Source organism: Pristiophorus japonicus, chromosome 6 (genome assembly GCF_044704955.1).
Source record: "Pristiophorus japonicus isolate sPriJap1 chromosome 6, sPriJap1.hap1, whole genome shotgun sequence".
Classification (NCBI taxonomy): Eukaryota; Metazoa; Chordata; class Chondrichthyes; family Pristiophoridae; genus Pristiophorus; species Pristiophorus japonicus.
This window is the reverse complement of record NC_091982.1, coordinates 58,913,874-58,985,962: the sequence shown is the minus strand read 5'-3', so window position 1 is coordinate 58,985,962 and position 72,089 is coordinate 58,913,874.

Genomic DNA, 72,089 nt, shown 5'->3' with positions numbered 1-72,089 from the left:
ATAAAAACACAAAATTTCCTTGGCCGGTTTTTGAGCGGTCCTGTTAAGAACTGCTGATCAGGCCACTCAATGCACACGGCACGTATTCTGCCGTGTAAGTTGTCATGTAAGTTTGCCTTAAGTTCCATTTACAATTAAAATCCTGTTGCAGCATTCACTCTGTACACTCAGTTTCTGGAGGTCTCTCTTACAGCGTTGCATTGAGTGACAAATGGGTTTGCTATGAATATGCACATTCCAGAAAGTGGAACTGTATGTACTTCATCATTTGGGACCCATGATATATAATCAGTGAGAGACAATTTGTCACTCTGTGTGTTGTTGTTGATACTGTATTAAATGGAGATGATCTGAAATTACCTTTCTTTCCCTTTCAGTAAGAAATTCTAATCAAAACTATCATTAACTTGAGCAGATTCTTACAGCGATTGGCACCATAGAAACATAGAAACATAGAAAATAGGTGCAGGAGTAGGCCATTCGGCCCTTCTAGCCTGCACCGCCATTCAATGAGTTCATGGCTGAACATTCAACTTCAGTACCCCATTCCTGCTTTCTCGCCATACCCCTTGATCCCCCTAGTAGTAAGGACCTCATCTAACTCCTTTTTGAATATATTTAGTGAATTGGCCTCAACAACTTTCTGTGGCAGAGAATTCCACAGGTTCACCACTCTCTGGGTGAAGAAGTTCCTCCGCATCTCGGTCCTAAATGGCTTACCCCTTATCCTTAGACTGTGACCTCTGGTTCTGGACTTCCCCAACATTGGGAACATTCTTCCTGCATCTAACCTGTCTAACCCCGTCAGAATTTTAAATGTTTCTATGAGGTCCCCTCTCATTCTTCTGAACTCCAGTGAATATAAGCCCAGTTGATCCAGTCTTTCTTGATAGGTCAGTCCCGCCATCCCGGGAATCAGTCTGGTGAACCTTCGCTGCACTCTCTCAATAGCAAGAATGTCCTTCCTCAGGTTAGGAGACCAAAACTGTACACAATACTCCAGGTGTGGCCTCACCAATGCCCTGTACAACTGTAGCAACACCTCCCTGCCCCTGTACTCAAATCCCCTTGCTATGAAGGCCAACATGCCATTTGCTTTCTTAACCGCCTGCTGCACCTGCATGCCAACCTTCAATGACTGATGTACCATGACACCCAGGTCTCTTTGCACCTCCCCTTTTCATAATCTGTCACCATTCAGATAATAGTCTGTCTCTCTGTTTTTACCACCAAAGTGGATAACCTCACATTTATCCACATTATACTTCATCTGCCATGCATTTGCCCACTCACCTAACCTATCCAAGTCGCTCTGCAGCCTCACAGCATCCTCCTCGCAGCTCACACTGCCACCCAACTTAGTGTCATCTGCAAATTTGGAGATACTACATTTAATCCCCTCATCTAAATCATTAATGTACAGTGTAAACAGCTGGGGCCCCAGCACAGAACCTTGCGGTACCCCACTAGTCACTGCCTGCCATTCTGAAAAGTACCCATTTACTCCTACTCTTTGCTTCCTGTCTGACAACCAGTTCTCAATCCATGTCAGTACACTACCCCCAATCCCATGTGCTCTAACTTTGCACATCAATCTCTTGTGTGGGACCTTGTCGAACGCCTTCTGAAAGTCCAAATATACCACATCAACTGGTTCTCCCTTGTCCACTTTACTGGAAACATCCTCAAAAAATTCCAGAAGATTTGTCAAGCATGATTTCCCTTTCACAAATCCATGCTGACTTGGACCTATCATGTCACCTCTTTCCAAATGCACTGCTGTGACATCCTTAATAATTGATTCCATCATTTTACCCACTACCGATGTCAGGCTGACCGGTCTATAATTCCCTGTTTTCTCTCTCCCTCCTTTTTTAAAAAGTGGGGTTACATTGGCTACCCTCCACTCTATAGGAACTGATCCAGAGTCAATGGAATGTTGGAAAATGACTGTCAATGCATCCGCTATTTCCAAGGCCGCCTCCTTAAGTACTCTGGGATGCAGTCCATCAGGCCCTGGAGATTTATCGGCCTTCAATCCCATCAATTTCCCCAACACAATTTCCCGGCTAATAAGGATTTCCCTCAGTTCTTCCTCCTTGCTAGACCCCCCGACCCCTTTTATAACCGGAAGGTTGTTTGTGTCCTCCTTCGTGAATACCGAACCAAAGAAAATTAAGATAAGAAATGTTTTCCATTTAAGTTTGCATGTATGCAATAGTATTTAAGGAGGAGACCAAGGCACATTAATTCGTGTGGTTTGTTTTATCTTGCTTCCAAAATGCCAATATTCAATACTTTACAGATGTGCTAGGTTTGAATGGTTGGGTTATTAATAATGCACCAGCTTCTGGAGAACATTGCTGGTATTCCAAATACTTTGAGTAAACCAACACAGTGGTAACTTGTACGTCAATACTGTCCGACCTTATGCAAGTCCAATAATGAATCTATCTCTATGTAGTCTCCACTAGCAGGAGGTTCAGTAACCAGAGGACATAGATTTAAGATTATTGGTAAAAGAATGAGAGGAGAAATGAGAAGAATCTGATTTTGCGCAGCGAGATGTTATGATCTGGAATGCACTGCCTGCAGGGGCAGTGGAAGCAGATACAATAGTAACTTTCAAAAGGAAATTGGATAAATACTTGAAGAGGAAAAATTTGCTGGGCTGTGGGGAAAGAGCAGAGGGGAGTGGGACTAATTGGACAGCTCTTTCATAGAACCAGCTATGGGCACGATGGGCCGAATGGCTTCCTTCTGTGCTGTATGAATCTAGAGGATAAGAATGTATAAAACTGGCAAATGGAATTTGTTTGAATGATCGCTAGTCTGTAAGGATTGCTCAGTCATGCAAACTTAATAGGCATTTGGATAACTTTCCCTGAATGAAACCCTTTTGTTTTAAATCCTTAAAATGTAATCTCGTAATAGATTAATTGCAGAGTTTCCGAAACTGTCCTCCGTGTACATCCATATTGGGCTGAAAATTCCGGTCTCGCTAGGTTTTGGTCTCCTAATCTGAGGAAGGACATTCTTGCTATTGAGGGAGTGCAGTGAAGGTTCACCAGACTGATTCCCGGGATGGCAGGACTGACATATGAAGAAAGACTGGGTCTACTAGGCTTACATTCACTGGAATTTAGAAGAATGAGAGGGGATCTCATAGAAGCATATAAAATTCTGATGGGACTGGATAGGTTATATGCAGGAAAATTTTTCCCGATGTTGGGGAAGTCCAGAACCAGGGGTCACAGTCTAAAGATAAGGGGTAAGCGATTTAGGACCGAGATGAGGAGAAACTTTTTCACTCAGTGAATTGTGAACCATGGAATTCTCTACCACAGAAAGTTGTAGAGTCCAGTTCATTGGATATATTCAAAAGGGAGTTAGATGTGGCCCTTACGGCTAAAGGGATCAAGGGGCATGGAGAGAAGGCAGGAATGGGGTACTGAAGTTCCATGATCAGCCATGATCATATTGAATGGTGGTGCAGGCTTGAAGGGCTGAATGGCCTGCTCCTGCACCTATTTTCTATGTTTCTATGTTCCTATATGTGTACGAAGTGCGCACGGACCCGGCGAGGCCTCGCAAAAGCTGGTTCTCGGGGTGCGATGCGCATGCGCAGAAAACCTGCTTTTCCGATCTGTCAAGATTTTTCCGTACAGATCCTCCGCATCCCTGGGAGAAGGAGATCCGCGCGGGAGAGATTGGGCTATTCGTCCAACTCATGCCCAACGAATGTCCTTCAAACTTTTACGCCTGGTAAAAGCAGGCGCATAGCTTACTTTTACCAGTGTAACACTTTTAAAACATAGAAAAATTTAATTTAATCATTAATTTTTACGTTAAAATCTCTGTCCATTAAGGTAAGTTTATTTTTAACCCTATTAAAACACATTAAAAACATTCCCAGAATGTTTTTTTTCTAAAACATTTAATTACATTTAATTTTCATTAATTTTAAATATATGAGGTGTTTTTTTTGTAATTTATTGTGCTGTTTTTCGGTGTTTTAGGGGGTTATTCTCATTGATAGTAATGGGAGCCCGTACAAGCGGAACGCACCATTATTATCAATGACAATACTAGATAGTGATTGATGGTCCAGGCCCACGTGACTTCAGAACATGGAAGACAGATCCCCGTACGAATGAAGGTCTCAGACTGGAATCCCAAGTTCCTCCGCGACCAGGTAGTTTTGCAGATTTTTTATGGGTCGGATGTGTTTGTATGAATGTAGCCTCCGACCGCAATTTTCCCCCCAATATCTCTGAGCTCATTCACAGTGAAAGCGATATTAAATGTAATTCGCCTGTTTTTTAGGGGTGATTTAGTTCATGAAAAAGTCCAATACACTGTTCCCAAAATTGAGATCAATATAGGCTTTGTAAACATTGTGAAGAAAAAAAAAATAATATGACAGGAACCATCAAAATTACATAGGAGGAGGCCATTCAGTCCATAAACTTCTCTGCCCCCTTCATCTGGATCTTTCTACTCTCGTCTCATTTCTCTCTCATTTCCCAATACCCTATAGAATAAACCACTACCTTTGCCTTGTCAAAGAGGTTCTTGTTTGGTCCCAACACACCTTATTGCATAAGGAACTGAACGACTTATTAAAATTAAGACTTGCTCGAATTGAGTCTGTATCGGTAAATTATACCCAATTAGCATTACCTGTCACACATTATCCGCAATTTTCATAAATATAGGACCTTCATGACTACAGGCATGTCTAATTAACTTTATTTATTAATATATTCTTGGATTTTTAATTATATTGGACTCCACATTAATATTACTTCGCAATGAGGTTTTGTGTTATAAGGAAAACATTGTTTAATTATTCCAAGTCTATTGCCTAATTAGATTAAGTTTTGAGTATTTTATTAGAACAATGGATCAATAGAAGTTTACAGGACAGAAGGAGACCATTTTGCCCGTCATATCTGTGATAGCTCTTTGCTCGACCAATCCAGAACTAATTCTACTGCCTTACACTCCTCCCCACAACTTTATATCTTCCTCTGCTTGAAATGTTTATCTACACTTCCCTTCAAAGGTGCCGTGGTCCTTGCCCCATTGGAATTCAGAAGAATGAGAGGTGATCTTATAGAAAGGTATAAGATTATGAGGGGGCTTGACAAGGTGGATGCAGAGAGGATGTTTCCACTGATGGGGGAGACTTAACTAGAGGACATGATCTTAGAATAAGGGGCTGCTCATTTAAAACTGAGATGAGGAGAAATTTCTTCTCTCAGAGGGTTATGGATCTGTGGAAATCGCTGTCTCAGAGAGCTGTGGAAGCTGGGACATTGACTAAATTTAAGACAAAAATGGACAGTTTCTTAAATAATAAGGCGATAAGGGGTTATGGGGAGTGGGCGGGGAAGTGGAGCTGAGTCCATGATCAGATCAGCCATGATCTTATTGAATGGCGGAGCAGACTCGAGGGGCCGAATGGCCTGCTCCTGTTCCTACTTCTTATGTTCTTGTGTTCTTATTCCCACTGGCAAAACATTCCATACTCCAACAACTTTCTGCGTAAGGACATTTCTGAGAACTTGCCTCCTCACTCTTTTAGTTAACAGTTTTAAATTGAAACTCCTTCAACACTGACTACCCAGGTATGAGTAAGCAGTCGTTTTCTTATTCAGCAGGCTGGACTTTTGGCTTTGTCATTTTCAGAGCGAAAATGAAGGCGGGGCGGGAAATTTAACGCCCAATTAACGTTGCGATGAATTGCTTAACTTTCGTCATTTGGGGTCTGCGCCAGGGCGCAGCGCAAAGGGAGGCGTTGAACTATTTTCGCGGCGCAAAGATGGGAACCTCGCCAACGTTAGTGAGGGGCCGGGAGCGCTCTGAAAGAGGCCTTGGGAGGGGGAGAAAAAACATTCAAAAACCATTCAAAAAACATTGCCTACACCCTTACCTCAAATCGCTGCAAAAATATTTAAAAATAAAAACTGGAACTTACCCTTCTTGCCGTTTTTCCACCTCACTGCCGTTGGCAGGGCAGGGTCGCTGTGTTTTTCCTGGCAATCATCGTGGGGTGCATTTCGGGGCGTATGGGTCAGACGTTTATCAAAACTCACAGCGGTGTCGCAATGCGAGCCGTTACACACCCCCAGCGCAGCTCTCCCCCGCGGTGCTTTTAAGCACCCCACAAAAACCGAGCCGAGGATCACGACCGGCTGAAAAACAGCTGAGCGCCCCATTCTTTGCTGCCGAGGGTCAAACCTGGCGAAAATTGGGTTGCAAACGACCCGAAAATCCAGCCCATACTATCAAAACCATTTATAATTTCAAAAATCACTATAACATTTTTAAATAGAGGCATAGACTACAAAAGCAAGGAAATTATGATGAACCTGTAGAAAACACTAGTTCGGCCTCAACTGGAGTATTGTGTCCAATTCTGGTCATCGCATTTTAGGAAGGATATGAAGGCCTTAGAGAGGGTGCAGAAAAGATTTACGAGAATGATTCCAGGGATGAGGGACTCAGGTACGTGGATAGACTAGAGAAACTGGGGTTGTTCTCCTTGGAGCAGAGAAGGTTGAGAGGAGATTTGATGGAGCTGTTCAAAATCATGAGGGGCCTGAACAGAGTAGATGGAGAGAAACTGTTCCCATTGGCGGAAGGGTCAAGAACCAGAGGACACAGATTTAAGGTGATTGATCGAAGTACCAAAGGCAATGTGAGAAAAAATCTTTTTACGCAGCGAGTGGTTAGGAACTGGAATGCACTGCCTGAAAGAGTGGTGGAGGCAGACTCAATTGTGGCTTTTGAAAGGGAGTTGGATAAGTACCTGAAGGAAAAATGATTGTCAAGTAATCCCTCTTGCCTGGAAAGTGAACCATTATAAACGTGGACTCTCATTCCTTCAGGTTGTGAATTATTGTTGGAGATTTCAAAAATATCAATTTTTTTCTTACTTTCCATTTCTGTCCTTTTTTCTCTCTCTCTCTTAACACAGTCTGTCTTTCCTTTTCTTTATTTCTCTTTCTGTACCTGATTTGACTCTAATTCTCTCCTTCCCAGTCATTTCTCCGTTTCATTCTCAATCCGTTAATCGGATTTGTTAGTGAGATAAGCTGTCGGTCCCGTGGTTCACTGAGGTCCCAGATGCCCTGATATCATCTCCACGTCCAGCAATTTTTTGTGGGCAAAACATTTTAAAAACTAAACGAGCACCAACAAAAGTCTAAGTAACAGGGATATACCTCACTGCAGCAAAATCTGGGCCAATATAGATTCTATCGTGAAGGAGGTTGTTTCGATAAGGCTATTTTTGCTCTCCATTTTCATGTAAGCTGCATATTGGAATACTTTACACTGATTAAATGAGAACATTACAGCCTTCTCGATATGCATATGCAGTAGTTATGCCGGCTATGACAGAATGGGAGCAGTTTGATTAAGATGAGGAAGAGGCAATGATTGTAGTGTGGGCATCTTTAGAGTACATCAGGGGCTCTTAAGCCAAAAGCCTTGATTTTGAAAGCACTTACACTGTATATATGAAATATCTGCGGCCTGCCCACCGACAGGAAACACAAAATACTGAGGTAGGAAAAATACAATTGCAGAAATATTTCTGAACAAGGGAATTTTAACAAACTGGTTGAAAAGTTTGGCAAGGATCTAGGCTCTCCGTGTTTTGTTGAAACCAGACAGATGATAATTGATTCTTTGAACAGAGGTTTTGCTGCAGATACAGTGATGAGGCACCTACAATCATCGAATGATACAGCACAGAAAGAGACCATTCGGCCCACCGTGTCAGTGCCAGCTCTCGGAAAGAGCCATCCAATGTCCCATTCCCCCTGCCCTTATGTACCGATACAAAAAACATACATCGAGGATGACTTGTTTCCACGCCAAAAAGGGATGAGTTCACAGGTGTTTCAATGCGGGACCTAATATTTCAGATCCCGAACTACATGTTGAAGGGTGAAAGATGCCTGTGCGTGGATTTTTTTAATGTGGGGTGGCCGTTGCACACCAGCCACCACTCAGGCTTGACAGAGCCAGGTCTTGAACCAGTAACAAGGATTAACCAAGACGACTGGAACGTAGTGTATTCCTTCGAAGTCAACTATTGTCCCATGAGCACAAACATGAGGTGCAATGGTCCCATCATGGGACTCAAGCTGAAACATAATTTTGCCAATATTCTGCTAAAATGCAATACATTAAATATTGGCCCATCATTTTCTATCGGAGTGAATCTAATGGCATCCGTCATTGACTGGCACAGTTCAGCCTTTTTACTTTTCTTGCGTGGCAGGTTGCTGAACATTCGAGCTGATAACGTCGCAGTGAAGGAAAACCAGGCAACTGGGACGTGAGTGAACAAGGCAAGCAACAGTGTATCTCCTTAACCAATCAGATTGAAGGATTGAGAAATAAACAGCACAGGGACCGAGAAGGAAGTGTAAATTAGAGTGGGTGAATTCAATAGCCCTGAAATTCTGGTCGGAGGCTTCCCACAGGCAGCTGCCTCTGACCGGAGAATTTTTACGAATTTACCTGGTGGTCCCGGAGGCGTCCCGGATTCCGGTGGGGAGACCTTCTCTTCCCATCCTCGAGGTTCCCATGCAGAAGGTGCAGTCACGTGTGACTGCTCAACCAATCAGGTACAGCTTTCTCAATTAATAGCAATGGCAATTCCGTATCTACCAGTTCTCATTGCTATTAATTGAGAAAAAAAAACACACAATAACACCAAATAAAAAATAAAAAACACACCTCACTTAATTAAAATTAATTGAAATTAAAGTTAATAAATAGCTCAGAGAATTTTATTTTCTGAGTTTTTAAGAAGTTTTTTTAATTATGGTTTAAAATAAATTTAACATAGTGGGCAGGGTTTTTAAAAATAAAATGTGATTTTTAATTTTATTTTTTATGTTTTAAGTGTGATTTAAGACTCTTATGCCGATAAAAGTTGGCTGTACGCCTGCTTTTATCAGGCACAAGAATTTTGAGGACATTTGCTGGGCAAGATATGGGTAAATACCTCAATCTTGCCCAAGCAAATGTCCTCGCTCCCAAGATGTAGAGGATCTGTCAAGCTGGAGCTTGACGGATCGGAAAAGTCGGTTTTCAGCGCATGCGCATTGTGCGCTGAAAACCGGCTTTTGCGTTGTCTTTCCGGATCCGTACACACTCCGTACCAACCCGAGGAGGCTGGGATTTCTGGGCCATTGTCAAATCAGGGAAAGAAAGTGAGGAAATGAAAGATTGGATTAAGAGATATAAAAAAAGAGAAAGGAAAATTTAAAAAAAAAATTATTTTTAAAATCTCCAAAAACAATTGAAACCTGAAGGAATGAGATTGCACACTTGTAATCATTAATTTTCAGTGCCAGAGAGGTTGATTGACAATCATTAACACTTATCGCATCGTTAAAAGGGTACTTAGTCTGAAATGATAAGACTTAACTTTCTGTGGTGAGTTTAGTCGTATCCACCGTGCAATGCATCTCTATAGTGAGGCCGACAGTGAGATGTCGTCGTCGCAAAGCTAACGGTAGAGCAACTCGGACAGCAACTTTTTGATTTCCATGTTTAACCACAAATCTGCCAGTGACTGAATTTGCTGTTGTATCGATTCATAAATAATGGCGAGCCCTAATAGCTTTGCCTTATTTTCATAGAATCATAGAACCATAGATAATTACAGCACGGAAGGAGGACATTTGGCACATCGTGTCCACGCTATCCAGCCGAATCCCACTTTCCAGCTCTTGGTCCGTAGCCCTATAGGTTAGGGCACTTCAAGTGCACATCCAAGTATCTTCTAAATGTGATGATGTTCCTGCCTCTACCACCTTTTCAGGCATTGAGTTCCAGACCCCCACCACTGGGTGAAGAAATTTCCCCTCAAATCCCCTCTAAACCTCCCCCCAATTACTTTAAATCTATGCCCCCTGGTTGTTGACCCATCTGCAAAGAGAAACAGGTCCTTCCTATCCACTCTATCTAGCCCTCTCATCATTTTATCCACTTCAATCAGGTCTCCCCTCAGCCTCCTCTGTTCCAAAGAAAACAGACCCAGCATCTCCAATATTTCCTTATAGCCAAAATTCTCCAGTCCTGGTAACATTCTTGTAAATCTGTTCTGCACCCTTTCTAGTGCAATCACATCTTTCCTGTAATGTGGTGACCAGAACTGCACGCAGTACTCCAGCTGCGGCCTAACCAGTGATTTATACAGTTCAAGCATAACATCCTTGCTCTTGTATTCCATGCCTCAACTAATAAAGGTGCCAGCAAATAATGGGACGTTATTTTCCTTCCTGGCAACACAATGGGAGGGAAGTGGGATTTGGAATTCTCAGTGAGCTGAGTGATCAATGGCGATCCAGCATGAACGAGCGACCTGTGTGCTATTAGTGCAAAGCCGCATGAGACAGATAGCCTTGGAAGATCAGGATATAGGCCACTGCTGGAGAAGGTTCAAAGCTGTGGCTGTGCATGGGAAAGATTGAAGGAGGTGGGACAGTGGGAGACAGGAGTTGGGAAAAACATAGAAGGAGGAGGAGGCCATTCCTTGAGAATGTTCTGCCATTCAACTAGATCGTGGCTAATCTTTATCAAACAGCTCTCGATCTGTATTGGTTCCCTTAATAGCCTCGCCTAATAAAAATGTATTAATATGAGGTTTGAAATTTTCAATCGACTCCCAGCCTTAACAGCATTTTGGAGGAGGGTGTTCCAGATTTTCACTTCTCTTTGTGCACAGAAGTGTTTTCTGATATCAGCCCTGAACAGCCTGGCTCTAATCTTAAGGTTAGGCCCTCTTGTTCCAGACTCCATCCCCCACCACCACTCCCGTGTCCCAAGGAAATAGTATCTCTCGACCTACCCTGCAAAGTCCTTTAATAATGTTAATGATTTTGTGATGAGAGACCAATGAAATGTTCTGACTGGGAAGAGATTTGAAATGTCCCAGGATCTGAAGAGACACCAGTGGGAGAGAGCAGGAGAGATTCCGTTCACCTGCTCTGTGTGTGGGAAGGGATTCACTCAGTCATCCCACCTGCAAAGACACCAGCGAGTTCACACTGATGAGAGACCATTTAAATGTTCTGACTGTGGGAAGAGCTTCAAAAGCTTCGGGAATCTGATGCCACACCTGTGTTTTTTAAAAAGGAGGGAGTGAGAAAGCGGGTAATTATAGACTGCTTAGCCTGATATCAGTAGTGGGGAAAATGTTGGAATCAATTATTAAAGGTGAAAAAGCAGCACATTTGGAAAGCAGTGACAGGATCGGTCCAAGTCAGCATAGATTTATGAAAGGGAAATCATGCTTGACAAATCTTCTAGAATTTTTTGAGGATGTAACTAGTAGAGTGGACAAGGGAGAACCAGTGGATGTGATGTTTTTGGAATTTCAAAAGGCTTTTGACAAAGTCCCACACAAGAGATTGGTGTGCAAAATTAAAGCACATGGTATGGGGGTAATGTACTGGCGTGGATAGAGAACTGGTTGGCCGACAGGAAGCAGAGAGTCAGGATAAATGGGTCCTTTTCAGAATGGCAGACAGTGACTAGTGGGGTGTCGCAGGGCTCAGTGTTGGGACCCCAGCTATTTACAATATACATTAATGATTTGGGTGAAGGAACTGAGTGTAATATTTCCAAGTTTGCAGATGACACTAAACTGAGTGGCAGTGTGAGCTGTGAGGAGGACGCTAAGAGACTGCAGGGTGATTGGACAGATTAGGTGAGTGGACAAATGCATGGCAGATGCAGTATAATGTGGATAAATTTGAGGTTATCCACTTTGGGGGCAGAAACACGAAGGCAGAATATTATCTGAATGGTGGCAGATTAGGAAAAGGGGAGTTGCAACGAGACCTGGGTGTCATGGTACATCAGTCATTGAAAGTTGTCATGCAGGTACAGCAGGCGGTGAAGAAGGCAAATGGTATGTTGGCCTTCATAGCTAGGGGATTTGAGTATAGGAGCAGGGAGGTCTTACTGCAGTTGTACAGGGCCTTCGTGAGGCCTCACCTGGAATATTGTGTCAGTTTTGGTCACCTAATCTGAGGAAGGACATTGTTGCTATTGAGGGAGTGCAGCGAAGGTTCACCAGACTGATTCCCGGGATGGCAGGACTGACATATGAGTAGAAACTGGATCGACTGGGCCTTTATTCACTGGAGTTTAGAAGGATGAGAGGGGATCTCATAGAAACATAAAATTCTGATGGGACTGGACAGGTTAGATGCAGGAAGAATGTTCCCGATGTTGGGGAAGTCCAGAACCAGGTGACACAGTCTAAGGATAAGGGGTAAGTCATTTAGGACTGAGATGAAGAGAAACTTCTTCACTCAGAGAGTTGTTAACCTGTGGAATTCCCTACTGCAGAGAGTTGTTGGATATATTCAAAAGGGAGTTAGACATGACCAGTTCATTGGATATATTCAAAAGGGAGTTAGACATGACCTTTACGGCTAAAGGGATCAAGCGGTATGGAGAGAAAGCAGGAAAGGGGTACTGAGGTGAATGATCCTGTCTGTACAGGGGCAGGGAGGTGTTGCTACACTTGTACAGGGCCTTGGTGAGGCCACACCTGGAGTATTGTGTACAGTTTTGGTCTCCTAACCTGAGGAAGGACATTCTGAGGGAGTGCAGCGAACGTTCACCAGGCTGATTCCCGGGATGGCGGGACTGACCTATCAAGAAAGACTGGATCAACTGGGCTTGTATTCACTGGAGTTCAGAAGAATGAGAGGGGACCTCATAGAAACGTTTAAAATTCTGATGGGTTTAGACAGGTTAGATGCAGGAAGAATGTTCCCAATGTTGGGGAAGTCCAGAACCAGGGGTCACAGTCTAAGGATAAGGGGTAAGCCATTTAGGACCGAGATGAGGAGAAACTTTTTCACCCAGAGAGTGGTGAACCTGTGGAATTCTCTACCACAGAAAGTTGTTGAGGCCAATTCACTAAATATATTCAAAAAGGAGTTAGATGTAGTCCTTACTACTAGGGGGATCAAGGGGCATGGCGAGAAAGCAGGAATGGGGTACTGAAGTTGCATGTTCAGCCATGAACTCATTGAATGGCAGTGCAGGCTAGAAGGGCCGAATGGCCTACTCCTGCACCTATTTTCTATGTTTCTATGTTTCTATGATCAGCCATGATCTTATTGAATGGTGATGCAGGCTTGAAGGACCGAATGGTCTACTCCTGCACCTATCTTCTATGTTTCTATGTTTCTAACCACCGCACGGCAGAGGGGAGAATTGTCATGGGGTAACATGCTTGGGGTAACTAGCCACCAGGTGACGCCACTGTCGGAGGTCATTGGGCTGTGTGCACGCGTGTGCGGCCCAGGTATAAAAGCCTAGCCATCGTGTAATGTAATCACTTTGGGCCCTAATAATGCAGAGCCAGGTTTGTACCTATGTTAGTTTACTGTATTCAGTCTATTGAGTTATTACATATATAAAAAGAACCATGATGACAAGGTCTTGCGGAGGCCGTAGCCAGCCTAATTCTGACAACTGACTGGCTGAACACGTCTGGCTAATGCTTTGTCTTCAGAGGCGGGATACTTGAACCTGCAGTGATACCCGCCCTCCTGTATGGCTCAGAGACATGGACCATGTACAGTAGATACCTCAAGTTACTGGAGAAATACCACCAACGATGTCTCCACAAGATTCTACAAATCCCCTGGAAACATCGACGCACCAACATTAGCGTCCTCGACCAGGCCAACATCCCCAGCATTGAAGCACTGACCACACTCGAACAGCTCCGTTGGGCAGGCCACATTGTTCACATGCCAGACACGAGACTCCCAAAGCAAGTGCTCTACTCAGAACTCTTACACAGAAAGCTAGCCAAAGGTGGGCAGAGGAAATGTTACAAGGACATCCTCAAAGCCTCCCTGATAAAGTGCAACATGTCCACCGACACCTGCGAGTGCCTGGCCAAAGACTACCCTAAGTGGAGAAAGTGCATCCGGGAGGGCGCTGAGCACCTTGAGTCTCATCGCCAAGAGCATGCAGAAAACAAGCACAGGCAGCGGAAAGAGCGTGCGGCAAATCTGTCCCACCCACCCTTTCCCTCAATAACTATCTGTCCTATCTGTGACAGGGACTGCAGTTCTCATAATGGACTGTACAGCCACCTAAGGACTTATTTTTAGAGCGGAAGCAAATCTTCCCCCATTCCAAAGGACTGCCTATGATGAAGATGACTTGAACCAATAGGACGAAGCTTCAATGTGACTGGGCTTATATATTAGTAAGGCCCGTTGCTTGGCATCAGAGCAAAATTAAAACAATTATATAATTCTTATCTAACATGCTGTTGACAGTCATCGGCATCGCCGAGCAGTCTGGATGATCAATGGCCCAACAAAACCTTTTTTTATACAGATCTGGCTTTTTTTTGTTGTAAGAGTACAACCCATAGGCATAATGTAGTTATGTTACATGTAATGATGGTGCTATCCATTCATTTAGTTTAATTTAATAAAGAGTGACGTACTGCACAATGTCTATGATAGGCTGACTGTTCCGTCCAATTATAGTTATCTGTATGAGCAGAATTGTGTTTGGGAAGGTAGGCATAACCTTGAGGGATATTGAAAACAGAATCTCTTTGAAGTGTATGTTCTCGGTGAGAAGCGCACACTGCCACGTTGCTGCGAAATTATTTTGTCTCACCAGAATTCAATTTGACCATTTTTCAATCAGCATTTCCCTTTGGGACACGATATTTCTTCCCGCCGTGGCGAATGGAGCCTATGGAACTCGAGAGAGACTGATTCGACGGGACAGAAGTGCTCTTTTATATTTTTCGCAATTCTAGAAAGGAATTGACATTTGCCGACACAAGAATGAAAGTAAACTTGCGCTGCGGGCTATTCTACATCTAACAATTGCTCTGATTAAAACTGAGAAAGATCAAAATAGAGGGGAGGAGAAATTCATTGTAACCCAGGAATGGGCGGAGTAATGTATTTGCTTCATGGGTTCTTTACGTTCAAATTCATAGTAACTAGTTGGTTTCTTAACAAAGGTTTAACAATCACACTACACATTACCAGTTCATCCACTAGGTTCGCAACTGCATACCTCATCGTGGACAACCCAGGCTCAATTGACTGGGGTTTTGTTGAGTCATGTGAACATCACGTGACTGGCTAAGCCACTCACAATGCAACAGCTCTACAGCTTTTTCTTTACCCCTCTCTCCAACTCTGTGGTAGCAGTATTGAAGCTTTTGCTCTCCTCCTCTCCCTCAAGGTGTTGAAACAGTAGGCCCCTTCCTTGGCTCCTGGAACCTCAGTTTGAAGGCTTGCAGGAGCAATTGCAGGAGCTCCTTCCTCCACAGAGTCTCAGCTCCAAGTGACTAAGCCATGCCCACAACAGCTCTACAACTATTTTGTTGCAAACAATAATAAAATGCCCCCTAGTTAAAGGTAGGGGGGGGGGGGGGTCACACTCCAAAAACTTTCAAACAAGTACCCCCTTTTTTTTAAGGTCACCAAAAACACAAATTATACAAGTGCCCTCTGGCTAAGGGGGGGGGGCCGGTGCACTAAAACCGACAAACTTAGACAAATAAAACCACGGCATAGCGCCCACCAGCTGGTTTATGACCAGCGCTCGACCCCTGTAGGACAGCACTTGGAGCAGTCCTGTCCAGAGTCCGAGGCAAGTGGCGACCTTGGCCTCCAGCTCCTGCCAGTTCGCCGGCCAGGCTTCCTCATCAAGGCTAAGGTAGACTCCTAGATAGAGGGCAACAGCTCTACAACTATTTTGAGTTGTAACTTAAATCAAGTGCCCCCTGATTAAGGGGGGGGGGGCACACTCCATAAACTTTTCAAGTGTCCCCTTGTTTTTTTTTGAGGGCACTAAAACACAAATTATACAAGTGCCCCCTGGCTAAAAGGGGGGGAGGTACACTAAAACCGACAAACTTAAACAAATTAAACTTTGGACATTACGACAAAATTAAAATTTGGTTGCCGGGGGTGATGATGCACCCCAGTATCTCCGGCGCCCACACCTCATGGAAGGCCGTGAGCGTACCGGTGGACACCGCATGCTCTATCTCCCGGGACACCCTGGCTCAAATGTTACCATGGAAGAGAGGCAGGCAGTCGGGCTGAGTGACCCCCTCGACCGCCCGCTGCCTGGACTGGCTGATGGCCCCCTTGGCCAGACCCAGGAGCAGGCCTACGAGGTGGCCTTCCGACCTGCCCGCTCCCCTCCGCACAGGGTGCCCAACGATCAGGAGTGTGGGACTGAAGTGCAACCAGAATTTGAGGAGCAGCCCCTCCAAATATGGAAGAGAGGCTGCAACCTCGCACATTCCATAAAAACATGGAACATGGATCCTCCAGACCTTAGAAATTGCAGGCGGCCTGGGAGCGCATGAACCAACTTAAAAACTTATTGCACGGGACCACTCCATGAAACACCTTCCAGACCAAGTCCCCAATAAATAGAGGGAGGACTCCCACACTGAGATCACTCCATTGGGGATCCCCGCCTCCGCCTGACGTGTCCATGGCGCAGAACTGAAAGGCATGGAGAGGATTTCCCGGACGAGGCTCAAGTTGTGAGGCGCCAGCTCCCAAGGGAGGTTTCGGGGCTTGGCGCCGATGAGGAATTCCGTCCGGGCGGGGGTCAGTTTGGACGGGATCTCCCCACATGCTTGAGCCTCCTCGACACACCTAACAGTGTCAGGTCCCAGCGTTGTTTTTAGCAACTCGATGGCATTGGCTGCGTGCCGTGCCAGCTTGTCTGCCACCATCCAGCCCGCTCCTCCATCATCGAGCAGATCCCCGACCCTGGTCACCTCACCAGCCACAGCCCTCTCGTCCACCTGCCACCTAAAACCGCGATCGTGGAGATTCAGATTCCTGAGCAACGGCTCCCAAAGGACAGCCGCCACTCCAGACGGGGGAGAACTGCGCTTGGTGGCAACTCTGTTCCAGACCTAGATGTATTCCTGGTAAAAGACAGGCAGCCCCCGCATGGCGGTCCTGACACCCCCCAGGCTCACAAACAGGAGCTGTGTGTCATAATTGAGGCAGTACTACTGGCGGAAGAAATACATCGCCAGCGCACACCATCTCGCAGGGGGCTCAACGTAGAGCTAGCTCTGTAGGGTCTGAAGACAGAAAGTTGCATACAGGGTACTGACGCACACCAACGCCTGACCACCCTCCCTAAGCGGGAGACTCAGAACCGCAGCAGAGACCCAGTGCATCCTGTTGTTCCAGAAGAAGTTGACCAGCTTCTTCTGTACCTTGGCGACAAACGCAGGGGGAGGGGTAAAAGTGACCAGCCGGTACCACAGCATAGCGGCCGCCAGCTGGTTTATGATGAGCACTTGACCCCTGTAGGACAGCACTCGGAGCAGTCCTGTCCAGCGCGCAAGGCGAGCGGCGAATTTGGCCTCCAGCTCGTGCCAGTTCGCCGGCCAGGCTTTCTCGTCAGGGCTAAGGTAGACTCCTAGATAGAGGGCAACAGCTCTACAAACCTGTGAGCATTCTCACAGGTACATAAAATATAGGTGGTAACTATAGAAAATTTGAGATTCAGCATCAGGTACTAATGAATCAGGCTGCTCACAAAGTTAAGTCTCATTGCTCAAGGAAAGGATTGGGGTGCTAACTCAAATGCTACTGGCTTAGCTCAGTGGTGTTACATTCAAACTGCTAACCAATATTGGACGGAGTCTAACTGCAAGTCATCATTGCCACAGGCTCTTTCCAGTTCTTAAAGGGGAGGTTTATTGTTGCTGCAGAAACTCATTCTAGTGTAGCACTTTGATAGGTTGAGGAATAAAAATGTCACTCATTTTTAGTAGCCACAGCACTGCGGAGACTAAACAACCTTTAAATGACTGAATTCAACTGTTGCACCATGTCAAACTGACAAGGAAGCAGTGAAACAGCAGTGACATGACAGCAGCAACTCGTTACCCATGATCCCTTTATGTAGCGTCCCTGGAGCCGGCATCAACTTCCTTGCCCCATCACTGTCGGGGCGAGGCGCGAAGGCAGGGGGCAACAATGAATTTTGAAGATCAGGCACCCAGTGAGCATTGCAGGGGGAGGGGTCAAAGTGACCAGCCAGTACCACAGCATAGCGGCCACCAGCTGGTTTATGACTAGCGGTCGACCACTGTAGGACAGCACTCGGAGCAGTCCTGCCCAGCACCCTAGTCCACAGCGATTAGCCATTGCGGAGGTGCGTTGGAGGGGTGGATTTAACGTGCATCGCTGGATTCACCTCGCTGCAGTGCTAAATCCTCAATGCCCCATTAGTGCTCCTGCCAAAGGCTAACTGGAGGCGCTAAGGTAACAATTTTTTCCGCCAGAGTATTAATTCCAGATTTTCAGAAAATTTTAGACAATTGTCTGGTGCTGGTGAAGCTCTGTGGTGCAGTTTATTTTATAATATACAAGGTGGCCAAAAAAAGTTGGCAGAAAGACTTCGGAAAATCTTTTCTATGGTGCCCCTTGTGCCCAGTTTGTAAAACTACATCATGATTGTTGACATACCAAAATTGGAAGGGAAATATTGACACAACAAGTTACAAATAGTAAATATTGATGTAAAAGAACGTGACCAGCAATCACAACAACAGGAAGTGAGGTCATATATAGAAAGTGAACCGCGGTTAATCTAGTCTGTGGCACATAGAAAAGCTAATGATTTATTTTAGCAACTACATAGGATATACAGCGCAGAAACAGGCCATTCGGTGTTTATGCTCCACGCGAGCTTCCTCCCGTCTTTCCTCATCTAAATCTATCAGCGTAACCCTCTAGTTCCTTCTCCCTCATATGCTTGTCTAGCCTCCCCTTAAATGTATCTATACTATTCGCTTCAACCACTCCCTGTGGTAGCAAGTTCCATATTCTCACCACTCTCTGGGTAAAGAAGTGTCTTCTGAATTTCCTGTTGGATTTCTTGGTGACTATCTTATATTGATGCCCTCTAGTTTTGCTCTTCCTCACAAGTGGAAACATTCACTCTGTATCCACTCTATCAAAACTTTTCATACTTTTAAAGACCTCTATTAGGTCAACCCTCAACCTTCTGTTTTCAAGAGAAAAGAGACCCAGCCTGTTCATCCTTTCCAGATATGTATACCCTCACATTTCTGGGATCATCCTTGTAAATCTTCTCTGCACCCTCTCCAGTGCCTCTATATCCTTTTTATAATAACATAAGAAATAGGAGCAGAAGCAGGCCATTTGGCCCTCGAGCCTGCTCCACCATTTAATAAGATCATGGCTGATCTGATCATGGACTCGGATCCACTTCACTGCCTGCTCCACATAATCCTTTACTCCCTTATTGCTCAGAAACTGTCTATCTCCACCTTAAATATATTCAATGCCTTCCTCCACTACTCTCTGGGGAAGAGAATGGCACAGATTTACAACCCTCTGAGAGAAGAAGTTTCTCCTCATCTCAGTTTTAAATGGGCGGCCCCTTAATTCTAAGACTATGCCCTCTAGTTTTAGTTTCCCATATGAGTGGAAATATCCTCTCTGCATCCAACTTGTCAAGTCACCTCATTATCTTATATGTTTCGATAAGATCACCTCTCATTCTTCTGAACTCCAATGAATATAGGTCCAACCTACTCAACCTTTCTTCATAAGTCAACCCCCTCATCTCCAGAATCAACCTAGTGAATCTTCACTGAACAGCCTCCAATGCAAGTATATCCTTCTTTAAATATGGAGACCAAAACTGTATGCAGTACTCCAGGTGTGGCCTCACCAATACCCTGTACAGTTGTAGCAGGACTTCCCTGCTTTTATACTCTATCCCCCTTGCAATAAAGGCCAACATTCCATGTGCCTTCCTGATTACTTGCTGTACCTGCATACTAACCTTTTGTGTTTCGTGCATAAGAACCCCCAGGTCCCTCTGTACTGCGGCACTTTGAAAGTTTTCTCTATTTAAATTATAATTTGCTTTTCTATTATTTCTGCCAAAGTGGATAACCTTATACTTTCCCATATTATACTCCATCTGCTAAATTTTTGCCCATTCTCTTAGCCTGTCTATATCACTTTGCAGATTTCTTGTGTTCTCCTGACAATTTGCTCTTCCACCCATCTTTCTATTATCAACACACTTGGCTAAATTATACTCAGTCCCTTTATCCACGTCATTAATATAGATTAGAAATAGTTGAGGCCCCAGCACCGATCCCTGCCAACCAGAAAATGACCCATTTATCCTGACTCTCTGTTTTCTGTTAGTTAGCCAATCCTCTTTCCATGCTAATATATAACTCCCAGCCCCGTGAACTTTTATATGGCACCTTATTGAATGCATTCTGGAAATCCAAATACACCACATCCACTGAATCCCCCTTATCCACCCTGTTCATTACCTCCTCAAAGAACTCCAGCAAATTTGTCAAATCAGAATATCATGACCAGAACTGTATGCAATACTGTAAGTGTAGTTTAGGATACCTTCTGTAATTTTCAATTCTATCCCTCTAGAAATCAACCCTAATGCTTAGTTTGCTTTTTTATGGCCTTGCTAACCTGTGTTGCAACCATTAGTAATTTGTTTATTGGTACTCCAAGATCCCTTTGTTCCTCTACCGCACCAAGACCAAGTAATAAGTGACCTCCCTATTCTTCCTTCCAAAATCTAGTACCTCATAGTTATCTGTGTTGAACTTTATTTACCAATTATATGCACATTCTGCAAGTTTATTAAGGTCCTTAACATTCTTACAGGCTTGACAGGTAGATGCAGGGAGGATGTTTCCCCTGGCTAGGGAATCTAAAACCAGGGGTCACAGTCTCAGAATAAGGGTTCGGCCTTAAGGACTGAGATGAGGAGAAATTTCTTCACTCAGAGGATGGTGACTCTTTGGAATTCTCTACCCCAGAAGGCTGTAGATGCCCAGTCACTGAGTATATTCAAGACAGAGATCGATAGATTTTTAAATATTAAGGAAATCAAGGGATATGGGGGTAGTGTGGGAAGGTGGAGTTGAGGTGGAAGATCAGCCATGATCTCATTGAATGGCGGAGCAGGTTTGAGGGGTCGAATGGCCTACTCCTGCTCCTATTTCTTCTGTTCATATATCCTCCTGTAATTTGTTGCAGTCCTCCTCAGTACTTACTGTCCTGCCCAATTTAGTGTCATTAGCAAATTTAGAAATTGTGTTTTTGATTCCAAAGTCTAAATCATTAATATAAATTGTGAACAACAGTGGTCTCAGCACTGATCCTTGTGGAATGTCACTACCCACCTTCTGCCACTGTGAATAGCTAGCTACCTTTCACCTCTACTCTTTGCTTTCTATCCTGAAGCCAGCTAGCTATCCATTCTGCTGCTTGTCCCCTCACTCCGCAATCTCTGTCCTTGTTCATTAGACTATTACAGGGTACCTTGTTGAAGGCCTTTTGAAAATCTAAATACATTACATCTACTGCATTAACATTGTCTACTCTCTCTGCTGCCTCTTAAAAAAAACAAAGAGTTTGGTCAAGCAAGGCTTTCTCTTTTGAAATCCATTCTGACTATACATTATTATCCAATTTAAATCCTTACTCCCTGTTTAGCATCTAGGCTCAGCGATTTTCCAACCCCCGCCCCCAACTCCCACACAGTCCTGATGACTAAATGGCAAATAAACCACCCATTGCCTTTGTAATGCATTATGCAGTGAATTAGTCATTAGTACATGTCAATAAATGAACTGCCAGCATCTTAATTACCACAGGTTTTCAAGGTATCAGCCCAATGTTTCATTGCGACACAATATACTGAACAGTCACAGGATAGTGAAACGACAGCTATATTCCTAACGGGACATCCCCAACACACAGCAGCACATGACTTCGGACTGGTCACCGAGTAGCATTGACGAGTGAACTGCTGATCTTCACTGTTTAATTATAAATATTGATCTTTAGCCCTTCCACACAGAATCACGGCTCCCAGAGGGAACAGTAGCATAATGATAATATTACTGAACTATTAATCCAGAGGTCTGGAGTAATGATCCGGAGACAAGAGTTCATAACCCACCTCGGCAGTTGCAGGAATTTAAATTGAGTTTGTTAAATAAATCTAGAATAAAATGCTAGTACCAGTAATGGTGACCATGGGCTCAAAATTGGTCCATGCCGATTTTTGGCGCAGTCATCCGAGTTGTGCCGCTTTTCTACGTTTCCAAGCGCACCGAAAAAAGACATCCAAACTTTGGCCGCTGTCCGGCCTCTCCTGGGTCTTCACGCAGCATGGCCAGTCGAGTCAAGGGCGGAGCCAGCGTCCCATGCTGAAAACAGTGCTGGGACATCTGCACATGCGCAGCTGAGTATGCGCGCATGCGCAGTAGCTCCTTGACCCCAGCCTCTCCATGTACATGCTGCAGCGTGGGACCCAATATCAGGAAATGTTGCTGTAAGTAGGGGTATTTGATTTGCAGCTTTAATCATCTAGAAATCGCATCGATCGGCCACTCGGCCAGGGCTAGGGGTGGGCGGGCAGGGCTATTGTGAAAGAAGAACATAAGTGATGGAGGAACACTGAGAGCATATCTTATTTATTTGGCCCAGTATAATCATTGCAAACAAATAGTTGTTTAAATTAGTTGTGAGATTAGGGCAATTTAATTCAACTATCTTTTACTTCTTTTATTTTTGTAGCTTAAGCTTCCATGAATTCTTCTGTTGTATAGTAAATTAACTTTGGGAAGTTTGTCATATGATGTCCTGTATAGCTGTTTGATCCTATTCACATTCTTTAGTAAAGTCATTAAGTTCTGCTGGCCTCTGACGTACCTACCTATGCTGATTTCTTAACTCTCCACTTAACTCTGAAGTGGCCACATATGCTGGCCGAAGTAGATTTGGAATAACTATTAGCTGGCCAAAGTGGCCTAAATGGCCAAAACTGGCGTGGTGGCTGGTAGCGCCCCCTTTTGAGAAAAACTAAATAAAACTAAAAAAATCGTAACTAACTACTTACACTGGCGCAAATTGAATGTGCAAAATGGGGAAATTTAAGATACTCCAGAAAAATCAAGTTGCTCCAAAAAAAACAGAGCAACTCTTGGCCAATTTTGAGCCCCATGAAACTACCGGATTGTCGTAAAAACCCATCTGGTTCACTAAAGTCCTCCAGGGAAGGAAATCTGCCATCCTTACCCGGTCTGGCCTGTATGTGACTCCTGTCCCACAGCAATGTGGTTGACTCTTAACTGCCCTCTGAGAAATGGCCTAGTGAGCCACTCAGTCTTCAACAAAATGGGTCACCACCACCTTCTCAAGGGCAATTAGGGATGGGCAATAAATGCTGCCATACCAGTGACGCCCACATTCCGTGAATGAAGTAATTAAAAAAATAATTTAGAGAATAAATTGAAAATAAACCCTAAACTATAATTGTGGCCCAGCTCATCGCATTTACAGGTTTATCTTAAAGGTTATGACGGGCTTTGATTGAGCGAGATGAAGAGAAGACGTTTCCACTTCTGGGACAAAATAGAAGATAGTCACCAATAAAGCCAGTGAAGAATGTAGGAGAGACCTCCTTACCCAGAGTGTGGTGAGAATGTGGAACTCGCTACCACAGGGAGCGGTTGAGGCGAATAGCAAAGGTGCATTTAAGGGGAAGATATATAAGGATATGCAAATAGGTTGAGATGAAGAGAGATGAGAGGAGGCTCGTGTGGAGCACAAACACTGGCATGGACCCATTAGGCCAAATGGCCTGATTCTGGGCTGTACATTCTATGTAAAACAAATTGATGTCATGCTATGTAAAGAGCGCATGTTGCACAATATTTGTGCGGGACTAAGCACGGACTGCTTTTTCAAAGAGCCAGCACAGGCACGACGGGCCAAATGGCCTACTTCTGAGCTGTAAGATTCTATGTGCCAGACTTTCCCTAAAGGCCCTCAACGCCCAATTGCCCACTGAGAAGCACCGCTAACGTTCGGCGAAAAAAGCTGGCGAGAATTTACATTTTAAAGTTTAAAGTAATTAAAATTAATGACCCGGCGATAAAATGGTCGTTGCACACTCATTGTCGGCAGTTTTCTCGCCGGGCAAGTGGAAAGTTAGCAACACGGGCGGTCGTTACCGGAATGGACGGTAAGTAATAAAATTTAGTCCGAGGCTGCGGTTGGGCCTAGGGAGGAGGGAAAACGCAAGAAAAAATGTAATTAAAAAATAAATAAAAACATACGGAGCATTCCCAAGACAGTTTTAACCCTAATCGCCGTGTTAAAATTTTAAAAAAGTAAAGAAAGAAACATTACCTTAGCTTTCTTTGCAGGAACCCCCCTTACCGCCCTGTTTAAGCAACTTTTACAAGGCGGGTCTCTCGGCGATCTGGACACCGGCGGTTGAGGCCGAACTTATTCCCTGGCGGTTGTTCTCCCGTTGCACGTGGGTGGTCTGGTCCCTGCGGGCGACTTCAGATGTGGACGATAACTTTGAAAAAACTTACGTGGAAACTCTCGGCAGGCGGAAAAAACAGCTGTACTGCTGAGAAAATCGCCGACAATGAAGCCGAAAGTCTGGCCTTATGACTCTATGATTCTATGAATATCTCTTCATTATATAGGTGATCAAGCTTGTCTTCAGCAGATATGTTTTGAGCAAAAGCCATTTTATACATTAACGTAACATGGCTCGTTTTAAAATTATCTAAATGTAGTCATTTAGGCAATTGGAGGAATAGTTTGGTCACTCCTGGCCACTCAGAAAATTATGCTGCGAATTGAAATATTTCCAATCCTTGCGCCTTATAGGCAGGGATTACCGGGGATTACCAGCGACAACTTCGGGAGCTTTGACTCATGGGTGAAAAGTCCCGACTGAAAGATGTAAATAAAACCACAAGCTGTTTTGCAAGTATACTCCTGACCAATATATACACCTCAACCAACAGCACCAAAAACAATTTGGTCATTATCACATTGCTGTTTGTGGGATCTTGCTCTGTGCAATCGGCTGCTGCATTTCCTGCATTACGACAGTGACTAGAGTTCTTTGGCTGCAAAGTGCATTGGGTCGTCCGGAGGTTGTGAAGGGTGCTATTTAAATGCAGGGCTTTCTTTCCTATAACTAGTGACTACTTAATACCTATCATAATTAACCCAAGGAAGCTCTGGCAAGTAATGACATTGGAATATTTCGAAAATATATCAAAGAATGGGACAATCTGTAAATAGACCTGGACGAGCCATAATCCCCATTGGAAATTGGGACAATTAAAAGCCCTAAGAAGTTTGATCATTTCTATAGAACATGGGGCTGAAATTCAGCCTCCTGAAAAGGCCTCTTACTGGCGGCCAAGTGGCGGAGTGGAGTGGCCGCTGATTAACGGTCGAATGGCTGCCGCCAGTGAAATTCACCTTGGGGCTTTTTCTGCCGGTCTGAACTTCCACTCTCTGCTGCCGAAGACCCGTCCTAAGTGCGTCATCAAAGCGCACACCATCGATCTTCCGCACCGCCAGCCAAATTCACCTGCAGAAATCTTCATCTCGCCGCGCGGTGCCCTCGACAGCTTTTTCTGTCGGTGCGCTGTGTTGGAAGTGTGTGTGACACGGCAGCATGGCGCTCATTCAAGGGGAGGGCGCACTGCTGCGACTGCCATGTTTTTTTTTGTCTGCCGACTGCCACAATCCTGCCCCCGGGTTCGGCCGGGCCGCCAACAGGCAGTCTGGCATCCCACCTCTTGGGTGCCAGGCCGCTTGCCTAGCCGAAACCCTCCCTGGTGGCCCTGTGGACTGAAGTTTTAAAGTGAAGGGGAGAGACGTGGTGACGCACACGCGTCATGATGTTATCAGCGCCAGGCTCAAGACCGAATGCCGTGGAGACCCCATCCTGCCTCCACTTCCGCCCCTCCAAAGTGCTCACCGCCACACTTCCACCCCCCATTATGACCGACTTCTGGCCCGCTCCAACACAATTGCCAAAGAGCTGAATTTCGCGCAGGAGGCCACTTCATCCACAGCAGCAGAACAAACACTTCAACAGCGATAGGTGCAACCCGTTTCAGGTGGGCCTCAATTTCTATCCCCATATGCACAACTGTTTTGTGAGTTGTCCTTTATTACTTATTTATTTTTTGGGTGACAGTTTACGTAGAATTACATAGAATATACAGCACAGAAGCAGGCCATTCGGCCCAACTAGTCTGTGCCAATGTCTATACTCCCCATGAGCCTCCTCCCTTTCCATCTGCCTCATCTCAGCTTTTCAGCCTATCTTTCTATTCCCTTTTCTCTCATGCACTCATCCAGTTTCCTTTTGTAAGCATCTAAGCTATTCGTCTCAACCATTCCCTATGGTAGCGAGTCCCACATTATAATCACTCTCTGAGTAAAGACATTCCTCCTGATTTGTGCTTGTAATGTTGAGGAATGTCAGAGTCTAGAAATTGCAAGTTCCCTTCGAAGTCATGCCCCATCCTGAATTGGACATATTCTGGGTCAATATTCAGCAATCTCACTCCCTAACATCATCGTGGCAGCACCACCAGCACGAGGACTCCAGCGGTTCAAGAAGGAGGCCCAACATCACATACTCGGGGCAACTCTGGATGGGCAATAAATTTGACTTTGGTGGGGTCTCCTACATCATAAGAACAAATATATTTTTATTAAATCCGCTTTGTGAATGCAAAAACAGACATGTAAGCAACAGAGATAGTGATTCCACAGGAACTGGTTATAGATTCCAACTCCCTAATGCTCAAGGACTGACCAGCAATCACAACAAGACTGACCCCAAGGTGACTCATCGATCGATTTCTCCTGCTTCCCTGTGATGAAATATTTGGGAAGTTGCTGTGTGGAAAGGTGCCGGTTGTTTTCACTTCAAGGTACAGAATGCTCTCACACAGTTCAGTATTCTCATTCTATATTTCATTTTTATAGATTTTTGTGCATCAGCTCAGTTCAATTTACAGACCGTTCTGTGAAAAATCAGTGCACAACCTTACCTAGAAGCTGAGTACACACAAGTTAATGTGAACTCTGATCCTTCACTTATCCAGATCATTTTGAAAGAGAAAGATTGCCTTTATATAGTGCCTTTCATGACCGCATGGACGTCCCAAAGTGCTTTACAGCCAATGAAGTACCTTTGAAGTGTAGTCACCGTTATAATGTAGGAATGTAGGAAACGTGGCACCCAATTTGTGCACAGTAAGCTCCCACAAACACCAATGTGATAATGACCAGATAATCTGTTTTTTTAGTGATGTTAATTCAGGGATAAATATTGGCCAGAGCACTGGGGATAACTCCCCTGCTCTTCTTCAAAATAGTGCTTTGGGATATTTTACGTCCATCTGAGAGGGCAGTCGGGGCCTTGGTTTAACATCTCATCCGAAATATGGCACCTTCGACAGTGCAGCACTCCCTCAGCACTGCAGAGAATCATAGAATGGTTACAGCACAGAAGGAGGCCATTCGGCCCGTCGAGCCCATGCCGACTCTCAGCCAGTCCCACTCCCCCGCCCTTTCCCTGTAGCTCTGCATTTTTTTTTCCTTCAGGTTCTTATCCAACTCCCTTTTGAAAGCCATGATTGAGTCTGCCTCCACCATCCTGTCAAGAAGTGCATTCCAAGCCCTAACCACTCGCTGCATAAGAAGGTTTTTTCTTACTTTGCCTTTGGTTCTTCTGCCAATCACCTTAAATCTGTGTTCTCTGGTTGTCGACCCTTCCACCAATGGGAACAGTTTCTCTCTATCTACTCTGTCCAGACCCCTCGTGATTTTGAACACCTCGATCCAATCTCCTCTCAACCTTCTCTGCAGAGGGAGTGTCAGTCTAGATTTTTGTGCCCAGGTCTCTGGTGTGCGATTTGAACCCACAACCTTCTGACTCAGAAGTGAGAGAGCTGACACTTCAGTCACAGCTGACATTGAGGCGTAAAGCTGCTTTACTCTGCAAATCGGGGTCCTGCACCGTGCAAAGGAACCACCGGAGGCCGCTCAAAAAAAGAAGTCACAAAACCTCTTTGCACCATATATTTGTGTGGTGCCGGATGGATAAGGAGCGCTCCTCCTGGTTCCACAAAACTACTGCCAGCATTCGCTCGCCACTCCCGTCCACTCTATTGTCTTTGCCTCCTCCCCCACTTCGCGCACCTCCCTCCCGACCGCGAGAACCGACCCGCGGCCTGGCTTGGTGTTGGAACCGGCCAAGATTTGTCAAGTCTTGAGAGGTGAGCTGTATCAAGTCGGGACACTCGATTTTCACCAGCAGCCTGTCGCTTCCAGTTCAAGGAGGTCTGTTGCCGAATTTGGCTCAAGTCTCAGTCCGGCGCAGACTGAGATGACATAGAATTAACAGCACAGAAACAGGCCAGTCGGACCCACTGGTCCATGCTCCACACAAGCCTCCTCACAGCCCACTTCCTCTCATCCCATCAGCTTTGCCAATTTGTTTCAGACCGGCAAGGAGATGGAATTCCTCCTTCCCGTGATCTCATTAAAGACGATAAAAAGCTGTGGAAAGATGGGAGTGTTATGCAGCGCAAAAGTCACCTCACTAATTCACGACGTCTCTCAGGTGCACAAACATATTGATAAAGAATTCAGCACATTGCCAAAGTCTGTACAGAATCTCTGAGTACAGTTTCCAAGAGGGATTGTTGACAAGATCGATGACTTGTGAACAAAGCTGTAAATCATTTTAACGAACGTTGCGAGCAGGCTGCAGTAACATTAAAGCCATACTGACTTGGTGAATCTAAGAAGTAAGTTATGTGCTCTCTAGATTCAGACCAGCAAGAGATTGAAATATCCTGTTGATTATAGAGGAAGCTAATTGGACTTGAGTAGCATTGATCGTAGAGACGTTCAGGTGGAACCTGACAAATACTGAGCTATAAATAATGTTAAATCCTGGAAGCTATAAGCAGGCTTATTGGGTTGTGATGCAAAAGACACTTCTTGAACACGTTATAATCTGAAATGTAAGAATTGCAAAAACTGAAGCCAATTACAGCTAAACCTAGCTGGAGCAGAACCAGGCTAAATTTAACATCAATGGGTTGTTAAGTATGGAAGATCTCCACAAGGCTGAGTACCATGAGTGAAAACTGATGTGACCTTAGTCTCTTCAATACAACTCCAGAGTGCCTGAGCAGCATGGCAGACAACCTTTTATACTCCCTTGCACGAGGTGTGCAGGTGACCCTTGGGCCTCCAACAGTTGCGTCCTCTGGTGGCAAGTCTTACACAGTTACAATGTTTACATACATAACATCACTCCCCACCCCCCCCCCAAAATCTTTGATACAAATGATTTACAAGTTGAGACGATCCGGGGCCCTACGCTCCCTGGTTGATCATCTGAGTTCAAACTCTGGCATGGTGAGTTGGTTGGACCATTGCTGCACTGCTGCGTGGCTGGTCTGACAGGACTGTTGGGAATTGTAGGTTCAAGCTCTTGATTGACAGCAAGGTCAATTGCTGGTTGAGTGTGTGTTGGTGGGTCGATGATGGTGATGTCCTCTTCAGGTTGTTCTTAGTTGTCAGTGAACCGCAGTTTGGTCTGATCCAAATGCGTTCTGCACGTTTGTCCATTCAATAGTTTGACTATAAACACTCTATTCTCCTCCTTGGCCAAGACAGTGCCAGCGACCCATTTATGACCATGACCGTAATTAAGGACAAACACAGGATCATTAACATCAATGTCACGCGATACAGCCACACGATCGTGGTACATGTTTTGCCGGTGAAGCCGGGTTTCCACATGATCATTTAGATCCGGGTGGACTAGGGAGTGCCTGGTTTTGAGTGCTCTCTTCATTAACAATTTTGCAGGGGGAACCCCAGTGAGCGAGTGGGGTCGCGTCCAGTAGCTGAGCAGAACCTGAGATAAGCCAGTCTGCAAGGAGCCTTCCATCACGCATTTCAAGCTCTGCTTGATAGTTTGGACTGCCCGTTCCGCTTGACCATTGGATGCGGGCTTAAACGGGGCAGACCTGACATGCTTGATGCCATTGCGGGTCATAAATCCGTTGAATTCCGAGCTGGTGAAACACGGTCCATTGTCACTGACAAGGACGTTGGGCAAGCCATGGGTGGCGACCATAGACCGGAGGCTTTCAATGGTGGCAGTGGATGTGCTGGATGACATGATTACGCATTCAATCCATTTAGAGTAAACGTCCACTACAACTAAAAACATTTTTCCGAGAAAGGGTCCAGCAAAACCTATGTGGATCCTGGACCACGGTTTGGAGGGCCATGATCACAGACTCAATGGATCCTCCCTTGGTTCATTGCTCAATTGTGAGCACGTGTTCCACTGGTGTACGCATGACTTGAAGTCCAAGTCATTGCCGGGCCACCAAACATGCGACCTGGCTATAGCCTTCATCATGACTATGCCTGGGTGGGTATTGTGTAGGTCGCGTATAAACGTTTCCCTGTCTTTTTTTGGCAAAACCACGTGATTACCCCATAACAGACAATCCGACTGGATGGACATTTCATCTCTGCGTCAGTGAAATGACTTAATTTCATCTTGCATCTCCCTGGGAACGGCCGACCAGCTTCCACTGAGGATGCAACTTTTTACAAGTGATAGCACAGGATCCTGGCTGGTCCAGGTCCTGATCTGACGAGCAGTGATGGGTGACCTCTTGCTCTCAAAAGCATCCATGACCAGAAGCAAGTCTGTGGGCTGCGCCATTTCCACCCCGGTAGTGGGCAACGGTAGCCGATTGAGGGCATCTGCACAGTTCTCCGTGCCTGGTCTGTGGCGGATAACATAGTCATAGGCGGACAATGTTAATGCCCATCTTTGGAAGCGGGATAAAGCATTGGTGTTTATGCCTTTGTTTTCTGAAACCAGCGAAATGAGCAGTTTGTGGTCGGTTTCAAGCTCAAACCGACGTCCAAATAGATATTGGTGCATTTTTTTAACCCCATATACACATGCTAATGCCTCTTTCTCGACCATACTATAGGCTCTTTCAGCCTTAGACATACTTCTAGATGTATATGCAACCGGTTGAAGTTTGCCCGATACATTGGTTTGCTGTAACACACAGCTGACCCCATATGAAGATGCATCACAAACTAGCACTAATCGTTTTCACGGGTCATACAGTACATGTAATATTAGAACAAATAGGGTTTCTGGCCTTCTCAAATGCTGTCTCTTGAGATTTACCCCAAACCCAGTGGTCACCCTTATGTAGCAACATGTGCAACTGTTCCAGCAAAGTGCTTAACCCGGGTAGAAAGTTACCAAACTAGTTGAGGAGTCCTAGGAACGAATGCAGCTCCGTAACATACTGTGATCTGGGTGCATTCTTGATGGCCTCTGTCTTTGAGTCTGTGGGTCTGATGCCATCTGCAGCAATCTTTCTCCCCACAAATTCGACCTCTGGCGCCAGGAAAACACACTTGGAGCGTTTCAGCCTGAGTCCCACTCTGTCTAGTCGACTTTGAACCTCTTCCAGATTGTGCAGGTGTTCGGTGGTGTCACGACCGGTGATCAGGATGTCGTCTTGAAACACAACGGTGCGCGGAACTGATTTCAACAGACTCTCCATGTTCCTCTGGAAGATGGCAGCAGCCGAGCGAATCCCAAAAGGGCACCTGTGGTATATAAACAATCCTTTGTGCGTGTTGAAGCATGTTGCAGAGTGACTTGGATAGGTTAGGTGAGTGGGCAAATGCGTGGCAGGTGAAGTATAATGTGGATAAATGTGAGGTTATCCACTTTGGTGGTAAAAACAGAGAGACAGACTATTATCTGAATGGTGACAGATTAGGAAAAGGGGAAGTGCAATGAGACCTGGGTGTCATGGTACATCAGTCATTGAAGGTTGGCATGCAGGTACAGCAGGCGGTTAAGAAAGCAAATGGCATGTTTGCCTTCATAGCGAGGGGATTTGAGTACAGGGGCAGGGAGGTGTTACTACAGTTGTACAGGGCCTTGGTGAGGCCACACCTCGAGTATTGTGTACAGTTTTGGTCTCCTAACTTGAGGAAGGACATTCTTGCTATTGAGGGAGTGCAGCGAAGATTCACCAGACTGATTCCCGGGATGGTGGGACTGACCTATCAAGAAAGACTGGATCAACTGGGCTTGTATTCACTGGAGTTCAGAAGAGTGAGAGGGGACCTCATAGAAACGTTTAAAATTCTGACGGGTTTGGACAGGTTGGATGCAGGAAGAATGTTCCCAATGTTGGGGAAGTCCAGAACCAGGGGTCACAGTCTAAGGATAAGGGGTAAGCCATTTAGGACCGAGATGAGGAGAAACTTTTTCACCCAGAGAGTGGTGAACCTGTGGAATTCTCTACCACAGAAAGTAGTTGAGGCCAATTCACTAAATATATTCAAAAGGGAGTTAGATGAAGTCCTTACTACTCGGGGGATCAAGGGGTATGGCGTGAAAGCAGGAATGGGGTACTGAAGTTTCATGTTCAGCCATGAACTCGTTGAATGGCGGTGCAGGCTAGAAGGGCTGAATGGCCTGCTCCTGCACCTATTTTCTATGTTTCTATGTCTATGTTTCTATGTCAATCTTTTTGATAATTCAGCCAGCTCCTGTGTCATGTAAGCGGAAGTTAGGTCCAACTTGGTGAATGAATTCCCCCCCCACACCCCCCGCTAACATTGCAAACAGGTCATCCGCTTTGGGTAGCAGGTACTTGTCTTGTAACAAGACTTGGTTGATCGTTATCTTGTAGTCTCCGCAGATTCTGACCATGCCATCGCTTTTTAACACTGGAACAATTGGACTGACCCACTCGTTGAACACGGCTGGCGATATGATTCCCTCTCGTTGAAGTCTCTCCAGTTCGATCTTGACTCTCTTCCTCATCATATATGGAACCGCTCGAGCCTTGTGATGAACGAGCCTTGCATTGGGAACTAGATGGATCTGCAACTTGGAGTCTGTGAAGTTGCTGATGCTTATTTCAAATAGCAACGGAAACTTGCTCAGCACTTGGGCGCACGAGGCATCATCCACTGAAGATAGTGCTTTGATGTCGTCCCAGTTCCATCGAATCTTTCCCAGTCAGCTTCTGCCAAATAGCGTTGGGGTATCGCCTGATACAATCTATAGTGATAGATCATGCACAGCTCCATTGTACGATATCTTAACTGCCGCACTGCCAATGACTGGTATGAGCTCTTTGGTGTAGGTGCGCAGCTTTGTCTGAATCGGGCTCAGTTTGAGCCTTTGTGCCTTTTTGCCCCACAGTTTCTCAAAAGCCTTCTGGCTCATAATTGACTGACTTGCCGCCGTGTCCAACTCCATTGATACCGGAATACAATTCTATTTGACTTTCAGCATGATAGGAGGGCTCTTGGTGGTGAAGGTGTGTACTCCATACACGTCTTCCTCGGGTTGAGTTGCGTCACCTGTTTGTTCTGCGTGATCTGCGCCGGGTCGATCATCCTCTGCCGACTCTGCCACGTGGTGAGTCGCAGCACTCTTGAACATTCGCTGGAGGTTCCCCATTGTTTCGCTGCCTTTGCACATGTAGTGCTTGAATCGACATTGATGGGCTCGATGATTACCCCCGCAGCGCCAACATGGTGCTAATGGATTTCCATTCACGCTTGATAGCGGACTCTGAGTCATCCTAGGTCTTGCAGCTGCAGACGTGTAGGCCCTGCCATATGCAGTTCTGCTTGCTAACGACTTTATTTTATGCACAGTACTTGCTGGTGAACTTCGATGCTGGGAAGATATCTGTCTGGTATTATCGCTTGTGGATATGAATGTCTGGGCTATCGTGATGGCCTTGCTTAGGCCTAGGGATTCGGCGGACAATAGCTTGCAAAGAATGACCTCGTGGCCGATGCCAAGCATAAAAAAGTCCTGCACATTTCCCCGAAAAATTCAGCAAATTTGCAAGTTCCCGCAAGGCATCTCAGGTCGGCTACATAACTCGCCACGTCCTGGCTCTCAGAGTGGTGGTACGTGTAGACGTGATACCTGGCCATTAAGGTGCTCTCCTTCAGCTTGAGGTGGTTCTGAATCAGCGTACACAACTCTGTATATGTCTTGTCCGCTGGTTTCTCCGGTGCTAGCAGATTCTTGATGAGGCCGTATATTGTGCACCCACACATGGTGAGGAGAATCGCCCTGCGCTTGATCACTTTATCATCCCCATCCAGCTCATTGGCCATGAAGTACTGGTCGAGATGCTCAACAAAGGCTTCCCAATCATCACCCTCTACAAATCTCTCTAAAATACCAATGGCAGCCATGACCGCTTGAACGTTTGTAATCTGTTACTTATCGCCAATTGTTAGGTATGAAAGAACTCCACAAGACTGAGTACTGTGAGCTAAAACTGATGTGACCTTAGTCTCTTTAATACAACTCCAGAGTCCCTAAGCAACATGGCAGACAACCTTTTACGCTACCTTGCACGAGGTATGCAGGTGACACTTGGGCCTCCAACAATTGCTCGTGGCAAATCTTACACAGTTACAATGTTTACATACATAACGTGGGTGAAACAGACTAATGGACTGCAAAGGAAAAACAACATCAAGTTATCAAGGAGAAAGTTATCAAGCATTATGTTTCCTATTAAATGTTTTGTGCAGTCCCCTGACATCTGCCCACATTGGCCATTTCAGTCAGAGAATGTGGAAATTCATCCCTAAACCTTTCCACCTCTTCCCCTTTCCTCTCCTCCTTCCTCCTTTAAGGCCCTCCTTACAACCCACCTCGTTGACCAAGCTCTTGAAGCCTCTGTGTGTCAGCTGTGGCTCAGTCGGTATCTGAGTCAGAAGGTTGTGGGTTCAAGTCCCACTCCAGAGATTTGAGCACAAAAACCTAGGCTGACACTCCAGTGCAGTGCTGAGGGAGGAGGTGTCGGAGGTGCTGCCTTTTGGATGAGACGTTAAATCGAGGCCCCGTCTGCTCTCTCAGATGGGCATAAAAGATCCCATGGTAATATTTCGAGGAAGAGCAGGAGAGTTCTCCCCAATGCCCTGGCCAATATTTATCCCTCAAACAACATAACTAAAAGAGATTATCTGGTTATTATCACATTGCTGTTTGTGGGAGCTTGCTGTGTGCAAATTGGCTGCCACGTTTCCTACATTACAACACTCCAAAAGTACTTCATTGGCTGCAAAGTGATTTGGGAATTCTGGATATCTCCATCATTGGCTCATTAGGATCTGTGGAGCACCTTGGGATGCTTTTCTTCATTAAAGGTGCTATATAAATGAAAATTGTTGCTTCAGATTATAGAATCCACAGAAATTTACAGCACGGAAGGAGGCCATTTCAGACCAGCGTGTCCATGCCGGCCAAGCAAGAGATATCCAGTCTAATCCCATTTTTCAGCTCTTGGTCCATATCCCTGTAAGTTACAGCACTTCAAGTGCACATCCAAGTATCTTTTAAATATGGTGAGGATTCCTATCTCTACCACCATTTCAGGCAGTGAGTTCCAGGCCCCCACTATTGTGTTCCTAACACAAATGAGACTGCACACAGGGAGGTTAAAGTAACAGTGACCTCAGTCTTTATTAAGACACTCCAGAGTGAGGAACAGGCCTTAGGGGCTGGCTTATATACAGTGCTCCCAAGGGATGCTGGGATCCCTTGGGACTTCAGGGGATGTGCTCCCTGGTGGCGGAATATGGGAGTGCATGCTTTACAGATACACACCCTCTGGTTAAAGACATTTTCCCTCATATCTCCTCTATACCTCCTCCCAATTACTTTAGATCAATGCCCCCTGGTTGTTGACCCCTCTGTCAAGGGAAACACATCCTTCTATCCAGGCCCCTCATTATTTTATACATCTCAATCAGGTCTCCCCTTAGCCTCCTCTGTTCCAAAGAAAACAGACCCAGCATCTCCAATCTTTCATCATAGCCAAAACTCTCCAGTCCAGGCAACATTCTTGTAAATCTCCTCTGCACCCTTTCCAGTGCAAATGATGAAAATGAAAAATGTGGGCAGTACAAGTTTTAATGAATTCGGATCAGTATACATCAGCCTATTGAACTATAAATTACATCACAGTGCTAATCGTCAGGAAAAATTACAAATAGCATTACTTTTAGAGTGATGGTATCAAAAGTATTGTAATATTTTTAAGTTTGTGAATATATTTAACCATAGAAGGCAATTTTAACCCGACTCGCTCAGCAGAAACCTGGCGGGCAGGCAGTTAAAATCACCCGGGCTTCTATCTGTCCAAAAGCCACCATGATCGCAACATCTGCAAATTTAACCTGCTCTCCTGAGCAGGCAGCAAGGACACGTGCCTGGTGCCAACAGGGTCTTTCTTTACATAGGCGCATTGCGGCCCGATGACATCATTGAGACCCGACTGTAATTTTAACTCAGGCCTGAGTGGGGAATCCGCTTGGAATTAAAATCAGGGCTAAACCTTGGGTCTTAAGGATGGTGTGATAAAAAAACAAAAACAAAATGTCTTGTTAGGCTTGCATATCTTTTGTGTAAATATGTTTATACTCCATATATATACGCTGCATATATTTATTGCATTGTGTGGATCCATAGAAGGTGCTATATCAATATTTCCAATTGGAATTCCAATACTAAAATGTTAACTAATAGTTGCGCTGATCTGTAACTATTACCTGTCATGTCATTCGGTGCACTAGGTCCAGTCTATTCCCTACAAATCGATCAATCGTGTGGTGGTTATGCTACTGGACTAGTAATGCAGAGGCCTAGACTAATAATGCAGTGAATGGACATTCAAATCCCACTGTACCAGTTGGAAATTTGACTAAAGTTTAAAAATCAAAACCTGGAAATAAAAAGCTGATATCAGTGAGAGTGACCATGAAACTGTTGGATTGTTGTAAAATTCACTGATGTCCTTGAGGGACTGGGCCAATATGTGACTCCACTTTCACACCAACTTAACAGACTCTTAACTGCCCTCTGACGTGGCCTAGCAAGACATTCAGTGGTATCAAACTGGTTGGAGTGTTTAAAGGAGAAGGCTCACCAACAGGGGCAATAAATGCAGACCTTGCCAACAATGCCCACATCCCTAGAATGAGTGTTATAAAATCAAAATTGTATTGGTTGGAGTCAGTTTAATTCTGGACACAGTAGTTGTCATAAAGCACTCCAGCCACAGGGTGGCAGTTTTATGATTGGACAGAAAAGAGCAAAGAGAAAGAAAAACCAAAGAGGAAACCAGCAGCCACAACGAGTAAACAGCAGCAATTTTAGCTCAGATTGTCTGTAACTTTTAATGCTTAGAAACAAATCTCCTGCTGTATCAAATTTAATGATGTAAGTAACTTCTCATCCAATTGTTCCGGAATTGTTGTATTTATATGTGATGTGCAGTAAGAGATAAGCAACTTCTCTTGATTACTGCTTTATTCAATTGTTAATGTTGAGTTACAAGAATGTTAGATCTGTCTTTTATTCTTTATCAACAGTTTCCACATTACATTACTAAAGGATTTGGATTCTGAAGCTTTGACCTTTGACCATATTTCTCGATATAGTACTGAAGCTAGCTGGAGAATCAGAGCTATGCTCATGTTACGCTACACTCTGAGAGAAACCGGTACAAAAATGCTTCCTGGAAAAAAAATAATCTAGCATCTTTTCCTTAGTAACTGAAATTTCTAATGCCCAAAGTGATGAATTAAAGAACATTTTTAACAATTACATACATTAGAATAATATGATTAAATATCCATTTAATTGTTAGTTTTTTGTCTTTCATTATCTTCATCAAAGGTGTTACTTTGAGGCCTCAAACCCCAAGCAAAACCCCAGGCTTCAATCTGGAGATAGTTCTGCCTCACAATGGTGATAGTGAACTTTCAGTACCATCAGTGCACCGTGAGCTTGTGCAGTTTGTCGAGTTTCCCAAGGAGCAACTATAGCGTTCCTAACAAAGATGAGGCTGCACACAGGGAGGTTAAAGTAACATTGACCTCAGTCTTTAATAAGACACTCCAGAGTGAGGAACAGGTCTTAGGGGCGGGTTTATATACAGTGCTCCCAAGGGATGCTGGGATCCCTTGGGACTTCAGGGGATGAACTCCCTGGTGGCGGAACATGGGAGTGCTTGCTTTACACAACATCACCCCCCCCCAAAGTCAAAGTGAAAACTATTTCCAAGGTGAGGCAGTTGGGAGCCTTTCTTTCCCTGGTGGACCGCCTCGGTACAAATGTCTGTTCTGATGTGTTGGCTGTGCCCTCGCTGGGCTGGCATGTTGTTGGCCCTGCAGGGCTGCTAGATGAGCCTGGCCTTGCTGGGCTGTTGGGCGGGATGGGTTCGATTTCCTGGTCCGGCGTGGTGTCGTTGATCCTTTGGGTGCGTGTTGTGGACTCAAAAAAGGTGGTGTCTGCTGTGGGTTGTTCAAGGCAGTCCGTGAACCACAGCCTCGTTTGGTCCAGGTGCATTATGCAAATTTGTCCATTGTCCAGTTTGACTACAAACACCCTACTCCCTTCTTTAGCCATCACCGTGCCCGCGATCCACTTGGGACCATGTCCATAGTTTAGCACATACACAGGGTCATTCAGATCAATTTCCCGTGACACAGTGGCGCGACCATCGTTTCCATTTTGTTGCAGCCGCCTGCTCTCTACCTGATCATGCAGGTTGGGTGAACCAGCGAGACTCTGGTTTCAAGTGTCCTTTTCATGAGTAGCTCAGCAAGGGGCACCCCTGTGAGTAGCTGATCAGTACTCAGGACAGGCGGGTTTGGAGTAAGCCTTCTGTGACTCGTTTAAGACTCTGTTTGATGGTTTGTACTGCCCGCTCTGCCTGCCCATTGGAGGCTGGTTTAAATGGGGCCGAGGTGACACATTTGATCCCATTGCGGGTCATGAATTCTTTAAATTCGGCACTGGTGAAACATGGTCAGTTGTCACTGACCCGTATGTCAGGCAGGCCGTGGGTGGCAAACATGGCCCTCAGGCTTTCAATGGTGGTGGTGGCGGTGCTTCCCGACATTATTTCACATTCAATCCATTTTGAAAAAGCATCCACCACCACCAGGAACATTTTACTGAGAAACGGGCCCGCATAGTCGACATGGATCCTCAACCATGGTCTGGAGGGCCAGCACCACAAACTTACTGGTGCCTCTCTGATAGCGGTGCTCAACTGAGCACACAAGCTGCATTGCCGAATGCAGGACTCTAAGTCAGAGTTGATACCGGACCACCACACATAGGAACTGGCTATTGCTTTCATCATACTATACCAGGGTGTGTGCTGTGGAGATCCGAGATGAACGTCTCCCTGCCCTTTTGTGGTAGCACCACACGGTTACCCCACAACAGGCAGTCTGCCTGAATGGACAGCTCGTCTTTTCGCCGCTAAAACGGCTTGATTGGCTCTTGCATTTCAACGGGGATGCTGGCCCAGCTCCCATGCAGTACACAGTTTTTTACTAGGGACAGCAGAGGATCTTGGCTGGTCCAAATCCTAATCTGGCGGGCCATGACAGGTAATTTATCATTTTCAAATGCTTCCATGACCATCAACAAATCTGCGGGCTGCGCCACCATCAACAAGTTTGCAGGCTGCGCCATTTCCACCCCTGTGGTGGGCAATGGTAGCCAACTGAGAGCATCTGCACAGTTCTCGGTGCCTGGCCTGTGGCGGATGGTATAGTTATACAATGATAGCGCGAGTGCCCACCTTTGTATGCGGCTGAGGCATTAGTATTTATCCCCTTGTTTTCAGCGAACAGGGATGTGAGGGGCTTGTGATCAGTTTCCAGCTCAAATTTGAGGCCAAACGGGTACTGATGCATTTTCTTTACCGCGAACACACACGCTAATGCCTCTTTCTCAATCATGCTGTCAGCCCTCTCAGCCTTAGACAAGCTCCTGGAAGCAAAGGCGACAGGTTGCAACTTCCCCGCAACGTTAGCTTGTTGTAATACACACCCGACTCCGTACGACGATGCGTCACATGCTAGCACAAGTCTTTTAAACGGGTTATACAATTCAAGCATCTTGTTGGAGCATAACATGTTTCTGACTTTCTCAGAAGCAATTACTTGTTTTTTTTCCCCATATCCAGTTCTCACCTTTGCGCTATAACACATGTAGGGGCTCTAAAAGGGTGCTTAACCCCGGTAGAAAGTTACCAAAATAGTTGAGGAGTCTCAGGAACGACCGCAGCTCCGTGACATTCTGTGGCCTGTGCGCATTCCTGATAGCCTCTGTCTTGGCGTCTGTGGGTCGAATGCCGTCCACCACGATCTTTCTCTCCAAAAACTCCACTTCTGTTGCCACAAAGATGCATTTCGACCTCTTCAGCCGCAGCCCTATGCGATCCAGTTGCTGGAGGACTTCCTCCGGGTTTTGTAGGTGCTCGGCGGTGTCCCGATCCGTGACCAATATGTCGTCCTGAATGACCACCATGTGTGGTACCGACTTGAGTAGGCTCTCCATGTTTCTCTGGAAGATCGCTGCAGCCGACCGAATTCCAAATGGGCATCTGTTGTAGATGAACAGTCCCTTGTATGTTTTGATGCAGATGAGGCCGTTTGAAGACTCCTCCAGCTCCTGCGTCATGTAGGCATAAGTCAGGTCGATCTTGGTGAACGTCTTGCCTCCTGCCAGCGTCGCAAATAGGTCGTCTGCCTTAGGTAGCGGGTATTGGTCCTGTACATAAGAACATTAGGAACAGGAGTAGGCCATCTAGCCCCTCGAGCCTGCTCTGCCATTCAACAAGATCATGGCTGATCTGGCCATGGGCTCAGCTCCACTTACCCGCCCGCTCCCCATAACCCTTAATTCCCTTATTGTTTAAAAATCTATCTATCTGTGATTTGAATACATTCAAATAGCTAGCCTCAGCTGCTTCCTTGGGCAGAGTAGTCCACAGATTCACAACCCTCTGGGAGAAGAACTTCTTCTCAACTCGGTTTTAAATTGGCTCCCCCGTATTTTGAGGCTGTGCCCCCTAGTTCTAGTCTCCCCAACCAGTGGAAACAACCTCTCTGCCTCTATCTTGTCTATCTCGTTCATTATTTTAAATGTTTCTATAAGATTACCCCTCATCCTCCTGAATTCCAATGAGTAAAGAACCAGTCTACTCAATCTATCATCATAAGGTAACCCCCTCATCTCCGGAATCAGCCTAGTGATACGTCTCTGTACCCGCTCCAAAGCTAGTATATCCTTCCTTAAGTAAGGCAACGAAAACTGCACGCAGTACTCCAGGTGCGGCCTCACCAATACCCTGTACAGTTGCAGCAGGACATCCCTGCTTTTGTACTCCATCCCTCTCGCAATGAAGGCCAACATTCCATTCGCCTTCCTGATTGCCTGCTGCACCTGCAAAATAACTTTTTGGGATTCATGCACCCCCAGGTCCCTCTGCACTGCAGCATGTTGTAATTTCTCCCCATTCAAATAATATTCCCTTTTAGTGTATTTTTTTCCAAGGTGGATGAACTCACATTTTCTGACATTGTATTCCATCTGTCAAACCTTAGCCCATTTGCTTAATCTATCTAAATCTCTTTGCAGCCTCTCTGTGTTCTCTACACAACCCGCTTTCCCACTAATCTTTGTGTCATCTGCAAATTTTGTTACACTACACTCTGTCCCCTCTTCCAGGTCATCTATGTATATTGTAAACAGTTGTGGTTCCAGCACCGATCCCTGTGGCACACCACTAACCACCAATTGCCAACCTGAAAAGGACCCATTTATCCCGACTCTCTGCTTTCTGTTAGCGAGAAACGATTAATAGTTACTTTATAATCGCCGCAAATCCTGACCGTGCCATCACTTTTGAGTACTGGAACAATCGGGCTGGCCCACTCGCTGAATTCCACTGGGGAGATGATGCCCTCACGTTAAATGTAGTATCTCCAAATTTGCGGATGACACTAAGTTGGGTGGCAGTGTGAGCTGCGAGGAGGATGCTGTGAGGCTGCAGAGCGACTTGGATAGGTTAGGTGAGTGGGCAAATGCATGGCAGATGAAGTATAATGTGGATAAATGTGAGGTTATCCACTTTGGTGGTAAAAACAGAGAGACAGACTATTATCTGAATGGTGACAGATTAGGAAAAGGGGAGGTGCAAAGAGACTTGGGTGTCATGGTACATCAGTCATTGAAGGTTGGCATGCAGGTGCAGCAGGCGGTTAAGAAAGCAAATGGCATGTTGGCCTTCATAGCAAGGGGATTTGAGTACAGGGGCAGGGAGGTGTTGCTACAGTTGTACAGGGCATTGGTGAGGCCACACCTGGAGTATTGTGTACAGTTTTGGTCTCCTAACCTGAGGAAGGACATTCTTGCTATTGAGGGAGTGCAGCGAAGGTTCACCAGACTGATTCCCGGGATGGCGGGACTGACCTATCAAGAAAGACTGGATCAACTGGGCTTGTATTCACTGGAGTTCAGAAGAATGAGAGGGGACCTCATAGAAACATATAAAATTCTGACAGGGTTAGACAGGTTAGATGCAGGAAGAATGTTCCCAATGTTGGGGAAGTCCAGAACCAGGGGTCACAGTCTAAGGATAAGGGGTAAGCCATTTAGGACCGAGATGCGGAGGAACTTCTTCACCCAGAGAGTGGTGAACCTGTGGAATTCTCTACCACAGAAAGTTGTTGAGGCCAATTCACTAAATATATTCAAAAAGGAGTTAGATGAGGTCCTTACTGCTAGGGGGATCAAGGGGTATGGCGAGAAAGCAGGAATGGGGTACTGAAGTTGAATGTTCAGCCATGAACTCATTGAATGGCGGTGCAGGCTAGAAGGGCCGAATGGCCTACTCCTGCACCTATTTTCTATGTTTCTATGTTTCTATGTTGCAGTCTGTCCAGCTCGATTTCCACTCTCTCCCTCATCATGTGAGGTACCGCTCGCGCCTTGTGGTGAATGGGTCGTGTCTCTGGGACCAAGTGGATCCGCACCTTCGCCCTGGAAATGTTTCCAATGCCTGGTCAAAAAGGGAAGGAAATTTGTTAAGAACCTGGGCACATGAGGCCTCATCGACATATGATAGCACTCGGATGTCATCCCAGTTCCAGCAGATTTTGCCCAGCCAGCTCCTTCCAAGCAGTGTGGGGCCATCGCCCGGACAATCCAGAGTGGCAGTTCATGCACCATGCCCTCATAGGTGTCCTTGATCATGGCACTGCCCAGGACAGTGATAAGATCTTTGATGTATGTTCACAGTTTTGTGTGGATGGAGCTCAACGTTTGAATGCCTTGTTGCACCACATTCTCTCAAACATCTTCTGACTCATGATGAATTGGCTAGCGTCAGTGTCCAGTTCCATGGATATGGGTAAGCCATTCAATTTTATGTTTAGCATTATAGGTGGACATTTCATTGAAAATGTGTGCACCCCATGTACTTCAGCATTTGCCTCCTCTCTCTGAGGCTCGAAATTGCTTTGATGCACCATGGACCTATCTTCCTCTGCCACGTGGTGGTTAGCAGGTTTTGCAGAGCTTGCTGCTCATTTGAAAGCTCATTGGAGGTGCCCCATTGTTCCACAGCTCTTGCAAACATACCTTTTGAAGCGGCATGAATAGGCTGAATGGAAGCCACCACAACGCCAACAAGGTGTGAATTGCCTTGCATTCATCCTTTGTTGGGGACTCTGAGTCATCTGCGTCACCTGAGGCCTGCTGGCAGTTGCAGACTCGTGGGTTCTGCCCTGTACATTACTGCTCGCAAACACAGTTCCAATTAATTTATGAACATTACTAGCACTTGTGTGCTGAGAGATTTGTTTGGTGTTATCACTGGTGGACATAAATGCCTGTGCTATCGCAATGGCCTTACTGAGGGTCGGTGTCTCTACAGTCAAAAGTTTTTGTAGGACGGTCTCGTGGCCAATGCCCAGTACAAAAAATTCTCTCAGCATTTGCTCCATGTAGCCATCAAACTCACATTGTTCTGCAAGTCGCCTTAGCTCAGCGACATAGCTCGCCACTTCCTGATTTTCAGATCGTTGGCATGTGTAGAACCGATACCTCGCCATCAGCACGCTCTCCCTCGGGTTAAGATGCCCCCGAACCAATGTACACAGTTCCTCCTATGACTTATCTGTGGGTTTCACCGAAGCCAGAAAATTCTTCATGAGGTTGTAGGTCGGTGCCGCGAAGATTGTGAGGAGGACCGCTCTCTTTTTTGCAGCGCTTCCTTCTGCGTCCAGCTCGTTGGCTACAAAGTACTGGTCCAGCCGTTCGACATAGGCTTCCCAGTCCTCACCCTCCGAGAACTTCTCCAGGATGCCCACAGTTTGCTGCATCTTTGCGTTGGATTCGTATACTCGTCGCCAGTTATTGTGTTCCTATCACAGATGAGACTGCACACAGGGAGGTTAAAGTAACAGTGACCTCAGTCTTTATTAAGACACTCCAGAGTGAGGACCAGGTCTTAGAGGCCGGCTTATATACAGTGCTCCCAAGGGATGCTGGGATCCCTTGGGACTTCAGGGAATGAGCTCCCTGGTGGCGGAACATGAGAGTGCATTCTTTACAGATACACAACAGCAACCTGTACATGAACAGGAGTTGAAAGGTTGGTGGGTGTAAACCCTCATCCTGGGAGGGGATTTGAGAGTGTTTTCTTTTTTACTTTTTCCAAAAGAATTTGAAAAAGAAAATGAAGCATGAATTTTAAAAGCTTTCATTTCAGGCAAGAGATGGCATTTATTTAAATATATTAGAGCACTAAGCACGATTCTGGTCTGCATATTATAAAAAGGATAGAGGGGCACTGGAGAAGGTGCCAAAAAGATTGACAAGCATGATACTAGAACTGAGAGATTATACCTATCAGGGAAGACTGAACAGACTGCGGCTCTTTTCTCTAGGAGGCCGAGGGGTGACCTGATCGAGGCCTTTAAAATAATCAACTTCCTGATAAACCGAGCAGAAAGGATTTGATAAGGTAAGCGTAGACAAGATGTTTCCCCTTGTGGAGGAGACGAGAACTAGAGCCCATAAATATAAGCGAGTCACTCATAAATCCAATCGGTAATTTAGGAGAAATTTGTTTACCCAGAGAGTGGTGAGAATGTGGAACGCGCTACCACAGGGAATGGTTGAGGTGAATAGCATGGATGCATTTAAAGGGAGACTAGAAAAACATATGAGGGAGAAAAGAATCGAAGGGTATGCTGATAGGGAGAGGTGAAGAGGGTTCGGAGGAGTGTCATGTGGAGCATACACACTGACACGGACCTGTTGGGCAGAATGGCCTGTTTCTGTGCTGTAAATCCCGTGTAATTAACAATTCAGATTTTAATACTCTGAGCTCCTTACAGACAAACATCACCTGTCAATAGCAAAGCCTTTCAAAGGCACCTTAACTAAACTGTAAAATTCTCAGCATATCAGACACAGCATCTGTGGTGAGAAGCTACAGTCAGCCTGGTTCTGACTAAGGGCAATCTCTGAAATGTTACCTTGTCAGTCCTCTCCACACATGCTGTGCCTGACTTGCAGAGCATTTCCAGACTTTTCTGTTTTAGTGTCCAGCATTCTTTCAGCAATATCTCTTCGGTATATCAGGAAGCTGTGAAAAGCTAAGAATAATACATAAATTATTTAAAAAAGGAGGCAGACAAAAAGTAGGAAACTATAGACCAGTTAGCTTAACATCTGTCATTGGGAAAATGCTGAAGCCCATTAAGGAAGCAGTCGTGGAACGTTTGGAAAAGCATGATTCAATCAAGCAGAGTCAGTATGGTTTTATGAAAGGGAAATCATGTTTGACAAATTTGTTGGTGTTCTTTGAGGATGTAACGAGCAGGGTGGCTAAGGGGGAACCAGTGGATGTGGTGTATTTGGATTTCCAGAAAGCATTTGATAAGGTGCCACATAAGAGGTTACTGCACAAGATAAAAGCTCAAGGGGTTGGGGGTGTTATATTAGCATGGATAGAGGATTGGTTAACCAACAGAAAACAGAGAGTTGAGATAAATGGGTCATTTTCCGGTTGACAATCAGTGACTAGTGGAGTGCCACAGGGATCGGTGCTGGGTCCTCAACTATTTACAATCTATATTAATGACTTGGATGAAGGGACCGAGTGTAATGTAGCCAAGTTTGTTGATGATACAAAGATGGGTGGGAGAGCAAATTGTGAGGAGAACACAAAGAATCTGCAAAGGCATATAGACAGGCTAAGTGAATGGGCAAACATTTGGTAGATGGAGTATAATGTGGGAAAATGTGAGGTTATCCACTTTGGCAGAAAAAATAGAAAAGCAAATTATAATTTAAATGGAGAAAAATTGCAAAGTGCTGCAGTAGAGAGACCTGGGGGTCCTTGTGCATGAAATGCAAAAAGTTGGTATGCAGGTACAGCAAGTAATCAGCAAGGCAAATGGAATGCTGGCTTTTATTGCAAGGAGGATAGAATATAAAAGCAGAGAAGTCCTGCTACAACTATACAGGGTATTGGTGAGGCCACACCTGGAGTACTGCATACAGTTTTTGGTCTCTGTATTTAAGGAAGGATATACTAGCATTGGAGGCAGTTCAGAGAAGGTTCAATAGGTAGATTCTGGAGATGAGGGGGTTGACTTAAGAAGATAGGTTGAGTAGGTTTGGCCTATACACATTGGAATTCAGAAGAATGAGAGGTGAGCTTATTGAAACATATAAGACAAAGAGGGGGCTCGACAAGGTGGATGCAGAGAGGATATTTGCACTTATGGGGAAACTAAAACCAGGGGACATAATCTTAGAATAAGGATCTGCCCATTTAAAACTGAGATGAGGAGAAATTTCTTCTCTCAGAGGGTTGTAAATCTATGGAATTCTCTGCCCCAGAGAGATGTGGAGGCTGGGTCATTAAATATATTTAAGGTGGGGATAGACAGATTTTTGAGCAATTAGGGAGTAAAGGGTTATGGGGAGCGTGTGGAGAAGTGGAGCGGAATCCATGATCCATTTAGCCATGATCTTATTGAATGGCGGAGGAGGCTCGAGGGGACAAATGTCCTACTCCTGCTCCTATTTCTTATGTTCTTAAATATTTTACCAGACATGGAAATTTTTAACTATCGTGCAATGAAGGATCTTGCTTCAATTTAACTTTTGCTTATATAATTATGGGAGTTTATCAGGAGCTTCGAGCTGGAAGCCACATTTGAAAGGAAAGCTGTTTCGAGATAGAGCTACAATACTGTATTGCCAAATCTCTGACCAACACTCTCTTGCATGTGACTCCCCACCATAATCATTGCATCATTGGAGTTATCAAATGATCACTTCCTGGTCACTGACCATATCAGGTATGAATATTGGTTTCCATTCTGCAAGAACGCAACATTTTGTTGTGTCTACAATAGCTAGTGTCTTCGTAAATGGTAAAGGTGACCAAAAACCTCTGGTACTTCTGTCACACTGTCCTTGAAACTCTAGAAAAAAAGAAAGACTAGCATTTATATGGCACCTTTCATGACCTCAGGATGTCCCAAAGCACTTTACAGTCAATAACGTACTTTTTGAAGTGCGGTCACTGTTGTAATGTAGGAAACGCGAAAGACAATTTGCGTACAGCAAGCTCCATCAAATAGCAATGTGACAATGACCAGATAATCTGTTTTCATAGAATCATAGAAATTTACATCACGGAAGGAGGCCATTTCGGCCCATCGTGTCTGCATTGGCCAACAAAGAGCTATCCAGCCCAATCCCACTTTCCAGCTCTTGGTCCGTAGCCCTGTAGGTTGCGGCACTTCAAGTGCACATACAAATACTTTTTAAATGTGGTGAGGGTTTCTGCCTCTACCACCTTTTCAGGCAGTGAGTTCCAGACCCCCCACCCTAACCCTGGATGTGAAGACATTTCCCCTCAAATCCCCTTTAAACCTTCTATGAGATACTTTCAATCTATGCTGCCTGATTATTGACCCCTCTGCTAAGGGAAATAAGTCCATCCTATTCATTCTATCTAGGTCCCTCACAATTTTATTCACCTCAATAAGATCTCCCTTCAGCCTCCTCTGTTTCAAAGAAAACAAATCCAGCCTATCCAATCTTTCCTCATAGCCAAAATTTGCCAATCCAGGCAACATCCTCGTAAATCTCCTCTGTACCCTCTGTTTTGATGCTGTTGATTGAGGGATAAATATTGGCTAGGACACTGGGGAGAACTCCCCTGCTCTTCTTCGAAATAGTGCCATGGGATTGTTTACATCCCCCTAAGAGGGCAGATGGAGCCTTGGTTTGACATCATCTGAAAGACGGCACCTCCGGGAGTGTCAGCCTGGGTTTTTGATGGGAATGAACAGAAATGAGGCTGGGAACTGAATGTACCAGCTCCCAGCTTTCTGTGGGAATTTCTGCTCAGTCTTGTGGGGCCAAAGTCAGAAATTCCTGATGCCTGACGATCCCAGTTTCAAAGTCTCTCAAGGAATCTGTATGGGTAGAGCTGCGGAACACCAAAGGGCAGAAAACGTCGTGGGAGTTGTGTACAGACCACCAAACAGTAGTAGTGAGGTTGGGGATGGCATCAAACAGGAAATTAGGGTTGTGTGCAATAAAGGTACAGCAGTTATCATGGGTGACTTTAATCGACAGATAGATTGGGCTAAACAAACTGGTAGCAATGCAATGAATGGTTTTCTAGACCAATATGTTGAGGAACCAACGAGAGAGCTAGCCATTCTAGACTGGATGTTGTGTAATTAGAGAGGATTAATTAGCAATCTTGTTGTGCGAGACCCCTAGGCAAGAGTGACCATAATATTGTACAATTCTTCATTAAGATGGAGAGTGACACAGTTAATTCAGGGTTCTGAACTTAAAGAAAGGTAACTTCGATGGTATGAGATGTGAATTGGCTAGGATAGACTGGCGAATGATACTCAAAGGGTTAACGGTGGATAGGCAATGTCAGACATTTAAAGATCACATGGATGAACTTCAACAATTGTACATCCCTGTCTGGCGTAAAAATAAAATGAGAAAGGTGGCTCAACAGTGGCTAACAAGGGAAATTAGGGATAGTGTTAAATCCAAGTAAGAGGCATATAAATTGGCCAGAAAAAGCAGCAAATCTGAGGACTGCGAGAAATTTAGAATTCAGCAGAGGAAGTCAAAGAGTTTAATTAGGAGGGGGAAAATAGAGTATAAAAGTAATCTTGCAGGGAACATAGAAACTGACTGCAAAAGTTTCTATAGATATGTGAAGAGAAAAAGATTAGTGAAGACAAATGTAGGTCTCTTGCAGTCAGAATCAGGTGAATATATAACGGGGAACAAAGAAATGGCAGACCAATTAAACAAATACTTTGGTTCCGTCTTCACTAAGGAAGACACAACTAACCTTCCAGAAATACTAGGGGACCGAGGGTCTAGCGAGAAGGAGGAACTGAAGGAAATCCTTATTAGTCAGGAAATTGTATTAGCAAAATTGATGGGATTGAAGGCCGATAAATCCTCAGGGCCTGATAGTCTGCATCCCAGAATACTTAAGGATGTGGCCCTCGAAATAGTGGATGCATTGGTGGTAATTTTCCAACATTCTATAGACTCTGCATCAGTTCCTATGGATTGGAGGGTAGCTAATGTAACCCCACTTTTTAAAAAAGGAGAGAGAGAGAAAACAGGGAATTATCGACCGGTTAGCCTGAAATCGGTAATGGGGAAAATGTTGGAATCAATTATTAAAGATGTAATAGCAGCGCATTTGGAAAGCAGTGACAGGATCGGTCCAAGTCAGCATGGATTTATGAAAGGGAAATCATGCTTGACAAATCTTCTAGAAATTTTTGAGGATGTAACTCATAGAGTGGACAAGGGAGAACCAGTGGATGTGGTGTATTTGGACTTTCAAAAGGCTTTTGACAAAGTCCCACACAAGAGATTAGTGTGCAAAATTAAAGCACATGGTATTGGCGTGGATAGAGAACTGGTAGGCAGACAGGAAGCAAAGAGTAGGAATAAACGGGCCCTTTTCAGAATGACAGGCAGTGACTAGTGGGGTACCGCAAGGTTCAGTGCTGGGACCCCAGCTATTTACAATATACATTAATGATTTAGACGAAGGAATTGAATGTAATATTTCCAAGTTTGCAGATGACACTAAGCTGGGTGGCAGTGTGAGCTGTGAGGAGGATGCTAAGTGGCTGCAGGGTAACTTGGACAGGTTAGGTGCGTGGGCAAATGCATGGCAGATGCAGTATAATGTAGATAAAGGTGAGGTTATCCACTGTGGTGGCAAAAACAGGAAAGCAGAATATTATCTGAATGGTGACAGATTAGGAAAAGGAGAGGTGCAACAAGACCTGGGTGTCATGGTACATCAATCATTGAAAGTTTGCATGCAGGTACAGCAGGCGGTGAAGAAGGCAAATGACATGTTGGCCTTCATAGCTAGGGGATTTGAGTATAGGAGCAGGGAGGTCTTACTGCAATTCCACAGGGCCTTGGTGAGGCCACACCTTGAATATTGTGTACAGTTTTGGCCTCCTAATCTGAGGGAGGACATTCTTGCTATTGAGGGAGTGCAGCGAAGGTTCACCAGACTGATTCCCTGGATGGCAGGACTGACATCTGAAGAAAGGCTGGATCGACTAGGCTTATATTCACTGCAATTTAGAAGAATGAGAGGGGATCTCATAGAAACATATAAAATTCTGATGGGATTAGACAGGTTCGATGCAGGAAGAATGTTCCCGATGTTGGGGAAGTCCAGAACCAGGGGTTACAGTCTAAGGATATGGGGTAAGCCATTTAGGACCGAGATGAGGAGAAACTTCTTCACTCAGAGAATTGTGAGCATGTGGAATTCTCTACCACAGAAAGTTGTTGAGAACAGTTCGTTAGATATATTCAAAAGGGAGTTAGATGTGGCCCTTATGGCTTAAGGGATCAAGGGACATGGAGAGAAAGCACGAATGGGGTACTGAAGTTGCATGATCAGACATGATCATATTGAATGTTGGTTCAGGCCCGAAGGGCCAAATGGCCTACTCCTGCACCTATTTTCTATGTTTCTATGTTTCTATGTAACTGACAGACTACTGGGGGTGGCACGGCCTATCTAGCCACGGGGCGGCAATTGTGGGCCCCATTAGGGGTTCTAAGCTGGGTTTGTAGTCCGGACCCCAAGGGTCTCAGGGGAGAATCTTCTCTTCTATGGCTTAAAGTGGCTTCCACTCGAAGGGGGCTGATGGGGCAGAAAATCTTTCTGGTGGGGGAGGGCAGGACCTGGAAAACTCTGGAAAAGGCATTCAATGCCTCAGTATGAGGCAGATGGCACGGGCAACCCTAGCGGCACATGCACCCCACTATTGGGACGCAAATAAAGGAATCTTTCTCCTGACCGCAGAAAATCCTCCATTGTCAACAGTGGAGATGCCCAGTGGTCACATCCCGGCAACAACCGCAGGATTCTCCTGCTGCTATTGACCTTCAACCTTTCACATCATAGTGGAAGTAGGAGAGCATTCACACTGCTGTGATGTCCCAGCTATTCGCTCCCCCTCTTTGACGCAGAGGGTTGTGAGGATCTGGAACTCACTGCCTGAAAGGGTGGTAGAGGCAGAAACCCTCACCACATTTAAAAAGTACTTGGATGTGCACCTGAAGTGCTATAACCAGCAGGGTTATGGACCTAGAGCTGGAAAGTGGGATTTGTCTGGATAGCCTCTTGTTGACCAGCGCGTACATGTTGGGCCGAAATGGCTTCCTTCCATGGTGTAAACTTCTTTTATTCTATGATTCCATGGGCTACATTTTCCACTTTTGTGCTTATCGCCCAAAAATAGGCGTTATTTCCAGTGTGGGCGGTAAAAAATGTTTTTTCAGATCGCTGGCTTCTCGCCCATTCTCAATGTCTCCATTTTTTTCAATGGCCGTTACCGCGAGCGATATCAAATGGGCGGTAGCGTTAAATCTTGCTGACCTTCTGCGGTAAAGTGTCGCTGTCCTTAGCAACAGCATAGCAACGCTCGATTCCCGCGATTCAGGAGGTCAAGGGTCATCATGACATGCGCAGAAGAGACACAGAGAGAGGAATTTCAGAGGGACTGAAGGCATGTGTGGCTGTGGTGTGTGCTTGTGTTGTGGGAGACATGAGGGAGATTCACCAGCAGCAAAATATCTACTAAGCACCAAGAACATAGTTGGCATCTAGTTTTTGTCCAACCAATAAGATATAACATGGAAGGGATGGAGGAGGCCCTGGAGCTGGTAGCCAGGGGAACACTGGTGGCAGAGGGCTCCCAGTGGTCCTGGAGCACGGCACTGCACCCCAAGGTGCCGCACCCCCATTAACAACCACACATGAGAGCCAGGAGCAGCATCTTGCTTTTGGCTCGGAGCACGTTCCCACTTCGGGACCCCAATGAAGCATCGCCTGAGGAGCTCTTCGGCCAGGCGGCTTGGAGTCAGAAGGAGAAGGGGTAGAGGTGGGGAGGAGTAGTGGGCGGGGACGGGGGAAGGGTTGGTTTTTACAGAAATATTGGTGATTTCAGACAAATGTTCGGTTTTAATATTTTTTATTTAAGAAAACCTTATTGCGCATTGGCTCAGATAGCTGCAATATTACACGCTGGTAATTCCTTAGCATCAAAAGGTATAATGACACTTAACTTCAATCAACTTAAACTTTAACTGTCACCAAGATGATGCCCACCATTGATGTATGACCTGCACACCCAGCAGCGTGTTAGCCTTGTAAATAACACCAATGTTCTTTCAGGCAAAGCGATCATTGATGAATCAGAGATGAGGGGGTTGACTTATGAGGAAAGATTGAGTAGGTTGGGCCTCTAATCATTGGAATTCAGAAGAATGAGAGGTGATCTTATACGATTATGAAGGGGCTTGACAAGATGGATGCGGAGAGGATGTTTCCACTGATAGGGGAGACTAGAACTAGAGGGCATAATCTTAGAATAAGAGGCCGTCCATTTAAAACTGAGATGAGGAGAAATGTCTTCTCTCAGAGGGTTGTGGATCTGTGGAATTCGCTGCTTCAAGAGAGCTGTGGAAGCTGGGACATTGAATAAATTTAAGACAGAAATAGACAGTTTCTTAAACGATAAGGGAATAAGGGGTTATGGAGAGTGGGCAGGGAAGTGGTCCTGAGTCCATGATCGGATCAGCCATGATCGTATTAAATGACGGAGCAGGCTCAAGGGGCCATATGGCCTACTCCTGCTCCTATTTCTTATGTTCTTATGAGCTCCTGACGTAAGGCTCTTGCAGCTATAATGCCACCACGGGCCCTTTCATGCGTGGGGTGGGGACATGGCTTCAGCGTCAGCCTGATTGTCTGGGCCGATGTTAGCATCCGCCTCCTCATCCTCCTCTTCCTCGCTCTGGTGAGGTGGACTGTTAGACTCATCAAGCAATTCTTGACCTCTCTTGATAGCTAATTTGTGCAGCATGGAGCACACCACCACAAATTGAGCTACCTGCTCAGGGTGGTATTGGAGCTCGCGTCCTGAGTGGTCCAGACATCTAAAGTGCTGCTTAAGCATTCCAAAGATTTTCTCCACGATATTGCAAGTGGTTCTGTGGTTCTCATTGTCTCGCCTCTCAGCTTTGGTGTGGGTGTCACGCAGGGGTGTCATCAGCCAGGTGGCGAGGCCCTATCCTTTGTCACCAAGCATCCATCATTGACCTTGTGGCTGATTGTTAAACAAGTCAGGTACAGTGCTCTCACGCAGGATGTGAGCATCATGGATGCTGCCCGGAAATTGAGCATTCACTGCCAGTATAATTTGCTGATGGTCGACAAAAGATTTGGACATTCAGGGAGTGGAATCCCCTGTGGTTCCTGAAAACTTCTGCATCCTGAAAAGGTGCCTGCATCGCGATGTGCGTACAGTCTATTGCTCCCTACATCTTGGGGTAGTTTACAATTCTGGAGAATCCGAGAGGGCTCACACTCTATGCCTCCCTGGTCATAGGGAAGCTGATCACGTCCCTCCTGCTTGCGTACAGGGCTTCAGTGACCTGTCTAATGCAGTGATGTGTGGCAAGCTGAGAAAGTCCGCAAATATTGACAGCTTTGGCCTAAAATAAACCAGAGGCGTAGAATGACAATGCCGCAGTGACTTTGACCTCGACAGACAGTGCAACACTGATGGTGCTGGCAGATCAGCCCTTATCATCTGGCATACCTCAGTGATAACCTCTTTGTGGAAGCGCAGTCTTCGAAGGCAGGTGGTGTCGGGCAAGTCGAGGTAAGACTGCTTCTCCCTGTACTTGCGAGGGGTGTAACGTCTGGTCCTCCTCATCAGTCTGGCATGTCTTACATTGGGCACATAATGCTATGGAGCATACCTTCGGCGATCTCCAGTCTGCTGCATGTAATTGTTCATCAAGAGAGGGTGAGAAAGGACAGGCCCCCTTGCAGTAGCTATCTGTTTTCCACCGATTGGTCACAAACAAGGAATGTCCTGATGAAGACACCTATTAAATTCCAATCGGTCACAGTATGGTCAAGATGTTTGTACAGATGTTCACATCAACTCCAACAACTTCCAGAGTACATCCGAACTCCCCCGAGGTTGAAGCACAGCAGCCTTTTAAAGGATGCGACATGTGATGTAGAACATGGCGTCCATAAAGCTGTGATTAGTACCACTTTTTCTGGGCATTTTTTTTGGGCGAGCGATATTGTGGGCAATTTGTGTGCGAGGTGGTGAAAGTGACGCTGGGCGATCTCATGGCCGCTAGTTTCAGTAAATATGCTGTTTACGACAAAGAAAAGTGGGCGGGCGGTCTTATTGAATCCCGGCATTAAGCACATGGGGAAAGTAACGCTCGGCGATATGTTTCCGAAAAATGCCTGTCAGTTTCCAATTTTTTGCTAAATGGGCAATATATGGGCATTAAGTGGGCGTTAAGCATGCAAAAAAAGTGCAGGTTCTAGCCCCATGACTCAATTAAAGCTTGTGCACATGTTCTAGCATCTGCAAATAAACACAACTTCATCTTCAAATCTAGGTCACTACATTTTCTGTCGTAATACCTTTGGGATTCCCATGATCTGCGCATAATTCCCAGGCTGTTATCCGGGAATTTTGTGTCCTGTAGATTAATCAAAGGAAACACAAGAACATAAGAAATAGGAGCAGGAGTAGGCCATTTGGCCCCTCGAGTCTGCTCCACCATTCAATAAGATCATGGCTGATCCGATTTTGGCATCAACTCCACTTCCCTGCCCGCTCCCCATAACCCTTGCCTCCCCTATAATTCAAAAATCTGTCTATCTCCACCTCAATGACCCAGCCTCCACATCTCTCTGGGATAGAGAATTCCAAAGATTCACGACCCTCTGAGAGAAGAAATTCCTCCTCATTTCCGTTTTAAATGTTCGACTCCTTATTCTGAAACTATGCCCCTAGTTCTAGATTTCCCACGAGGGGAAACATCCTCTCTGCATCTACCCTGTTCAGCCCCCTCAGAATCTTATATGTTTCAATAAGATCATCTCTCATTCTTCTAAACTCCAATGAGTATAGGACCAAACTGCTCAACCTTTCTTCATAAGACAACCTCTTCATCTCAGGAATCAACCTAGTGAACCTTTTCTGAACTGCCTCCGATACAAGTATATCTCTCCTTAAATAAGGAGACCAAAACTGTATGCAGTACTCCAGGTGTGGTCTCACCAATACACTGTGCAGTTGTAGCAGGACTTCCCTACTTTTATACTCCAACCTCCTTGCAATAAAGGCCAACATTCCAGTTGCCTTCCTGATTATTTACTGTACCTGCATATTATCTTTTTGTGTTTCATGTTCAAGCAACCCCAGATCACTCTGTACCGCAGCATTCTGTAGTCTCTCTCCATTTAAATAATAATTTGCTTTTTTATTCTTCCTACCAAAGTGGATAACCTCAAATTTCCCCACATTATACTCCCTCTGCCAAATTTTGGCCCACTCACTTAACTCATCTACATCCCACTAGTTACAGTTTGCCAACCTGAAAATAACCCATTTATCCCGACTCTCTGTTTCCTATTCAGTCACTTAGAGGGCCCATCGGCCTTGATCCAGTCAATACATTTCCAACATTATAACAGCGACAACACTTCAAAAAATACTTAATTGGCTGTAAAGTGCTTTGGGACGTCCGGTGGTTGTGAAAGTCGCTATTTAAATGCCAGACGTTTTAATAATCAATTACATTTGATTATGTTGCTCAATAGAGCTAATTCATGGGCGATTTTATGTTCAGGCTTTAATCAAATTAGTTTAAGGGGAAAATTGCCGTTCCTTCACCTCAGCAAAACTGACGTTCTCCTGATTGTGTCCCCTAGCAGAAACCACAGGCCACCTACTATAACATCAAGTGTGTTTTTTTAACCATTAGGATTAAATGCTCAATGTTGTCATATTCATACTGAGTGAGGAATTAACTGTGTCTCTCTCATAGGAATGCCATATGCTGTGAAAATGTCAATTGCAATATTTTTGTTTCCTCCCTTGATGTTAGCTGGGTTGTGATTACTTTGGGATATCTCCCGATGAAGGTCAAAGTCAGTAAAGTCTCAAGATAATCGCACTTCAACAACAGTAAACATGACAGAATCCCAGAGAAACTCCCTTATGTTGTACAGTCAAATCCTCATAAATGTACAAATGGATTGCCACGGAATCTCTGCTTTGATCGGGATTTTATAGACATCAAAATATTAATAAAACAGCAGACAAAAACATTCTGAAATGCAAATATGCCGCTAAATTATTCAGGCAGAAATTCTAAACAAAACCAACAGAAAATCCTTATCAAAAATATAAAGTATTGATTCGATTTTTTTCATCTTTCCTTCATGTGGAAATTTGGTCGTTGAATCTCAATAGGGGCGATTTCTATGATCCAGCTCTACCAGGGGACGCATCTCAGCATATTCGGGGATCGCAGCCAATTATACACCATCTATTAGGAGGTTTGGATCAGTAACTTTATAAGGAGTAATTGTAAACTGGCTTATGCATTGAATTGTGATATAAAGAATATCTACTGATGTCAAATTAAGGGCTAAATTTACAACGTCATGCTTCTGGCAGACAAAGATCCTTGCTAGCAGCCCAAAGTTGTGAAAGTAATATGTTCTCGTCGATCTTCTGTGGCATTGTAGATGGTAAGTCGGAGCACAAGATCTCTCGCTCGCCTATTTTGCTGTCTTCCTGTTGCTGTTTCTCTATTGCCCCTCTTTTGTTCCAGCCACTCTTTCTCATTTCTGCTTCTGTCTCTATCTTCCTTTACTTCTCCATCAGTCATTTTTTTTTCTTTTTTGCTTGTTGGTCAGAGGTGGGTAGGTGGTATTGAGTAGCGAGGCAGGGAAAGGAGCCACCAGTGTGGCTGCAGTTATGGGGGATATGTGGCCTGCAGTGGCTATTTTCCCTTCCCTTTCCTCAAACACACATGCTGGCCCTAGCTCATCACTCCTATCTTACCTCTTTCGCCTTACAATTCCCTTACATCTATCAGTAACCTTACTCCTTCCTCTGTGAACTACCTGCTTAACCCTTGCGTGATTCCCTCCCCCTTGTTGTGTTGTGACCGACCATATCCTAAACTCTCCATATATTTCCCCACCTATTTGCTTCCCCAAGGTTGGATGGTAGCAGGCCAACAACCCTCTCTCCCACAATCTATTTCACTCTTCCCTTCCTATTATCCCTTCGTTTTCCTACATTACAACAGCGACGACACTTCAAAAAGTACTTCATTGGCTGTAAGGCGGTTTGGGACGTCCGGAGGTCATGTAAGCTGCAAAATAAATGAAAGTTCTTTCTTTTTCTTTCCTATCTGTTTCCCTCAAAGAAGCTTTATGTGCTTTCAAACTTGAACTTACTCGTTTTTTTTTAAAGAAATCAAATTAGAATGAAGAAAGGCAATCTATTTGTCTGTCTGTTTCGTTCTTCTTCTTGCGCTCTTTCTCTATTTCATAAATACTGGAGATTTAAATTTCTACCTTACGACTGTGAGCAATTAGCAATACCTTTTACTGTCAATGACACAAAGGTGTAATAATTAGCTGACTTCAAATTTTAATTGTTGTTTTAGCATGAGGAAAGATACATTCTATCTTTGTCTCCCTCTCTCTCTCTCTCGCTCTCTTTCTCACCCACCCTCCCCCCTCCCCCTTTCAACCCATTCTCACTCTGTTTCTCATTCAGCTTAACACTCTTTCTGAAATTCATAGAATACAAAGCAAAAGTTACAATGGGTGGAAGCAGTGCTCTGCTATTTATCTCTCTCCCTCTCTCTCAGACACACACACACACTTACTTTTAAAATAAACACTGAATATAAACATTACCTGACAAGAAGCTTTTGAAATTTGTTCCCTACAATATTTGAAGACAGTGAATGCATACAGTTGTATGGTTGGCAATGTTAGCACTAATGTTGGTGAGAGATCAGTCAAAGTCCACCTTAAAACAAAATCAAAATACTGCAGAGGCAGTTCAGAGAAGGTTCACTAGGTTGATTCCTGAGATTAAGGCATAGTCTTATGAAGAAAGGTTGAGCAGGTTGGGGCTATACTCATTGGAGTTTAGAAGAATGAGAGGTGATCTTATTGAAATGTATAAGATTCTGAGGGTGCTTGACAGGATAGATGCAGAGAGGATGTTTCCCCTCATGGGGGAATCTAGAACTAGGGGACATAGTTTCAGAATAAGGGGTCGCCCATTTAAAACGGAAATGAGGAGGAATTTCTTCTCTCAGAGGCTCATGAATCTTTGGAATTCCCTACCCCAGAGACCTGTGGAGGCTGGGTCATTGAATATATTTAAGGTGGAGATAGACAGATTTTTGAACGATAAGGGAGTCAAGGGTTATGGAGAGTGGGCAGGGCAGTGGAGCTGAGGCTAAGATCAGATCAGCCATGATCTTATTGAATGGTGGAGCAGTCTCGAGGGGCCAAATGGCCTACTCCTGCTCCTAGTTCTTATTTTCTATGTTCTTATAAAATCTGAAATAAAAACAGAAAACGCTGGAAACACTCAGCGGGTCAGGCAGCATCTGTGGAGAGAGAAACAGAGTTGATGTTTCAGGTCGATGATCCTTCGTCAGAACTGGAAGAAGTTAGAGATTTAACAGGTTTTATGCAAGTACAGAGGCAGAAAAAGGGAGGAGGGGGGAGGAGAGGATAGAACAAAAGGGAAGGTCTGTTATTGGGTGGAAGGCGGGAGAGATTAAATGACAAAAAGGATGATGGTATGAGGCAAAAGAAGATCATTATTGGACAATAAAGAAACAGAAGATGGGTCTAAAGGAGGTGTAAATGATCACAGCAGAATCATTACCAGATCCTGCTGTCTGAGAGAATTGGAGCAGTGGTTATAATCTGATGTTGTTGAACTCAATGTTGAGTCCAGAAGGTTATAAAGTATCTAATCGAAAGATGAGATGCTGACATAAGCATGTAACACACTGCTCAATCCAATACTTCATGTTTCATACAGTTATATATTAGTTGCCTATATAAAGAAACACACACAAATTTTTACATAATAATCACCTAAAATAATGTCAATATGCATAAAATCAGAGAATCACAGCACAGAAGGAGGCCATTCAGCCCATCGTGCCTGTGCCGGCTCTTTGAAAGAGCTTTTCAATTAGTCCCACTCCCCCACTCTTTCCCCATAGCCCCAGCAAAATTTTGCCCCTCAAACATTTATTCAATTCCCATTTGAAAGCTACTGTTGAATTTTCTTCCACCGCCCTTTCAACTCACTGCGTAAAAAAATGTGTTTCCTCATCTCCCCCTCTGGCTCTTTTGCCAAATTTCTTAAACCTGCGCCCTCTGGTCACCGACCCTCGTGCCACTGGAAACAATTTTACCTTATTTACTCGACCAAAACCCTTCATGATTTTGAACACTGCTGACAAATCTCCTCTCAACCTTCTCTGCTAAGGTAGGCCAACCCCAGCTTCTCCAGTCCCTCCACATAACTGAGGTCCTTCATCCCAGGTACCATTCTAGTAAATCTCCACTACATCCTCTCTGGGGCCTTGATATCCTTCCTAGCATGTGATTCCCAGAATTGGTTTAGCATAACTTTTATACTCTATTCTTTTATTTATAAAGCCAAGGGTCCCGTATGCCTTTTAACACCCTGCTCAACTTGTCATGCCACCTTCAAAGGCTTGTGTATGCACACCCCCAGATCTCCCTGTTCCTGCACCCCCTTTAAAATTGTACCATTTGGTTCATATTTCCTCTCCTCATTCTTCCAAACAAAATGTATCACTTCACACTTCTCTGCATTAAATTTCATCGACCATGTGTTTCCCCAGCCTGTCTATGCCCTCGTGAAGTCTGTTACTATCTTCCCCACTGTTTATTACATTTCCAAGTTTCGTGTCATCTGCAAGCTGTGAAACTACGCCCTGTATACCCAAGTCCAGACCATTACTATGTATGAAAAAGAGCAATGGTTACCAAATAATCAGGCAGGCAAATGGAATGTTGGTTGGCCTTTATTGCAAGGGGGGTAGAGTATAAAAGCAGAGAAGTCCTGCTACAACTGTACAGGGTATTGGTGAGGCCACACCTAGAGTACTGCGTACAGTTTTTGGTCTTCTTAATTAAGGAAGGATCATCATCATCATCATAGGCAGTCCCTCGAATCGAGGATGACTTTCTTCCACGTCAAAAAGTTCACAGGTGTTTCAATGAAGAACCTAAAATTCCAGATCCCGAACTACATCCTGAAGGGTGGAAAATGCCTGTGCGTGGATTTTTTTTAACGTGTGATGGACGTTGCACACCAGTCACCACATGGGCTTGACAGAGCTAGGTCTTGGTCCAGTAGCAAGGATTAACCAAGACGACTGCAGACCAGTTCTGCTGCATGGACCTAGTGTGCGCACACATCGCAGTGTGGACTGGCCCGTGCTGCCCCTGGGCCCTCACCTCTTCTGGGCCCCAAACTCACGACTCTCCTGGGCCCCGATCACATCCCTTTACAATCACTTGCCTCTCCTTTGCCCCGACCTCACCGTTCCTGCTGTATCTGTCCATGCTCCAATCACCAACCTGGACCTTGATGACGTCATTCTTTGCTGCCGTCGCTCTCCTGCTCCAACACTTGCTGCTCCCTGAAGTGTTATGACGCCACGCTGTTCCTTCCACTCCCCGGCCTGCTCTGATGATGCTTGCAGACCGGGGGCCGCTCAGCCTGCTGGGATATATTTGCATTGGAGGCAGTTCAGAGAAGGTTCACTAGATTGATTCCTGAGATGAAGGGGTTGACTTATGAAGAAAGGTTGAGCAGGTTAGGCCTCTACTCATTGGAGTTTAGAAGAATGAGAGGTGATCTTATTGAAACATATAAGATACAGAGAGGATGTTTCCATTTGTGGGGGAATCTAGAACTGGGGGCATAGTTTAAGAATAAGGGGTCGTCCATTTAGGACGGAGATGTGGAAGAATTTCTTCTCTGAGGTGTATATCTGTGGAATTCTCTGACCCATAGAGCTGTGGAGGCTGGGTCATTGAACATACTTAAGGTGGAGATAGACAGATTTTTGAACGATAAGGGAGTGAAGGGTCATGGGGAACGGGCAGGGAAGTAGAGCTGAGGCCAAGATCAGATCAGCCATGATCTTATTATAAGGCGGAGCAGGCTGGAGGGGTGAAATGGCCTACTTCTGCTCCTATTTCTTATGTTCTTATGTTCTTATACTGATCCCTGGGGAACACCACAGTACCCTTCCCTCCAACTGAAAAACAGCCGTTCACCATTACTCGCTGCTTTCTGTCCTACAGCCAATTTTGTGTCCATGCTGCCGCTGTCCCTTTAGTCCCATGGGCTTCAATTTTGCTGACAAGTCTATTATGTGCTATTTATGAAACGCCTTTGGAAAGTCTAGAAACGCAACATTAACTATACTAGCCTCAACCACTCTCTCCTTTACTTCACCAAAGAACTCAATCAAGTTAGTCAAACACTATTTGCTCTGGAACTCCCTGCCTAAACCTCTCCGCCTCACTACCTCTCTTTCCTCCATCAAGACGCTCCTTAAAACTTACCTCTTTGACTTTTTGGTCACCTGCCATAATTTCTCCTTATCAGACTCGGTGTCAAATTTATTTTTTTGTCTTATAATATTCCTGTGATGCACCTTGGGACGTTTTACTATGTTAAAGGCGCTATATAAATACAAGTTGTTGTTGTTGTTGTTAACAAATCCTGCTGGTGGTCATTTATTAAGCCATAGGGATTACGACAAGTTAACGGGCTCAATTTTCCCTAATGCCGTTTTTTGACGTATTTCAAGAGTTATGCCTGTTTTTTTTGGCCCCGACAACTCCAAAAAAAAAACTTGAAAGTTGCCCCATTCTGATTTTTAAAATTGACGCCACGCAGCCTGTCCTTTAGCTTCGGGGGGGGGGGGGTGGAGCCTAATATCTGCGCCGAGAAAAGGATGCCCCCCCTTTCTGAGATATAGCGCTCTCGCGTAGGATGAAAGCATCATGGGTGCTCCCAAGTATGTTGCAACGACAGACAGGATGCGATGCATGTTGTCACAGATGAGCTGCACGTTAACAGAGTAGAAGGCTTTTCTGTTTCTGTACATCTCGGAATCTTCCAAACATGCTCGCAAGGCGATATGGGCATAATCAATGCAGCCCTGTACCTTTGGGAAGCCAGCAGTGCTTGAGAAGCCCACAGCCCTATCACACATTGCCTGGGTGGTCATGGGGAACTTTATGTCGTCATTCCTCCGGGCAGAAAGTGCAGCAGTCACCTGCCGAATGCAGATATATGTTGCATGTTGAGAAATAGCGCACACATCCCCAGTTGTGGCCTGGAATGATCCAGATGCATAGAATGAAAGTGCAGCTGTAACCTTCACTTCAACTGACAAAGCAGTCCTCCTGACGATTCTAGAGTGCAGGTCTGCTTTTATTAACTCACATATCTCGGTTACAACTTCTTTGCGGAAACGCAGCCTTCTGACACAGTCTACATCACTCACATGCAAGTATGAACGCCTGTCTCGATATACCCGATGTGGGTAAGGCCTCCTGTCCATCATTTTACGTGCTCTGAGGTTCCTCATGTGATGATGTCGAATCAATCTTCTCCTCCTCAGCACCATCATACAGAAGGCTTGCGCAAGGTATGGCATTATCAATATTGTCTCGATAATTAAATTGTTACTTTGCAAAAAGTTCAAAACAGTCGGACAAAGCTCTTGCACCTTCTTTCCTCTCTCTCTCCCCAAGGAAAATGCTCTCGTATGGACCGCACCCTGGTTGTGCATGTGCAATAGGCTTGCTTAGAACGGGGAGCTAGGCATTCAATGAAGACATTTGGGGCAACGAAGACTAATGCAATTCTTTAATTTTTGATTTTTTTTCAAAGTACCACCCACCAGCGTCCAAATGTCTCGCCACCGGGCTCAAGGGTCGACCGACAGAAGCGCTCCCTCGCCCAGTCACAGGGGCTCACCTTCCACCAGCTTCCCTCACCCTCCACCACCCCCCGGTCTTCTTTTGAAACTGCTGTATAGCCTAAGGGTTCTCATCGCTTCAGTTCGGCTTCCACCCCGCCGGGTTCCTTTTGAAGCCGAGCCCGGAGCCCCTGTGTCCGGGCGAGGGAGCGATTCTGCCGGCTGACACTCCGACTCTCGAGACCGGTGAGGAGATGTTCGGTGGTGTCACTTTGAAAAAAATCAAAAATTAAAGAATTGCATTAGACTTCCATTTTCTCCCGTTGACATTGAAAAAATTAAGCTTCATGATGCATAATCTTTGTCTTCGTGACTCCCTCCAAAACTTCGCCTAAAAACAATGGCGTCTTTCTGCGGCGATTTTTTTAATGTGCGCTGGTTTTTCTTAAGTGCCCAGAAGGTTTTTTGGGAGTGGTCACATACGCTGTCCTAGGAAAAATGTAAGTAGGCCAAACTTGCTTAAATGTGAAAAACTGGTGCAGACATCAGTTTACGCCCTCATGACGCAAAAATGACTAAACTAAAAAAATCGTAACTAACTGAGTTATGCTGGCGCAGAAACTTTGGGGAAACTGGAAGACTTTAATTTACGTCAAAAAAACGGTGCAGATAATTGGGGAAAATTGAGCCCAACGTGTGGTATTCAAAGACACAAGGAGCAAGAAGAGAAATGTTTGTTCAGACCCCGAGCGAGAGAAGGACGAGCAACTCAACCTCTGTTCCTGTTGTTTTAATATTAGAGGGCTGCGATAGGCAGCTCTTATTTTCCGAAGAAAAAGGCTTTGACATTCTCAAACTAAGAATTATCCATGCCCAGAAGATAGCCGGTTATGAAAAGAAGTCCACTCAGCAATCCACTCAGCCATTCATCAAGGAGCACGATGTAGGATCTTCAATATCGTGACTTCTACACAACCTCTGTAATCCCCTGAGCAAAGGTTTTTTTTTCATTTCCTCCTTGCTCCAAATGTAAATAAAGAAAAGGTCTCCAGCACCTATCTGACCTTGGATGCTACATTAGAATTCTAAGGTGCATTTGCATTACAGCTTTAAGGTTTGTGCAAAGCGATTTCTGCCTGTGTGTATCATAAATCGTGACTCCAAAGAAAGACTTGCATTTATACAGCATCTTTCATGACCACCGGGTGTCCCAAAGTGCTTTACTGTCAATTTTTGGAGTGTAATCAGTGTTGTAATGTGGGAAACATGGCAGCCAATTGCACACAGCAAGCTCCCACAGATAGCACTGTGACAATGACCAGACAATCTGGTTCTGTGATGTTGATTGAGTGATAAATATTGGCCAGGACACCAGGGAGAGCTCCCCTACTCTTCTTCCAAATAGTGCCATGGGATCTTTTACATCCACCTGAGAGAGCAGAAGGAAGCTCGGTTTAATGGCTCATCCAAAAGGTGGCACCTCTGACACTGCAGCACTCCCTCAACACTGCACTGGAGCATCAGCCTAGATGTTTGTGCTCTCATCCCTGGAGTAGGACTTGAACCCACAATGTTCTGACACAGAGGTGAAGGTGCTTCCCACTGAGCTCCTGACTGCCACACAGCTGACATGCAAGTGAACCAGAGATAGACTCCCTCCCCAAATAGGGTCCTGTCTCTAGATTCATCCTGAATTTACACCTTTGCACAAGTGCTACAGTTATACTGTGATTCCTCCTTTAGACCATTTGTCCTCCTTTCCTTGAAATCTCCATGGTTACAGAAGCTCAAACAAATAATTGTCTTCTATATGGTGTTATCCTTATAATCCTCCATCCTTATCATCCATTATCTGGATCCATATCAGATATTTATCGCTCTCTTTTTAAAGATGCTGGTTGACATAGGATTATTGATTTATCTGAGAATCTGTTGCACTTATGATGTGTTCTGTGAGAGAAAGACTCCTTCTAAACTCAAATCTTGTTTGAGTGTTAATTTCTAGACTTTCAGTACATTGTTATGTATTAATGCTTGGGGGTCACCAGACACCAGAGGGCGTCGCGGTCGGAGGTCATCGGGCATACGCATATGGCATGTGTGCTTGGTCACCTGTATATAAGCTGGGGGTCTTTGTCACGCTGGCACTCTTGAGTTGGAATAAAGATGGATCAGGTTGCACCTGAGTGAATTCACAGTAACCAGACTCTTGAATCATTACATACATCATCACCCATTTATCACCCATTTGGCACCCATATAAGCGCTGAGATGCAGGCTATCGCCCATATTTGCTGAAAAGTGGAAACTCATGCCCGATTATAGCTGAATGAGATAGATTAAGAACAGCTCTCTACATTACAACAGTAAATAAGTACGTCATTGGCTTTAAAGCACTTTGGAATATCCTGAGGTCATGAAAGGCGTGATATGAATCCAAATCTTTCTTTCTTTATCGAGTAGCTCAAAACAGGGTATCCATGAGGCGCTGTGGCCAATAGAAGCAGCCGAATTGTATTCTGTTATGTCTATAATGTGCTTATGAATGATTCCACGAGGCAATGTGCTGTCCTCAAACTGTAGTGACCTTGTTCCTTTACTCCAAACTCCAGAGTACCCCACAAAAATGGTGTGCAGCTTTTTATACAGAGCGCTGCCACCAAGGCAGGAACCCCTGGTCTCCACCAGTTGCGCCCTCTAGTGGTGCCAGCATGTATGTACACAGTGTAAACTTATTGATAGTACATCAGGCAAACAAATCTCCATCTTATGCAACCATACAGTGACTACACATAGAGTACATCCATGGTCTGCATATACAACATATTCCACCACAATCTGTGGCCTCATGGCCCTCACTCTACCATTATCATCAAGCCAGTTAACCAATGCTGGTTCAATGAGGTGTGCAGGAGCAGCACCAGGCATACTTGAAAACAAGATGCCAACCTGGGGAAGCTGCAACACAGGACTACATGCATGCTAAACAGCGGAAGCAGCATGCTATAGACAGGGCTAAGCGATCCCACAATCAATCGATCAGATCAAAGCTCTGCAGTCCTGCCACATCCAGTCGTGAATGGTGGACCATTAAACAACCAATGAGAGAAGGAGGCTCCATGAATATCCCCATTCTCAATGATGGTGGAGCCCAGCACGTACATATAATTAACAGCACAGAAACAGGTCATTCGGCCCAACTGTTTTATGATGGTATTTATGCTCCACACGTACCTCTCTTAACCCTACTTCATCAAACCCCATCAGAATAACCCTCTATTCCATTCTCCCTCGTGCACTTATCTATTTTCCCCTTAAATGCATCTAATCACCTCAGCCACTCCCTGTTATAGCAAGTTCCACATTCTCACTACTCTCTGGGTAAAGAAGTACTACCCTAATCTTCACCACCTTCTCCCCCACCCTCTCCCTTCCTGAAAACAAAGGCTCCTGCTGGGGTACAGTTCCAAGGGTGCCTGATCCAAGTGGCCAACATCCTTAACCTAGGTGGCAAGTGGCAGCAGGCTGTTTGACCATGAGGGCAGGTGGCATTACACCCAATAGAAGTTCTGCCCTCCTGAAACATCCACATCCTTCCCAGGGGTCACCGGATAGCAATCGGGAGCATGAACCAAGGCCAATTCACTTTGCCTAGCCTGGGGCCCTGGGCCCAAACCAACGCCACTACTGCTGCCCCCATGGAGGCGAGCTACCATCGTGCAGACCAAGAATCAGAAACGGATCTTGTTGTATGTTTTAGTGAGCCTTTACCTTGTCGGCCATTGGGGGAGCTCTGTAGATTCTTTCCATAAGATCAATTTGAATAGCAACAATCTGTTGGGTAGACGAATACAAGATCATACGATACTGAAGACATGTATTGGTAGCCATTCAGTCCTGCTTCCACGTCACACCTAATGGCTCACCAAATGTTTGCTTGTTCAATGGTGTGAGCCTATCAGAAGTGAATTTGATCCCTCCCGTTTAGTCCAGTCCATACTAGTCCAGTAACATTACTGCTATGCTACTGTACCCTTCAATGACACATTACCGCACAAGATAAGAACTCACGGAGTTGGGGGTAATATATTAGCATGGATAGAGGATTGGCTAACTAACAGAAAATAGAGATAAAAGGGTCATTTTCAGATTGGCAAACTGTAACTAGTGGGATGCCACAGGGATCAGTTTGTACTAATGACTTGGATGAAGGGACCGAGTGTAATGTAACCAAATTTGAGGATGATGCAAAGATATGTAGGAAAGCAAGTTGTGAGGAAGACGCAAAGAATCTACAAATGGATACAGATAAGCTAAGTGAGGGGGCAAAAATTTGGCAGATGGAGTATAATGTGGAAAAATGTGAGGTTATGCACCTTGGTTTGAAAAATAAAAAAGCAAATTATTATTTATATGGGGAGAAATTACAAAATGCAGTGGTACAGAGGGGGTCCTTGTACAAGAAACACAAAGTTAGCATGCAGGTACAGAAAGTAATTAGGAAGGCAAATGGAATATTGGCCTTTATTGCAAGGGGGATGGAGTATAAAATTAGGGAAGTCCTGCTACAACTGTACAGGGCGTTGGTAAGACCACACCTGGAGTAGTGCGTACAGTTTTGGTCTCCTTATTTAAGAAGGATATACTTGCACTGGAGGCAGTTCAGAGAAGGTTCACGAGGGTGATTCCTGAGATGAAGGAGTTGTCATATGATGAAAGGTTGAGCAGTTTAGGCCTATAATCATTGGAGCTTAGAAGACTTAGAGATGATCTTACTGAAGCGTATAAGATTCTGAGGGGGCTTGACAGGGCAGATGCCAAGAGGATGTTTCTCCTTGTGGGGGAATCTAGAACTTGGGGGCCTAGTTTCAGAAAAAAGGATTGCCCATTTAAAACGGAAATGAGGAGGAATTTCTTCTCTAAGAGGGCCGCGAATCGTTGGAATTCTCTACCCCAAAGAGCTGCAGAGGCTGGGTCATTGAATATATTTAAGGTGGAGATAGACTTTGAAAGATAAGGGAGTGAAAGGTTATGGGGAATGGGCAGGGAGTTGAGGTCGAAGATCAGCCATGTTCTTATTGAATGGTGGAGCCGGCTCGAGGGGCCAAATGGCCAACTCCTGCTCCTATTTCTTATGTTCTTACGTTTCCCACCAATAATATGCTTCTAAAAATGCAATAGCTGCAGGATAAGGATTTGAAATCCCGTTGCCAGGTGCGCCTTGGAGCAGATGTCATTGCAGTGAAGATCTCATGACTGAGACAGGAGACAAACGGGCTTCCAAAGCCTGATGCGCAGAAGCCCGAGGGTTATATTGAATTTGGATTCTAGTCACAGTCACTGAGCATATCGTGGGCCCCAGTTTAGATTCAAAATTCAAATATCCAGCCTTATTTCAAACGAATAGCAATTTTTTCGAGGGCCAGACATCTCCATCAACATCTGAGCTCCCCGCCACAGAACTCCCTCTCAAAACTTCCGGTCATCCCTTCTTTTACTGTGGTTTTCAAGGAGAGGGATGCACGAGGGTTCCCACAACTTGCGTGTCAGATCACAGCACTGCTGGATGACGAACTTTGTAGGAGTGATGCCCAGGTGGATCATCATCATCGTAGGCAGTCGCTTGGAATCGAGGAAGACTTGCTTCCCACTGTAAAAATGAATTCTTAGGTGGCTGTACAGTCCATTACGAGAACCACAGTCCCTGTCACAGGTGGGACAGATAGTCATTGAGGGAAAGGGTGGGTGGGACAGGTTTGCCGCACGCTCTTTCCGCTGCCTGCGCTTGGTTTCTGCATGCTCTCGATGCTCAGCCCCCTCCCGGATGCACTTCCTCCACTTAGGGCGGTCTTTGGCCAGGTACTCCCAGGTGTCGGTAGGGGTTTTGCATTTTATCAACGAGGCTTTGAGGGTGTCCTTGAAAAGTTTCCTCTGCCAACTTTGGGCTTGTTTGCCGTGAAGGAGTTCCGAGTAGAGTGCTTGCTTTGGGAGTCTCGTGTCGGGCATGCGAACAATGTGGCCTGCCCAGCGGAGCTGATCGAGTGTGGTTAGTGCTTCAACGCTGGGGATGTTGACCTGGTCAAGGATGCTAATGTTGGTTCGTCTGTCCAACCAGGGGATTTTCAGGGTCTTGCGGAGGCATCGTTGGTCGCAGATCACAGCACTGCTGAATGACGAACTCTGCAGGGATGATGCCCAGGTGGATAGAAACATAGAAACATAGAAATTTACAATGCAGAAGGAGGCTATTTCAGCCCATCGTGTCCATAGGCAACAGCTCAAAGCAGTTTATCATCTCCAGGCAGTGGTACTTGCCATGATATGGCAGCAGCTTCCTGTAATAATCTCCAATCAACATTCCACTGGGAGCAGAGTCATCAGACAGCACTGACTGCTCTATAACTGGTATCTTGTAGCCAAATTCATTCTCAAACCAGAGGAACTAGCAGAAGTAGTATTCTCTGTTGTGTATTTGTAAAGCATGCACTCCCATGTCCTGCCACCAGGGAGTGCATCCCCTGAAGTCCCTAGGAATTCCAGCATCCCTTGCGAGCACTCTATATAAGCCGGCCCCTAAGGCCTGTTCCTCACTCTGGAGTGTCTTAATAAAGACTGAGGTCACTGTTACTTTAACCTCCCTGTGTGCAGTCTCATCTGTGTTAGGAACACAATAACTGCCGACGAGTATACAAATCCAATGCAATGATGCAGCAAACTGTGGGCATCCTGGAGAAGTTCTCGGAGGGTGAGGACTGGGAAGCCTATGTTGAGCGGCTAGACCAGTACTTTGTAGCCAACGAGCTGGACGGAGAAGGAAGCGCTGCAAAAAGAACGGTCCTCCTCACGGTCTGCGGGGCACCGACCTACAGCCTCATGAAGAATCTTCTGGCTCCGGTGAAACCCACAGATAAGTCATATGAGGAGCTGTGTACACTGGTTCGGGAGAATCTTAACCCGAGGGAGAGTGTGCTGATGGCGAGGTATCGGTTCTACATGTGCCAGTGATCTGAAGGTTAGGAAGTGGCGAGCTACGTCGCCGAGCTAAGGCGACTTGCAGGACAATGTGAGTTTGATGGCTACCTGGAGCAAATGCTCAGAGACTTTTTTTACTGGGCATTGGCCACGAGACCATCCTACGAAAACTTTTGACTGTAGAAACACCGACCCTCAGTAAGGCCATTGCGATAGCACAGGCGTTTATGTCTACCAGTGATAACACCAAACAAATCTCTCAGCACACAAGTACTAGCAATGTTCATAAATGAACTGGAACTGTGTTTGCAAGCAGAAATGTACAGGGCAGAACCCACGAGTCTGCAACTGCCAGCAGGCCTCAGGTGACCCAGATGACTCAGAGTCTGCAACAAAAATGAATGCAAGGCAATTCACATCTTGTTGGCATTGTAGAGGCTTCCATTCAGCCTATTCATGCCGCTTCAAAGAATATGTTTGCTAGAGCTGTGGAACAAAGGGGCACCTCCAACGAGCTTGCAGACGAGCTGCAAGCTCTGCAAAACCTGCTAACCACCACGTGGCAGAGGAAGATCAGTCCATGGTGGATCAAAGCAATTTCGAGCCACAGAGAGAGGAGGCAATTTGCTGAAGTACACGGGGTGCACACATTTTCGACGAAATGTCCACCTATAATGCTAAACGTAAAATTGAATGTCTTACCCGTAGTCATGGAACTAGTCACTGGCGCTAGCCAATCCATCATGAGTAAAAAGATGTTTGAGAGACTGTGGTGCAACAAGGCACTCAGACCAGCCCTGAGCCCCATCCATATGAAATGGAGAACGGACACCAAAGAGCTTATCACTGTCCTGGGCAGCGCCATGGTCAAGGTCACCTACGAGGGCACGGTGCATGAACTTCCACTCTGGATTGTCCCGGGCGCTGGCCCCGCACTGCTTGGAAGCAGCTGGCTGGGCAAAATCCGCTGGAATTGGGATGACATCCAAGCGCTATCACATGTCGATAAGGCCTCATGTACCCAGGTTCTTAACAAATTTCCTTCCCTTTTTGAGCCAGGCATGGGAAACTTTTCTGAGGCGAAGGTACGGATCCATTTGGTCCGAAAAACACGACCCATTCACCACAAGGCGCGAGCGGTACCACACATGATGAGGGAGAGAGTGGAAATCGAACTGGACAGGCTTCAACGCGAGGGCATCATCTCCCCAGTGGAATTACGTGAGTGGGCCAGCCCGATTGTTCCAGTCCTCAAAAGTGATGGTACGATCAGGATTTGCTGCGATTATAAAGTAACTATTAATCGCTTCTCGCTACAGAACCAATACCAGCTACCTAAGGCAGAGGAACTATTTGCGACGCTGGCAGGAGGCAAGAAGTTCACCAAGCTCGACCTGACTTCGGCCTACATGACGCAGGAGCTGGAGGAGTCTCCGAAGGGCCTCACCTGCATCAACATGCACAAGGAACTGTTCAGCTACAACAGATAGCCGTTTGGAATTCGGTCGGCTGCAGTGATCTTCCAGAGAAATATGGAGAGCCTACTCAAGTCGGTATCACGCACGGTGGTTTTTCAGCACGACATATTGGTCACGGGTTGGTACACCATCGAGTACCTACAAAACCTGGAGGAGGTCCTCCAGTGACTGGATTGCGTAGGGCTGCGGCTGAAGAGGTCAAAATGCGTCTTCATGGCAACAGAAGTGGAGTTTTTGGGAGAAAGATCGCGGCAGACAGCATTC